The sequence below is a fragment of the Sapajus apella genome, unplaced genomic scaffold, assembly GCF_009761245.1.
Source record: "Sapajus apella isolate SASKATOON/1434 unplaced genomic scaffold, GSC_monkey_1.0 scaffold14, whole genome shotgun sequence".
Classification (NCBI taxonomy): Eukaryota; Metazoa; Chordata; class Mammalia; order Primates; family Cebidae; genus Sapajus; species Sapajus apella.
This window is the reverse complement of record NW_022436954.1, coordinates 14,526,733-14,598,821: the sequence shown is the minus strand read 5'-3', so window position 1 is coordinate 14,598,821 and position 72,089 is coordinate 14,526,733. Positions and strand designations below refer to the sequence as shown.

General features: G+C 35.9%; 7 protein-coding genes across 7 annotated transcripts; all 7 read left to right on the top strand.

The window, feature by feature from the left end:
* The first annotated feature begins 9,167 nt into the window (after positions 1-9,167).
* Positions 9,168-10,570, top strand: LOC116554454 (olfactory receptor 4C6). Its single transcript, XM_032282422.1, has one exon. The coding sequence runs from the start codon at positions 9,190-9,192 to the stop codon at positions 10,117-10,119; it is 930 nt and encodes a 309-aa protein (XP_032138313.1). The 5' UTR covers positions 9,168-9,189; the 3' UTR covers positions 10,120-10,570.
* A 6,877-nt stretch (positions 10,571-17,447) lies between these two features.
* Positions 17,448-19,044, top strand: LOC116554555 (olfactory receptor 5D13-like). Its single transcript, XM_032282474.1, has 2 exons — positions 17,448-17,584; positions 18,093-19,044. Exons 1-2 carry the CDS (start codon positions 17,448-17,450, stop codon positions 19,042-19,044), a joined length of 1,089 nt encoding a protein of 362 aa, XP_032138365.1.
* Positions 19,045-29,126: 10,082 nt separating this feature from the next.
* LOC116554554 (olfactory receptor 5D13-like) lies at positions 29,127-32,765 on the top strand. Its single transcript, XM_032282473.1, has 2 exons — positions 29,127-29,131; positions 31,823-32,765. Exons 1-2 carry the CDS (start codon positions 29,127-29,129, stop codon positions 32,763-32,765), a joined length of 948 nt encoding a protein of 315 aa, XP_032138364.1.
* Positions 32,766-47,110: 14,345 nt separating this feature from the next.
* LOC116554453 (olfactory receptor 5D18-like) lies at positions 47,111-48,058 on the top strand. Its single transcript, XM_032282421.1, has one exon. It carries the CDS (start codon positions 47,111-47,113, stop codon positions 48,056-48,058), a length of 948 nt encoding a protein of 315 aa, XP_032138312.1.
* A 1,384-nt stretch (positions 48,059-49,442) lies between these two features.
* LOC116554451 (olfactory receptor 5D13-like) lies at positions 49,443-50,362 on the top strand. Its single transcript, XM_032282420.1, has one exon. The coding sequence runs from the start codon at positions 49,443-49,445 to the stop codon at positions 50,283-50,285; it is 843 nt and encodes a 280-aa protein (XP_032138311.1). The 3' UTR covers positions 50,286-50,362.
* An 11,798-nt stretch (positions 50,363-62,160) lies between these two features.
* LOC116554553 (olfactory receptor 5D13-like) lies at positions 62,161-63,096 on the top strand. Its single transcript, XM_032282472.1, has one exon. It carries the CDS (start codon positions 62,161-62,163, stop codon positions 63,094-63,096), a length of 936 nt encoding a protein of 311 aa, XP_032138363.1.
* A 6,580-nt stretch (positions 63,097-69,676) lies between these two features.
* On the top strand, positions 69,677-70,621 carry LOC116554450 (olfactory receptor 5D14). Its single transcript, XM_032282419.1, has one exon. The coding sequence runs from the start codon at positions 69,677-69,679 to the stop codon at positions 70,619-70,621; it is 945 nt and encodes a 314-aa protein (XP_032138310.1).
* The last annotated feature ends 1,468 nt before the right edge of the window (positions 70,622-72,089 follow it).

Below are 72,089 nucleotides of genomic sequence, written 5' to 3'. Positions count from 1 at the left end.
GGTGGTGCTCAAGTTAAATAGCAAGCCAAGTTGCAGTTCCTTGAACCTCACCAAACTCAAGTTTAATTTAATCCTGGATGACTTCGTAGATTTATTTATGTCTTCAGAAAATGTTAATGAATTGAGTGAATTTTTTAGCAAGTTGTGCCTCACCCTATGAGTGTTACTTTGAGAACACATTCACCGGTCTCACTTTAAATTCATGACCTACATCTCAAGTAAGCTTGTGAAGTGGATAGTTCATCACCCTGGAGGTCCACCGTCCATTAAAGGATGATTTCACACCCCTCCCTCTATCTTTAATAGCTCCTTCCTTTTCCTCAGTGTCAACCGATGACTCTACTCTCTACTTCACAGAGAAATGGTAAATCGATCGGGAAACTATTTCTATAAACGCATATCATCCTATCACTCCCAACCCCCAGCCCTTGTGCCCACACAGGGCCCTGTCATTACAGAATCCTACTACTTGTAACGTATCTGTGTTACTATCTAAAGGCAGTACCCTCCACAAATGCACCAGACCACATTCCTCTGTGGAATATAAGAGCAATGGTCTAATAATTCACTGCTCTATCTTCTTAGCAACTTTTTCTCTCTACAGGATCATTGCCATCATCATGAAAACATCCCATTATGTCTTCTGTCTTGCAAATTCCTTTCTCGTAGTAGAATATTCTCCAGATTTATTCATGTTGACACAAATGATAGAATTTCCTTTTTCATGGCTGTATAATATTACATTGTGTATGTAACATATATTTTTTTCTATTCATCCACTAACAAACACTTAGGTTGTTTTATATCTTGCCTATTATAATTAATAAGAATGTTGAAATAAACATGGGGATGCAGACATCTCTTTGACTGATTTATTCCTGCCAGGACAGCCACTCTCTGTGGGAGCTTTGACAGGAGAGGGTGTGTGTGTGTGTGTGTGTGTGTGTGTGTGTGTGTGTCAGATGAAACACAATGAAGAAGTGAAACCAAAATGCATGAAACAGAAGAAGGTTATGACTCACAGGTTTCAGAGAGGTGAAGGGTGCCCACAAGAGGCTGACCGAAATCCAGAGGAAGTAGGGGGCTAAACCAGGGGAAGCAAGAAAGAGAGGATCTGTGGGACTATGCCTTTATTAAAGTCCATGGACATTATCCTTTAGGTTTTCCTGCAGGGGTTGTGAATTTGGCTAAAGAAAACTGGTAAGTAAAGGGAGAACTGACCTACGGAACTCTGACACTGACTGTTAGGTTTTATCACAGTCAGCAATTGTAGGGTGTGCTGGGTTGTGGGTCAACAAGATGAGGAACAAACAAGATATATCGCAAACAGCCGGGCCAAAGGTGGCAGAGTGTGACTGGGGTTCAGGCAATTTGTGTTGGCCCTAAAAAGAAATGCCGAGGCAGCAACCTCGTTAAACACATTATAAATGTGTTTAACATTTATAGGAAGGAATGCAAGCTATAAGCCATTACTTCCAAAATGGTGGAGTATCACCTAAAAATGTCAGTTTTGAAGGAATTGGAAATAATTTAAATAAACATTTTTTTTTGCCTAGATGCGTATTTTCTGATCACGGTGGCAACTTCCTGGGCTCACATATGATTTCTGTGTAGGCAATGGAATCCAGAGATGAGATTTGACTGAGATTTCTGCCAGTTTGTATGTTCTAGTTACTGTAAGATTGTGGCCCTTCTGCAATTCAGGTACAGATCACTGTGGAGAAACGTGATTTAATGGTTAATACTGTGATCTACATTTCTGCTTGTGGAGTAGCATGTGGGTCTGGCCCCAGGGATGTTCTTGCCCCTGAGAACACCCTATGATTAAAGAAAATAGTTAGAAATTCGCTAGATTATGAATCAGCATCTCCATCATTGGAGAACTAGCCTCAAGGGATACAACTAGAATGATGTGTTTGTGACCTATCACAGCAACTCAGATGGGCAAAACACACTCGTATAGCCCAGGTTACTCACTCAGTCAGTGGAGATCATATATTCATGATGTACCTACTCAGAAACGGACCCCAAACTTCTTCCACATTCATCTAAAGTACAGTCAACTGGAATTCAAAAAGAAACATGAAACGATTTGGTAAAGGCTGTACGTGACTACCTTTTTAGCAGTTGTTCTTAATGGGAGATTGTTTTTAGTTATCAATTCCTTGGTCTCTCAGGAAAGTTATTTCTCCATTAGGCTTACAGATTCTTATTACTTCTGCTTTAAAACTTTCTTTGAAAACACTGGGAATCTAGTTCTATAAATCTGAGCAAGATTTAATAACTGATTGACTTTTCCCCGATTTATAGCTGGAAAGCTTACTTCCACAGTCAGGAACATCAACTTGAAATAAATTCACCTGTCTTTGACTTGAAGAAGTAACTTCATGTGAATTAATTTTGGGTGTGATAAGATCTTTCTTTATGACTCAGATGACCTTAGAATCTTTTACAGCTCCCAACTTTTAAATGGCTATAAAAACTAAGCTTTAAAATTCATATTATTTGGTTAAATATTTAGCATGTAGATTTTAGTTATTGCACAGAATTATAGCACAGAAATTACTTTAAAATTATTAGTTAAATTAATTTCATTAAGTTTATGCATCTCTAAAATTACGTCTTTTATATAGTATGTCAATAATTCACACTCAAAACCTGTTTGCTCTAACTTTAAGCAATATTTATTCCTAAATAAGAAAATTCAAGTTACAAACTTGGGTTTATAGTAGATCTATAATTTAAGGTAGAACACATTGTTTTGTTTGATCTACTTTTGTACCCCTTTTAGCAAATTTTAAAAAAATTAAATGAACCAGACTCTAAGAAATAAAAATTGGTAAGTGAAATAATATGTGTTGGTTTCCAAAGAGTGCTCATAGTAAGCAAGGAAAGCAGTACAACTATTATATTTCTCTATGTGTCGAAGATAACTACTAAATTTAGTTACAAGTTTATCTACCTACAGAAATGGCTTGACAGATGGCGATGTGCTGGTGATGGTAGTGGTATTGACAATGCAGGTAATTTAGGAACATTTTGAGAAGGCACTAACAACATATTATAAACTCCAATTTCAAAATTTACATTATTTCCACTTCTACCCTGTAAAATGTAGAGTTAGCTACATTGTCACTAGTCCCTAGTTTTATGAAAAGAGAAACGAATTGGGAAGTTATGTGCGACAAGGGATTGTTTTGAAGTCCTCCAGTGATAAATCCTAACTGACTAGTTGAATAGTCATAGAGCTTCATGGTCTATCTAGGTACTTAAGCATTCATTTGGAAAAATAAATTACACCTATATATATAATGTATATTTGTGTGTGTGTGTGTGTGTGTCTGTGTATTTATCCAAATAGAATTGAGGAAGAAAGATAAGCCACAGAAACAGGTTTTCTGGAATTCAAATTCAAGCTACATCACTCATTAACTCTATTAGTTTGAGAAAGCGACAAACTCACCATGATAAATTCTAATTATTGTTATTAATGTTGTTTTTAAAATGAGCATATTTATGAATCTACTTAGACCAAAATAATTATCACTGTATTTTATCTAGTAGTATATGTTTGCTGTAAAAATTCTGAATTATTTTATTATATACAATGCATACCTATTAGATACTAAAAATGAAAATAATAAAATTGAAAAGTAAGAAATGTAAAAAAGGCAAATGAAATTATAGAAAGGAAAAATGTCTTTACTACATTATTGATGGGAATGAACATTTTGGAAGCAAAATTTAGCAATGCGTATTCATGCTTTTAAATGTTCATATTCTTTGATTCTGCAATTATGTTGTTGAAAATTATCTTACAGAAATACGATTAATTCAATATGTATATATCTACATGCATATATGTGCATATATACACATGTGAATACATATATACATGTATACATATGCATATATGTATACAATGTGTGTGTGTATATATATATGTATACACAAGTACACATACCATATATGCAAACTTGTACAGATTTTCAATGCAGCATAGCTAAGTAACCGAAAATAGAAATAACACAGATCTTCACACAGCGACAAGTAGTGCTGCCAATGATATTTATTAAAGATAGAGTATAACTATTAATTGTGATACTCTAATTCCTTCCTTCTATATTAACTTCTTCAGTCTCAAGTCAGGTGTAATATGATTTTCAAAACTATCATTCTGTACCAGTTCTGGGTTTTTCCTATCTTGACCACTTTTGATTCTTTCAGTTATTTTCCATTCTTAGCTTTGAATTTAGTTTCATCATTTACTTTTTCTCTATTAAGTTCCTCAAATGCATGTAAAGGGAACTTAAAGAACAAAGAGAAATTGTTATTATATTGGTGCTTCTAATTCAGATTTATTGATGCAGGCGTTAGCAAGCATTAATTCAGTTGCTGCTGTGCCATCCTAGATGTGAAGGAATGAGAAGCAAAGGAGCAGAACAGATGAAAAAGGAACCATGCGACTTATAGATTCCCTGGGGTGCAAACAAAAAAAATTACAGTATATGTTTGTATGCATTGGGATCTATTGCTGTATAATTACTACGCTGATGTACAAATATACTAATTTAGTATTTCTAAGTACAAATGCACATATGAAAGAAGAAGTCATCCTTGGTAAGTTGAAAAGTATTCCAGAAGTCAAAATTAGAGCCTGGTATATGTGACTCGCAGCCCCTGCTCTGTGTCTTACACTGCACAATGTCGCTTTGTCCCTCCTCTGGGGCTTTACACAGCTGATCCACCAGCTGGGAATAGCCCCTGGTCCTCCTTTATCATAGCCGCCGTCTACCTTTAAGACTTAAATAGTTTCTTTTCTTTCATTTCTTTATGAAAACAGCTCAGTTATTTCTATTCAATGGTTATTTCTATTGTCATTATTTTACCTGCCCCTTATTTAAGAAAATAGTTCACTTTTGACAATTTTTTGGAGTATCTGTTGTCTACTTAAATTAGTAGGGAAAGTGAAGTAGACTTGGAAACAAAAAAAGAAAGCATTAGTTAAAATTTCCCCCGTCTTTTCTAGAACAGCGCTTTCAAAAAAGAATCCCTTACGACCCACTGTGAAAAGATATGCCATGAAGGTGGCTGACGGTGTGATTCAACATTGAACTGGAAGTTCAAGGTACAGTTTAATTCTTGATGTAGGCTGAGGTGTCTGGGAATACCCAGGGTAAAGGATGAGAGAAAATTGTTCTCAGTGAACTGACACAAGAACAGAAAATCAAACACAGCATGTTCTCACTCATAGGCAGGTGTTGAACAATGAGAACACATGGTCACAGGGAGGGGAGCATCACACACTGGGGTCTATGGGGGTGGGCTAAGGGAGGTACAGTGTGGGGTGGGAAGGTTGGGGAGGGGTAACTTGAAGAGAAATGACAGATATAGGTGATGGGGGAATGGAGGCAGCAAACCACATTGCCATGTATGTACCTATGCAACAATTCTGCATGATCTGCACATGTGCCCCAGAATCTAAAGTACAATTAAAAATAAAGAAAATATCGTCATTGAGCTTATTATTGTACAGGGACATAGCAACCAGGCTCTAGAACAGATTTACTTTCGCACATGGAGGATGGGCCGGCACCAGTATCATCTATGTCCCACTGCTCACTGCATTTTCCTTCTGGTTGGTAAATGAGATTGATGCCCATTGCATCCTCAGTAGTCTCAGGAACTTTGAGAAATATGAAAGAAGTAGCAATTCTTAAGCATCTGCTTTTGGAAACCAGAGAAACATGGAATAAACATGAAATGATACACAGAAAAAACATCTTTTGAGTAGGCAGAATAAATATTCAGGCTGGTGAAAGTGGAGGTGGGCAGTGGGGAGAACTGGTTAGCTGAGGGCACAGATAGAGGCACTAGGCAAGCCTGGACTTTACAGACATGTGACATAATCAGGAAAACTAACACAAATACTGCACTCCCAACCTTTACGGGTGTTACCTCCATTCGCCTTCACAGCAGTTCTGTGAGCCAAGAGGCAGAAATACTGGGGGGCTGTGAAGCAAGGCAGTTGATAACCTGTGTATTGGGGTTAGTCAGATGCCTGCAAGAAACCGTGAGGCGGCTACACCATTTCTCTAAGCTTCAGTTGCTGCTTTGAAAAAATCCAGTCATAATACTTCATATGGCTGTTCATGACAATCAAATGAGAAAACGCCCTTTAGCCATTGCCCATAATTAGTAAGCAATACAAACGTGGTAGCTATGGCTTCTCTTCTACCAATTGTGCTGCTGCAGAAATTGAGGATTGGGGAAATTGAGATGACAAAGTCAGGATGTAGCCTGCCTAGGACTTATAGGTAGGTTTGCTGTGTCTGACTTCAGGAACATACCCTTTGAACAGAAAATCAAGTATGAAAAAAAATAACAGGGTGTGAGTCTGGCAGGAAGTGAGTGGCACTGGCAGTGGAATAAATGTAGTGAAACACACGAGGGCATGTGTATTCTGGAGTAGTGGCTTCCATTTTTCTGAACATGAAATGAACCACCCCTCTAAGGAAATCTTACACAGAGACATGAACAATTAATACAAATAACAACTGAGTGTTTGTGTTTGAAGAGGACGCTCATCTGGGGAACCATCCTTATACCGCAGTAGAAAACTGAGGTTCAGAGATGCCAGTCGCATGCCCAAATACAGATCAAGTTAGTGATGTAAACCAGAATAAAATCTACTTGTCATTTATTACTCCCAAGCCAGCGTTCATTTTGCTTTACAAGGATTGTTGCAAAAAAGAACTTAGTCCTTAGGCTAAAAAGGAGAGTCTGAGGTTAAGTACAGCTAGTGCTAGACTTACAACCACGATTGGTTCCGACAGACCGGTCGTAACACAATTTGGTCCTAAGTTGAGCAGGCTATATGTACAGTACTGTGAAATGATGTTATAAAAATCTTTAAGTCATATTTTATCATAATTTTCTTTCATTATTGTTATATATCATAATTTTCTTTGTTCATTTTATGCCATTTGTATCATCTCTACACCATTTTGTTTCTTATTTTTACATTCGTCAGGTTTAAGTAAAACACTGCATTACCAGTACAACTGGTTTAATATTTGCAAAACATACAAAATTATAAAATACAGGTGCATATAAAAATACAAAATACAAAATACAGGTGTAATAAATACCATAGAAAACATTTTCCCAATTGCAAAACATATCAAAATATATAAACATGTACGAAACATTTTATTGGCCGTTTTTGAATTTGATCTTCCATCCAAATATACAGCAATTTCTCCATTTCGTGGATGGGCCCGCTTCGTTGCTTTGTTATAACTGTTGATCGCATGGGTGCAGAACCTTTCACAGCTTCATGAATTCTTTCTTTATCTTTCAAAATCGTCGACACAGTCGAGTGTGATAACTTCGTATCACGTGCGATCACATTCACTTTCTTTCCTCCTTCGTACTGCTTAATTACCTTGATTTTCATGTCGAGATCGATGGCCTTTCTTTCCTTCTTGGCAGGCTGAGGCGTAGACAAAGATAATTTCCTGTTGGTAGACATCTTGGGAGGGGTTTGATGAAAAATATCCAAGACACAAAACACAAATTGCTCTACTGAGTCTGGGATAACAGTTGAAATGGTGCACACGGAGATGGTAGTGCTGCCGGAAGCTGGTCCACACTGTCGTACGCCCAGCTGGGCAACGTTTGCGCTGCCAGACGTGGAGCAATCGTGGCTAACGATTGTGGTCGTAAAGTCGAATGGTCGTAAGTTGCATAGGTCGTAAGTCGATCATTACTTGTAATATACGACACTTCCACAGTTTCCTGTGGTTGTTCAGCACTCCGTGGTAAGGGATGGGGGTGGAGTGGTTACTGAAAAGCAAGAGTTACTTCTCAGCATTCATAGAGAGGTATAATCCAAATATCAATGTGAAGCTTTGTTTTGTGCAAAATTTCTTAGCTGCGGTGTCCAGGGTCTGCTTTATGGTCCCTAGTAATATGAAGTATGCTTCACTGCAGGTTTTTCTCTTGTTTGCAGTAGTAACTCCCCTGCAATACAGTCTATTCTTCTTTTATCAAGTGGTGGTACATACTAGGTATGAATCTGAGCTGTGTGGTCAAAATGGCAGCTCCAGCACAAACTAGTTATATAATCTGGTGCGAGATATTTAACTTCCAAGGGCTTCAGTCTCTCTTTACAATGGGAGTAGTACAGGTACCTACCTCATGTGATATCACGAGGCTTAAATAAAATAATACAGCTAACATACCTGGCATAGTCCCCAGCAGCATCGTCAGCCTAAAAGCTAATTGCTTAGTTGTTGTCATTTTGCTGAGAAATCCTTTGTTCCATTTAGGAAACTGAAAGGAATGACATAGGCTAATTCAAGGTTCAAGTCAGTTATATTGGGGATCTGGAGTTTTGCTGAACCCCGTGATGGTTTATCATCTTCATTACTGAACAATATATTAGTCAGGGATTATAGAGTAACTACTTTTAGGTATATGATGATCATTTAAAATTTAGAAGGAAAGCACAAAATTACAAAAGAATAAAATTTTTTTTTTTGGAAAAAAAGCACAAGAATTACCTACTTCATCACATTATTTTTAAGATAAAGCAGGATAATAACTGAAATATATTTAGCATAGAGATTGGTGAATGATAATCTCACAGTATAATTACTAGAGAAGCTGTAATGATATTTGAGGGTACTGATTCTGACATCAGAAAATGTGGTTCAAATTCTAGCTTCACTACTGAATAGCTATGTGACCTTGCCTAATTTCTTTAAACTCTATGAGAGTAGGTTCCTATTTCTGTAAAACAAAGTTAACCATAGAATTATTCTAGTGCCTGGAATAAGGAATTGCCCCCAAAGTGAGATAGGTGCTAAAAAAGTTATCTACTGATTATTATTATTATAAAGGTAGGAGAAGGAGGAAAAAATCTATTTCACATGAAAACACAATCTAGAAACGGAGGAGAAAAGGCTTAGGGAAAACTTGCATAAATAAAGCACTTAACTTTTACATTATTTAGCACATTCTTAGAAGTCAAATGTCTAGATGGAGAATAGATGAATAAAAACCAACAACAAATTCCCCGAGGTCCTGGAAATACAGGAAGCCAAATTATCCACTAATTATAAATCATATCTTGTTTATTTAGGATTTTCAACTCTCAACTGGATTCATATCAACACCTGATAAATGGAAAATCGAAACAACGTGACCGAATTCATTCTTCTGGGTGTCACAAAGAACCTGGAGCTGCGGAGAATATTTTCTGCTGTGTTTCTCATCATGTATGCAGCCACAGTGTTGGGGAATCTACTCATTGTGGTAACTGTGATCACAAGTCAGAGTCTGAGGTCACCTATGTATTTTTTTCTTACCTTCTTGTCCCTTTCGGATGTCATGTTCTCATCTGTCATTGCCCCCAAGGTGATTGTAGACTCCCTCTCCAAGAGCACTGCCATCTCTCTCAAAGGCTGCCTGACCCAGCTCTTTGTGGAGCATTTCTTTGGTGGTATGGGGATCATCCTCCTCACTGTGATGGCCTATGACCGCTACGTGGCCATCTGTAGACCCCTGCACTACACGACCATCATGAGTCCACGGGTGTGCTGTCTGATGGTAGGAGGGGCTTGGGTGGGGGGATTTACGCACGCAGTGATACAACTTCTCTTCATGTATCAAATACCCTTTTGTGGTCCTAATATCCTAGATCACTTTATATGTGATTTGTTTCAGTTGTTGACCCTTGCCTGCATGGACACCCACAACCTGGGGCTCTTAGTCACCCTCAACAGTGGGATGATGTGTGTGGCCATCTTCCTTATCTTAATCGCATCCTACACGGTCATCCTATGCTCCCTGAAGGCTTACAGCTCTGAGGGGCGGCATAAAGCCCTCTCTACTTGCAGCTCCCACCTCACAGTGGTTGTGTTGTTCTTTGTCCCCTGTATTTTCTTGTACATGAGGCCTGTGGTCACTTACCCCATAGACAAGGCAATGACTGTGTCAGAGTCGATCATCACACCCATGTTAAATCCCTTGATCTACACGCTGAGGAATGCAGAGGTGAAAAATGCCATGAAGAAACTCTGGATGAAATGGGAGGCTTTGGCTGGGAAATGACTGCAAGGCTGAGAACGTCATGTGTTTCCCAAAAGGAGAAGTCATTCTTTCAGGAATGTGTAGGAGCTGAAACTGTCCATTCTTCACTGGCTGTCAAAGGAAGCTCTTTTTTGAGATGGAGGCTCTCTGCGTCACCCAGGCTGGCGTGCAATGAACTAATTTACACTCCCACCACGATCTCTGCTCTGCAGTCTCCACCTCCTGGGTAATTCTCCTGCCTCAGCCTCCCCAGTAGCTGGGACTACAGGCACATGCCATGACACCTGGCTAATTTTGTATTTTCAGTTGGATGGAGTTCCACCCTGTTGCCCAGGCTGGTCTCAAATTTCTGAGCTCAAGTGATTCCCCTGCCTCTGCCTCCCAAACTGCTGGGATTACAGGCATGAGCCACCGCGCTAGCAGAGAGGAAGCTTTTAAAATTGTAAAATCAGGTTTATGATTCAGATTCTGTGCAATTTAGAGATTAAGATACTCTCCATTGCCTAGCTTCCCTTGTCTTGGAAACTCTTTGCCTTGTCCTAGGATTCTCTTATCTTGCTTTTGTTTCCACCTCCAAACACATTTGAGACCCTTGCCTCTTCCCTCACTGTGCATTAGTCATATTTTTTTTCATCTGTACTCAAAACTGTGCAAGCCTTTGCTCACCTCAGTGCTTTTGCTTTTATGTACTTTAAGTTCTGGGGTACATGTGCAGAATGTGCAGGTTTGTTACATAAGTATACACATGCCATGGTGGTTTGCTGCATCCATCCCATCATCTACATTAGGCATTTCTCCTAATGTTATCCCTCCCCCTGCTACCCCTTCCCTAGTCCCCCAACCCCCAACAGGCCCTGCTGTGTAATGCTCCCCTCCCTGTGTCCATGTGTTCTCATTGTTCAACACCCACTTGTGAGTGAAAACATGTGGTGTTTGGTTTTCTGTTCTAGTGTCAGTTTGCTGAGAATGATGGTTTCCAGCTTCATCCATGTCCCTGCAAAGGATATGAACTCATCCTTTTTTATGGCTGCATAGCATTCCATGGTATTTGTATGCCACATTTTCTTTATCCAGTCTATCATTGATGAGCATTTGGGTTGGTTCCAAGGCTGTGCTATTGTAAACAGTGCCACAATAAACATATGTGTGCATGTGACTTTACAATTGCATGTTTTATAATCCTTTGGGTGTATACCCAGTAATAGGATTGCGGGGTCAAATGGCATTTCTAGTTCTAGATCCTTGAGGAATCACCACACTGTCTTCCACAATGATTGAACTAATTTACACTCCCACCAACAGTGTAGAAGTGTTCCTATTTCTCCACATCCTCTCCAGCATCTGTTTTCTCCTGATTTTTTAATGATTGCCATTCTAACTGTCATGAGGTGGAATCTCAATGTGGTTCTGATTTGCATTTCTCTAATTACCAGTCATGATCAGCATTTTTTCATATGTTCATTGGCTGCATAAATGTCTTCTTTTGAGAAGTGTGTGTTCATATTCTCTGCCCACTTTTTGTTTGGGTTTTTTTTTTCTTATAAATTTGTATGTTCTTTGTAGATTCTGGTTATTTGTCAGATGGGTAGATTGCAAAAATTTTTTCCCATTCTGTTGGTTGCTGGTTCACTCTAATGATAGCTTCTTTTACGTGCAGAAGCTCTTAAGTTTAATTAGATTTCATTTGTCTGATTTGGATTTTGGTGCCATTGCTTTTAATGTTTTAGTCATGAAGTCCTTGCCCATGATTATGTCCTGAATGGCATTGCCTATGTTTTCTTCCAGGGTTTTTATGGTGGTAGGTCTTATGTTTAAATCTTTAATCCATCTGGAGTTAATTTTTGTATAAGGTGTAAGGAAGGGATCCAGTTTCAGTTTTCTGAATATGGCTAGCTAGTTTTCCTAACACCATTTATTAAATAGGGAATCTTTTCGCCATTGCTTGTTTTTCTCAGGTTTATCAAAGGTCAGATGGCCGTAGATGTGTGGCATTACTTCTGAGGCCTCTGTTCTGTTCCATTGGTCTATATTTCTGATTTAATAACAGTACTATGCTGTTTTGATTTCTGTAGCTTTGTAATATAATTTGAAGTCAGGTAGCATAATGCCTCCAGCTTTGTTCCTTTTGCTTAGGATTGTCTGGGCTATGTGGGCTCTCTTTTGGTTTCATATGAAGTTTAAGGTGTTTTTTTTTTTTTCTCCAGTTCTGTGAAGAAAGTCAATAGTAGCTTGATGGAGACAGAACTGAATCTATAAATTACTTTGGTCAGTATGGCCATTTTCATGATGTTGATTTTCCCTAACCATTAGCATGAAATGTTTTCCCATCTGTTTGTGTCCTTTTTATTTCGTTGAGCAGTGGTTTGTAGTTCTCCTTGAGGAGGTCCTTCACATCCCTTGTTAGTTGTATTCCTAGGTATTTTATTCTCTTTGTAGCAATTGTGAATGGGAGTTCACTCATGATTTGGCTCTTTGTCCGTTATTGGTGTATAGGAATTCTTGTGATTTTTGCACATTGATTTTGTATCCTGAGACTTTGCTGAAGTTGCTTACCAACTTAAGGAGATTTTGGGCTTCGATGATGAGTTCTTCTAAATATACAATCATGTCGTCTGCAAATAGAGACAATTTGACTTCTTCTTCTCCTAATTGAATACCCTTTATTTCTTTTTGCTGCCTGAATGCCCTGGCGAGTACTTCAAATACTATGTTGAATAGGAGTGGTGAGAGAGGGCATCCTTTTCTTGTGCCAGTTTTCTAAGGGAATGCTTCCAGTTTTTGCCCATTCAGTATGATATTGACTGTGGATTTGTCATAAATAGCTTTTATTACTTTGAGATACATTCCATCGATACCTAGTTTATTGAGAGTTTTTAGCAAAAAGGATTTTGTCAAAGGCTTTCTCTGCATCTATTGAGATAATCATGTGATTTTTGTCTTTGGATCTGTCTATGTGACGGATTACGTTTATAGATTTGTGTATGTTGAGCCAGTCTTGCATCCCAGGAATGAAGCCTACTTGATCATGATGGATAAGATTTTTGACGTGCTTTTGAATTTAGTTTGCCAGTATTTTATTGAAGATTTTTGCATCTATGCTCATCATGGATGTTGGTCTGAAATTTTATTTTTTAGTTGTGTCTCTGCCAGGTTTTGGTATTAGGATAATGTTGGTTTCATAAAATGAGTTAGGGAGGATTCTCTCTTTTTGTATTATTTGGAATAATTTCAGAAGGCATGGTACCAGCTCCTCTTTGTACCTCTGGTAGAATTTGGCTGTGAACCCATCTGACCCTGGACTTTTTTTTTGGTTGGTAGGCTATTAACTACTTCCTTAACTTTAGACCTTGTAATTGGTCTGTTCAAGGATTCAGCTTCTTCCTGGTTTAGCCTTGGGAAGGTGTAAGTGTCCAGGAATTCATCTATTTCTTCTTGATTTTCTGATTTTTGTGCATAGAAGTGTTTGTAGTAATCTCTGATGATAGTTTGTATTTCTGTGGAATCAGCGGTGATATCCCCTTTATCATTTTTTATTGAATATATTTGATTCTTCTTTCTCCTCTTTTTTGTTAGTCTGGCTAGCAGTCTATCTATTTTGTTAATCTTTTCAAAAAACCAGCTCCTAGGTTTATTGATTTTTTGAAGGGGTTTTTGTGTCTCTATCTCCTTTAGTTCTGCTTTGATCTTAGTTATTTCTTGTCTTCTGCTAACTTTTGAGTTTGTTTAATCTTACTTCTCTAGTTCTTTTCATTGTGATGTTTGGGTGTTAATTTTAGATCTTTCCTTGCTTCTCATGTGGGCATTTAGTGCTGTAAATTTCCCTCTAGACACTACTTTAAATGTCTGCCAAAGATTCTGGTATGTTGTGTCTTCATTCTCATTTGTTTCAAAGAATATCTTTATTTCTGCCTCCATTTCATTATTTATCCAGTAGTCATTCAGAAGCAGGTTGTTGTTTCCATGTAGTTGTGTGGTTCTGAGTTAGTTTCTTAATCCTGAGTTCTAATTTGATTGTCTGAGAGAGTGTTTGTTATGATTTCCATTCTTTTGCATTTGCTGAGGAGTGATTTACTTCCAATTATGTGGTCAATTATAGAGTAAGTGTTATGTGGCACTGAGAAGAATATATATTCTGTGGATTTGGGTTGGAGAGTTCTGCAGATGTCTATTAGGTCTGCTTTGTCTAGATCTGAGTTCAAGTCCTGGATATCCTTGTTAATTTTCTGTCTTGTTGATATGTCTAATATTGATAGTGGAGTGTTAAGGTCTCCCACTATTTTGCGTGGAAGTCTAAGTCTCTTTTTAGGTCATCAAAAACTTGCTTTATGCATTTGGGTGCTCCTGTATTGGGTTCATGTATATTTTTGTTAGTTAGCTCTTCTTGTTACATTGATCCCTTTACCATTATGTTATGCCCTTCTTTGTTTCTTTTGATCTTCGTTAAAGTCTGTTTTGTCAGAGACTAGGATTGCAGCTCCTGATTTTTTTTGCTCTCCATTTGCTTGGTAAATCTTCCTCCATGTCTTTATTTTAAGCTTATATGAGTCTTTGCACATGAGATGGATCTCTTGAATACAGCACACTGATGGGTTTTGACTCTTTATCAAATTTGCCAGTCTGTTTCTTTTGATTGGGACATTTAGCCCATTACATTTAAGATGAATATTGTTATGTGTGAAATTGATTGTGTCATTTTGATGTTAGCTAGTTGTTTTGCCCATTGGTTGATGCAGTTTCTTCACGGTGTCAATGGTTTTTACAATTTGATATGCTTTTGGAGTGGCTGGTACTGGTTGTCCCTTTCCTTGTTTAGTGCTTCTTTCAGGAGCTCTCGTAAGGCAGGTCTGGTGGTGACGAAATCTCTCAGCAATTGCTTTTCCGTAAAGGATTTTATTTCTCCTTCACTTATGAAGCTTAGTTTGGCTGGATATGAAATTTTAGTTTTTAAATTCTTTTCTTTAAGGATGTTGAATATTGGCCACCACTCTCTTCTGGCCTGTAGGGTTTCTGCCAAGAGTGAGTCTGATGGGCTTCCCTTTGTGGGTAATCCAACCTTTCTCTCTGGCTGTCTTTAGCATTTTTTCCATCATTTCAACCCTGGAGAATCTGGTGATTACATGCCTTGGGGTTGCTCTTCTCAAGGAATATCTTTATGGTGTTCTCTGTATTTCCTGAATTTGAATGTTGGCCTGTCTTTTGAGGTTGAGGAAGTTCTCCTGGATAATATCCTGAAGAGTGTTTTCCAGCTTGGATCATTCTCTCCATCGCATTCAGGTACACCAATCAAACACAGATTTAGTCTTTTCACACAATCCTGTATTTCTTGGAGGCTTTGTTCATTTCTTTTTACTCCTTTTTCTCTAATCTTGCCTGCTCATTTTATTTCATTTAGTTGATCTTCAATCTCTGATATCCTTTCTTCCACTTGTTTGATTTGGCTATTGAAACTTGTATATACTTCATGAAGTTCTCATGTTGTGTTTTTCAGTCTCATCAAGTCATTTATATTCATCCCTAGGCTACTTGTTCTAGTTAGCATTTCTAACTTTTTTTCAAGGTTCTTAGTTTCCTTGCATCAGGTTAAAATAAGCTCCTTTAGCTTTGTGAAGTTTGTTATTACCCGCCTTCTGAAGCCTGCTTCTGTCAATTTGTCAAACTCATTCTCTATCCAGTTTTATTCCAAGGCACAGGGAAATATTTTTAACATTAATTAAAAATTAAGGAATAAGAAATTCATTACATGAAATTATAAAATACATACACAAATTTGCAAAAATACAAAGATCAAATATTATATTAAAACTTTCTAAAATGTTGGATGTAATTATTATTGGAAAGAAGAAAAGACATTTCTTTTATGTTTATATTTTTCAAGAGTAATGTTACTGTGATAACTAGAAAAGTAGCTTAAAAATGCATATACAACATGAGCCAATTTTGTTTTATCAATGTGCACACATGCACCTTAATAATGTTTGCATCAAGCTACAGGGTCAATATATTTTATACACATTTTTTCTTTTCTTTTCTTTTCTTTTTTGGAAATAGCTAGGAGAGAAAGATCAATATAGACATTTTTTTCTTCAAAGAAAGGAGAATTCCTTTGAGCAAATGAACGAGGAAGAAGGGCTACAATGTCACCAATGCAAGAACCTCAAATCAGAGCTTCAAGAATATCTGTAGGGCCAGAGAAGGGAAGCTCAGAGGGGATCTCATGGAAAAACTTCTGTGTGTAAAGAAGAGAAATAATTGTGAGAATGTTGCATAGACTGGAGGAGACATCTAGGAAAAAAAAGTATAATAATGTTTGAAAAAATATTTCCTTAGAAGCGTTGAAAATAGACTAGACAAAAATAAAATGCCTAGAATGACTTTCACATTAATTCTTTGGATGAAAATCAAACCTCATAACCTGCCCTAGGCAGCTTCAGTGCCTTGGATATGGTTTTAGAATGGTCTGACATGTTTTTCACATCTATAAATTATTAAATATCTCACATAAAGACTTCAGAAGAAAACAGAAGAGACAGAATGACAATAGAAATATCCCTGTAACTGTCACATGAATCAAGAAGTAGACTACTCCATGATCTCCAAAGGCCACTCTATGTCCTTTCTGGCCTCACTCCTTTGCTTCTCCCAGAATTAACAAGTTTCCTGACATTTACAATCTCTTTCTCACCTTGCAGCTTTAGGCAAAGTATGTATCTTATCTGCAATGGGGTCTTTCTCACAGGTAAAATAAAGGACATTCTTAGAACCCATCTCATTAGGTCATCGGGAGGATTAAACTAGAGCGCTTATGATATGGTGTATAATAAACACTCAACATGCATTGACAGTGGTTTCTTCTGCTCATATAGTGCATGGAAGCCAGCTTGAATGTTGCATACAGAGTTAGAAGAAGAAAGAAAGGAAAGAAAGAAATATGAAAATGATATAAAGGGCTTGGGAAAACATTAAAACATGTTCCATCAAAAAATTACAATATGTTCTATTTTTTCCAAATTATTTTAATGGAGGTTTTATATATCCATACAAAATAATACTAAAGTTTATTTGTTTACATTTTTCTGAAATTCTACCTAGCAATTGAAATTCTACCTAACAAACTAAAACCTATCATACTTCTCTCAGAGAACACAATATGTATGTTTTTTGAGGGAAGATGAAGACCATTATCTACCATAAAAGTCAGAGATGTCCATCTCACTTTAGTCAATTTATAGAGATTATGGAAATAATAAATCCTTCACTTAAAAAATGTTCCTACATATCCTAATAATGCTAAGTATCAGATAACATATCAAGAAAAGATAACATATTTACAATTTTCAGTAATCAGAAAAATGTGGCTGATCAAGTGCACTATTCACATTCTACAGGAAGGATCTAAAATATGTGGAGAGAAATGTGTGATTCAATGTAGGGAGGGCATTGGAAAGGGAAATTCAGAAATAGCTATAGAAACAACTGTCACCAAAATGTAATGATCATTTTTCTGAGTCATTAATTTTCTTTTCTGAGTTCCAAGTTCTCATCATTTAATAGATGAAGAGGTGAAAAAATTACTGAAGTTCAAAAGAAGCATTTTATTGAAATGAAATAAAATGCCAATGCTTCTCTTCCTCCAAGATAAGCATTTTCAGTAAACTCTAAGTCATGCAAAACGCAGATCCGTCTTTTTCATGAAGCCAGTTGCCTCCATTGCTAGTGAACCAGAACATTTGAAATATACTGGAGTCAACTGCACTTTTGTTCTTCCCCTCTCAATTCCCATATTTTATTATTATACTGACACACATTCTATATGTACTGTATATTTGTGATGTTAGTAAATTATAGCTTGCGAAATAATGTAATGGTTGAAACTAAGCATTTCCATAAAACTCTTTACAGATAATCTCTGAACCTCACAACATTTCATCATTTTACTTGGCCTTGTCCAAAAATTATTGTTGCGACTTTGAATCAACTTTCCTATTTTGTCCCAGGGACCAAAAAAATCAGACTTCTGATGTCATCTTCGTCCTCTTGGGCTTCTCAGAATATCCAGACATTCAGGTGCCCTCGTCCCTGGTCTTCCTGACCATCTACACAGTCACTGTGCTGGGGAACCTGGGCATGATCATGGTCATCAGGATCAACCCCAAACTCCACACCCCCACGTACTTTTTCCTCAGCCACTTGTCCTTTGTTGATTTCTGTTATTCCACCACAGTTACCCCCAAACTGCTGGAGAACTTGGTTGTGGACGACAGAACCATCTCCTTCACAGGTTGCATCATGCAATTCTCCTTTGCCGGCATATTTGTGGTGACAGAAATATTCATGCTGGCTGTGATGGCCTATGACAGATTTGTGGCGGTGTGTAACCCTCTGCTCTACACAGTTGCAATGTCCCAGAAGCTTTGCTCCTTGTTGGTGGCTGCATCATACTCCTGGGGGACAGTCTGTTCCTTGACAATTACCTTCTTTCTCCTGGAATTATCCTTCAGAGGAAATAATATCATGAATAACTTTGTGTGTGAGCCTGATGCCATTGTTGCTGTGTCATGCTCTGACCCCTATGTGAGTCAGAAGGTCGTTTTAGTTTCTGCCGCATTCAATGAAATAAGCAGCCTGATGATCATTCTCACTTCCTATGCTTTCATTTTTATCACTGTCATGAAGGTGCCTTCCACTGGGGGGCGCATGAAAGCCTTCTCCACGTGTGCCTCCCACCTGACTGCCATTACCATTTTCCATGGGACCATCTTTTTTCTCTATTGTGTTCCTAACTCCAAAAGTTCATGGCTCATGGTCAAGGTGGGCTCTGTCTTTTACACAGTGGTCATTCCCATGCTGAACCCCTTGATCTATAGCCTCAGGAACAAAGATGTCAAAGAGACAGTTAGGACGTTAGTCTTTACCAAATTATTATGTCTCATAAAGTCTAGAAGATGAACTTATTTCTATTCAAGAATATTGTGCAGAACTGCCCAAAAGTCCAGAATTGCTAACAATCCAAATTCCTTTTTCAAACAGGAAAGCAGTGCATGTGTTTAATATAACCCTAGTTAGGTGTTTTTTTGACATCTGTTTAAATTCTAGTAGATTAGCTAACAAGTAATACAGTAACGGAATCTCTAACGATTTAACTTGTCATTAAATCAGGATTTGTTATGTAAAGATTTCTGAGTTAATATACATTTTCCTTTTGCTGCCCAGGTAAACCTTGTTTTCTTTTTCACTTGTTGGAAAATGGTCTTGTAGATTTGTTCTGAAAATTTATAGCTTACCATGAAGGTGGATATAGCAAATGCAATACAGTAAACTAAGAGAGGTTCAGTATTCAGACACTAAATTTAAAAGAAATAGTTATTAAATTCCACATAGAGTACATTGGTATGTGTATAAGGCATACGTCTGCCCACAAAGTCCAGAATGTTGTTTGGTAAAATTGTATTCGTTTACATAAAATTTTATTTGTTCATTGTATACAATATATCAAAAACAACAATAGTCACATATTTTAGAAATAGCTATTTTGAAATCTGAATTTGTCATTCTCGACAATCTATTTCTATATAAGTTATATATTGATCCATATCAAAATACCATAAAGGTCAGTGATACATAACATTAGGTAATTATTATTATTTTATCTATTGATTTGGCAGTTATGCTAATATCAGCATGTGCATTGTGGCTGTATTATCTAGTCTAACATGTCTAATGGGAACTCATAGACCTGCATAATAATTGAGTAGCTCTGCCTCTATGTGGCTGTGATCCTGTGAACCATTGAGCTAGTTGAGTAATTTATTCCACCCTTGACGGGAGAGTCACAAGTGACAATGTACAACAACAAACGCTAGTTCAAGCTTCCATTCATGTCATGTCTTTTAACATTCTTTTAGGCAAAGGGAATCACATGGCTGGGCCCCAAGTTAAGGATTGAGGAAGGATGTCTACCTCTTATTGTAGAATTGAAAAGTTACATGGCTAAGAACATAGATACAGAAAGTCATGAAGCATTCTGCCTAATATTTCTATGTACCTAAATTGTTGGGGAACTTTAGTTAATGGGAAATTATCCTTCTTATTCCAGATAACTTTGGCCCTAGTTTGACAAAAGTCTTCTAAAAATTGATGAGGCATTTAATTGGCTTAACTAAATGACCGTTTTTGTTGACTGTTACTCGCTGTTCGTTGTTCATGTTTAAGAGGAAAGACAAGGTCTTAGCAAATTTCCATATATCATGGTTCCAATATTCCTGCCCTTCATGTTCAAAAAAAAATGACAATTTCCTGTACTATATAGCTTTATTATAAAACTGTTAAACCTAAACCACTTATCTTATTACTTAGTAATACATAAAAATATTTTATAACAAACTATATTATGTAACTATAGTATTGCATAATTTATATCACTTCTAATCGTTCTTCAAACAGGGCTCATATACACTCAAGTAAATGTTCCTGTAAAGTACATTAATAGGTTGTGTGTATGTTAATAAAAACATTTTAAGAAAAAAGAAAAATACATTTAGAGAACCTGAACACAGTATAAAGTCAACTATATTTGCCACATTCTGTAGGTCCTTGGATTTAAAATCCTATTTGAAAAAACTTACATGATAGATATTAGGTAAACTATAATTTGTAAACTATAATTAGTTGAGCAAAGCAACATCTTAAAGTTATTGTTTAGTTATTTTTGCTATATGTTTCTGTTCTATTTGTCTATGGCTGAAATTCCAGTATTGCCTTAATAAATAATTATACCCTTCCTCTCATAGAAGTAACATTGTTAAAGAATAATATCAATCTTATGTAAACTCTCTTAGATAATAGAATAAGAGGGGATGCTTTCCAATGCATTTTATGAGGGTAGATTTGCCACAATAGAAAATTACCAACAAATTACTCACATAGATGTATCTGCAAAATACTACAAATATAAAAGTCTAATTCATTCATTTAAAATGTTACTATTTTGTATGCAAGAGAGATTTAATTCTAGAAAGCAAGATTGAAATACCATTTGTATTCTACCATTGTAAACTACCACATTAACAAAAGATAGAAACATATATAATTATTTCAATAGATGTAGACAATTATTTACTAAAACTCAATAACTGTTTGTGATGAACACCATTGCCAAATATAAATAGAAGGAGTATCATCATAAATGGGAGAGCTCATTCACTTTCTTCTCCTTGGCTAATGAAATATTAACAGCACAAAAGACAGTGTCACTGGAGTTTTACTTAAGGGAGGACACACTTTTTATTCTCAGAGGAATTTGAATCAATAACTACAGAGTCAGAGACACAGGTAGAAATAAAGCTGGGAATGACCTAATTTCCTTTTGTTGGCTGGTTTCTTGTTATGTTCTGCCAGTTGATATATTAGAAAGCCATTTGGAGGCAGGTGGTGTCAGATGCTACCTGGTTCTCGTTATTTACTAGCTATACATGTGGATGAAGTCCCACTGATGCCCTTCATTTTGGAACAATGTTTAAAACTGGTGACTTTTTTTTTTTGGAACAAACTGTAGTGATCTCCCTCAGAGCCCCAGCAGTACCCCCCCTCCACTGAAGGGAGAATCCTGCATCTGCAGGGCCTTTCCTCCACTGGTGAGGGCCTGTTAATATCAGCACTCCTTAAACCTAGGGATTGCAGCTGTCAGCTGCAGTTATTCCCATGTTACTTCTGGGCTCATTTTTCTCCCCTCCCCTCCTGTCCCCTCAGGTCCCCTCCGGTCCCCTCCCCCACCTTCATTTCCTTCCTTCCTTCCTTCCTTCTTTCTTACTTTTCTGCCTGCCTTCCTTCCCTCCTTCCTTCTTTCTTACCTTTCTGCCTGCCTTTCTTCCCTCCTTCCTTCCTTCCCTCCTTCCTGCTTTCTTATCTTTCTGCCTTCCTTCCCCCCTTCCTTCCTTCCTTCCTTCCTTCCTTCCTTCCTTCCTGCTTTCTTACCTTTCTGCCTGACTTTCTTCCCTCCTTCCTTCCTTCCCTCCTTCCTGCTTTCTTATCTTTCTGCCTTCCTTCCCCCCTTCCTTCCTTCCTTCCTTCCTTCCTTCCTTCCTTCCTTCCTTCCCTCCTTCCTGCTTTCTTACCTTTCTGCCTGCCTTCCTTCCCTCCTTCCTTCCCTCCCTCCCTTCCTTCCTTCCTTCCTTCCTTCCTTCCTTCCTTCCTTCCTTCCTTCCTTCCTTCCTTCCTCCTCCTTTCCTTCCTTCCCTCCTCCCTTTCTTCCTCTCTCTCTTCCTTTCTGCCCACTCCCTCCCTTCCATGTTAAATCAGCAAGTGTTGAATAATTTCCTCTAATGTTTTATCTTTAAAAATGTCTAGCATGATTTCTATGTCCTTGAATGGAGCCTAAATGATAGCCAGAGTGTTTATAGGCAACATAATTTCAAACAGAGGTTGATCTTGAATACAACTTTTAAAAGTTTGTCCAAATATGAGACTGAATTTTAAGACTAGTGGCTTGAGTATGGTATTCTTTTACAAAGATAAATAAATAGAAAAGAAGAACATAATTGAGAATTTCTAGCAGATTCATTTATTTTTGACGTGTTACACTGCAGATGAGCAACATAAGGAGGAACTTCTCAGTGAATGGCAGTGGGTTGACTAGGTATCCATGCCACATCAAAACAAACAAACAGATAAAAACCATGATTTCTAGTTGGATTATAGATTTAATGTTAAGGGAATCTCCACTCTCAGGAAACCAGTTTTTGGCTTTTGCTAACAATTCATTGGAACAAACTGTATTGATCTCCCTTAGAGCCCCAACAGTAGCCCCTCCACAGAAGGGATACAGTTTGTATTTTCTAGGGTTTTCTTCATATGAAATAATACAGCATGAAATAAATTTTGTCTGCTTTTTCTCAGTAATATTCTTTTGAAATTAATTTACATGTCTGTTTATTATTGTGTAGTATTTTATTGTACAAATATACTACAATATATTAATTTACCTATTGATTGATACCTGAGTTATTTCCAGTTTTTGACTATTACAGTAAGATGGCTATGAGCATTTCTGTCAGAATCTTTGTAAAGGCACATACAGCACTTTCATATCCTTTTACAAGTACTTAGGAAAGATAGCCGAATCCTATGGTAGGTGTATGTTTACCTTTTTAAGAAACTTCCAAATGATCTTTAAAGTGACTGCATGACTTAAAATCCTACCTGCTGGGTATGATAATTCTGAGTGTTCCCTATCTTGGGCAAATAATGGTATGGGCATCATTTTCAATCTTAGAAATTCTAATAAGCATGTAATGCTATCTCACTATGATTTGTGTTTGCATTCATCTAATAAGTAATGAAGTTCAGTATATTTTAATGTGATCATTGGCTATCTGTATTTTTTTGGTAAAGTCTATATTCAAATACTCTGTCTATTTTTGATTGCATGTCTTTTCTTATTATTGGGATTTGATTATTATTTATATATTTTAAATAGAACTCTTTTTCCCACTCAAATTTGTGATTTGAAATATATCTATGAATATGTGACTTATCTTTCATTCTCTTTACAGTGTGTTTTGAAAAACAGATACTCTGGATTTGGGTAAAAGTGTATACAGAAGTGCAAAGTATGTGAAATATCCAAAGTATTTTTTAAAAAACGATTGGAAGAATTGAAGGTTTATTAGAAAACAAAAGGAAATAAACCATTGTGGTTTGGGAATAAAGACAGACAAGCTGAGGCTATAACAGAATAAATAAAATAGAATCCAGGTATAATCCAAGAAACATATAGTCAGTTGATCTTTGGAAACATATCTGAAAAAAACTGGGTGACTGAACTGGGGAAAATAACCTCTACCTCACTCCACACAAAATTAATTGGTTATTTATTATCAAATTAATTAAGCATAACAACTGAAACACTGAGGCGTCTGGAATAAAGAACAGGTGATTATCCACATGAAAATCAACAAATGAGACTTTGTCAATAATTAGAAGTTGCTTATCATCAAAATAGATCATTAAACAATGAAGAGACCACCCACAGATTAGAAGTAATTATCTATAGACTGAGAGTGTTTGTTAATATGTAGAATTGTCGATTACTACACACACACACACACACACACACACACACACACACACACACTTTACAAATCATTAATAAAGAAATTAAATCAGACTAATATGCAATTACTCTATAAAATATATGAATGGATAATAATCTCACGAAATATTCCAACATTATATGTGTTCAAGGAAATGTAAATTAAATCTCAATTTACACACTATAATTGCTTAAAATTTTAAAAATGATGAATTCTTTAAAAAGGCAAAAATACTATTTTTCAAAACTTACCCTGTTGTTTTTCCCTGTTGTCACGTCATCTACTAACGTATTGCTTTCCAGAACTTTCAGATGTGTGTTTAGAAGTGTTCACGCTAGCTTCGTTTATGTTCTCTATACTCTATCTTTGCTACAAGTTGTACCAGTTCCTCATAGATGTCACAAAATTTATTAAGTTTCTGTAATAGCTTTTTGACATTGGAAACACCTTTCAGGGTCTGGTGAAGCATATGACATCTTCTTTAGAAAAACATTTAAAAATAAAATACATAGAAATATAAATCAAACGTATTATATTTATGTAAAATTACCAAATATTAAAATTATTACCTTGTATAGACTTGTATATTTGTGCTTTATTATTCATATTAGATAATATCTTTATACATGTATATTACTTAATATAATTTAAAATAAAGATGATCATGGCACTATTTTTAGATAGATTATTATATATAATAATAAAAATATATCTCTGATTTCTTTGGTTAGAGTATTGCTAAAGTACTGTACTTTGTGGCCTACCTTTCTAATTAAAAACACACTAAATTTCATTTAAACACAAATAACTATGTATTTTCTCCATTTTATTTCATAATAAACTAGCAGATTATCAATTTTTCTTTTATTATTTCTGATAATTGTATTTTTAATTTCCAAAATATTCATGTGAATATTTTCCAAATGATATGCTTTGCTCACATTGTCTTGCCTTATGAAATCCATATCCATAAATATTTATTTTAACCTTCGAAAATCCTAATGTTAAATACTTTTCACATTCTTTTGAAAAATCTTACTGTGGTAAAAATACTTAACATGGGCAAAACCCTCTTAAATTTTTTTTTTATTATATGTTAAATTCTGGGGTACATGTGCAGATCATGCAGGATTGTTACACAGGTATATACATGCCATGGTGGTTTGCTGCATCCATCCCCGATCATTTACATTAGGTATTTCTCCTAATGCTATCCTTCCCCAGTGTCCCGGCCTCTGCCACCCCTCCCCTATTTCTCTCACTTCCAAACAGGCTCCGGTGTGTGATGTTCCCTCCCTGTGTTCATGTGTTCTTATTGTTCAACAACCACTTATGAGTGAGAACGTGCGGCATTTGGATTTCTGTTCTTGTGTCAGTGTGCTGAGAATGAAAAAATTTTAAGAACATAATAAATTATTTTAAAATACATTGTACATTACATAGTGCAACAGATCTGTAGAACTGATTCATCTTGCATAACTGAAAATGTGGACCCCTTGAACAGCAGCTCCCAATTTCCTCCTCCCCCTAGGCCCTGGCAAACACCTTTCTACTCTCTGCTTCTATGAGTTTGCCTGTTTTAGATACTTCATATAAGTAGAATCATAATAATGCAGGGCATTTTCTTGACCCCTTCACAGGTCTCATGACAAGGATGTCTTGTTTACTCAGCCTGTCCTGCTCCACTCCTCGCTGAAGGAGGCATGAGAGTGAATGAGTGCAGGTACTGGAGTGAGCGAGCGCAGAACCAGCTGCTTTGGTGCTGGCGGGAGCAAACTCAATGTGGGCTCCACAGTAGTATCCACATGATGTGCCTGTGACCCCCCAGGTCCCAGAAGGTGTGCTAAAGGCTCTCTTGGCTCTATTGTTTGCAGACAGCAGTGTGTTACCAGCTCAATGGGCCCTTTGCCTGGTCACATGAGGAAACTGCCTTCCACCAGTGAGGGCAAAGGACCAGTGTGACAAACCCTTTAGATGCCCACACCTGGTGCATCCTGAATTTTTGCTTGGTACCCAAGACAAATGAGGTCATGTGTATGAATTGAAGGATGGTGAATGTGGAGAATTGTACTGAGTGATGAAAGCAGCTCTCAGTGGAGAGGGGGGAGCTGGAAAGTGGATGGGAAGGGAAGGTTGCTCTCCCCTGAAGTCAATCCGCCTCTTTTCCTCTCTTTTCTGAAGTCAAATTGCTTTATCCAGCCACTTTTTCTGAAGTCAAAGTCACCTCTCTCTGATGTCCAGCCACTTCTTTCTGAGTTTCAGTCACTTTTCCCCTCTGCCAGCTGAGTCTGGGATCTTGAAGGTACAGGGTGGGGTGCGGTGAGCCATAGGTAGTTTTGGAAAAGATAACATTCAATTGGTAAAAAGACATTATTCAGAAAGAACCAACTGGGAGAGAGCAGACAAGTAGGGATGGAAGTTTTCAGTCTGGGCCACAGGTTTCAGGCTTTTTGGCTTGAAGGTGGGGTTTTGCCAAGGACCTGCCCCTGTCTGCTGAGAATTTCTCTGCCTCCTGTCGCTATCAGGAACATATTTGTACTTCTGTTGCTAACTTATTTAATTTAGTGTAAGGCTCTCCAGGTTTATTTCTGTTGTCACGTATAGCAGAATTCTCTTATTTTTAAGGCTGAATAGTATTCCATTGTATGTATATACCAGATTTTCTGTATCCATTTATCTTTCAATGGCTACCCATGGTGGCTGTATCACTTTATATTTCCATCAACAATGTACAAGGGTCTTATAGCTCCAGAGTCTCGCAACACTAATTATTATTATTATTTTTTATAATAGCAACACTAATAGGTATGAGGTGATATCTCAGTGTGTTTTTCATCTTGTAATTCCCAGATGATTAGTGATTTTATTGTCTTTTCATGTACGTATTGGCCATCTGTATGTCCATTATGGAGAAATGTCTATTTAAGTCCTAGGCCTGTTTTAATTGGGCATTTCTCTTGTGCTATTGAAAGTAGAAGTTCCTTATGTATTTTAGATATTAACTTTTATCAAACATATGGTTTGCAAATATTTTCTTCCATTTCACAGGTTGCCTCTTCACTCTGTTGATTGTTTCTCTTGCTGTGCAACTTTTTAGTGTGATATAATCCCACTGATTTATTTTCACTGTTATTCTTTTCTTTCTGTTGGCATATTTAAGAAATAATTGAGAAAAACAGTGTCTGAAAGATTTTCCCTTATGGCCCTAAATTTAAATTTTTCCTCTATTTTGAGTTGATTTTTGTGTATCATGTCAGAAGAGGGTCTGATTTCATTCTTTTGCATGTGGATATCCAGTTGTCCTGACACCATTTGTTGAAGAGGCATTTGTTAAAGGTTAATTGTCTGTATGTGTGTGGGTTATGTCTAGGCTTTCTATTCTGCCCAATGGTCTATCTGTGCATTTATAGGGCAGTGCAATACTATTTTATTTATTGCAACTTTGTAATATATTTTGAAATCTGGAAGAGTGTTGCCTCCAGCACTTTTCTCTTTTTTTCTTGTTTCCTTTAGCTATATTGATCTTTCATATATTTACAAAAAATTTAGTTTTCTATTCTATTTTGTAAAAACAGGAATCTAAATGTAGGTATTTTAATTGACATTTCATTAAATCCTTACATATATTTGAGTAGAATGAACCTTTTAACAATATTAAATTTTCTAATCCATGAACATGGGATGTGAAGCACAAAGTTAACAGAAAGATGGAAACAATAAATGTTAGAACAGAAATAAATGAGATAAGTAATATAAAAAATAGAATAAATCAATAAAACTCAGGTTTTAAAAAATATAAATATAAATGACAAATAATAGGTGGACCAAGAAAAAAAGGAGCAGACTCAACGATAATCAGAAACAAGTGAGGAAACATTGCATCTAACCAACGGATGCCATAGAAATTAAGAAGAATCCAAATTGACTGCTATGAACCATTGTATGCCAACGAATTGGAGGATTTATAAGAAATAAATATTTAGAAATATACAACCTACGATGACTGAATCATGAATAAATAGAAACTCTAAACAGACCAAAAACTATTATAATACTGTATCAGTAATCAAAAACCTCCCAACAAAGGAAATGCAGAACAAGATGGTTTCACTTGTGAATTTTACCAAACATATAAAAAGTACAAACACTAATCTTTCTAAAAACATGCCAAAAATTAAAGAAATGAGAACACTTTGAGACTCATTTTATGGAACTGGCATTATGTTGATAACAAAGACAATGAAGATACTACAAGAAAAGAAAACCACAGGCGAATATCCTCAAGAACAGATTTCTATTGCTTTTCTACTTGTAGCTCCTTAGTTGTATTGTGTCTGAGACTGGTGATCAGCTCTTTTGCCCTTGATTTCCCTATGTACTATAGGAGACCCTCTGCAATGAAATGAGCTGTTTTCTGAGGACAAATTAAAGGGATGTTACATGATTCCCTCTTCCTCACATGCAAAATACAACCCTAACCTCGGACACACCATGATAATGGTGAAACACAAGAGAAAAGTAACACGTGTTCTGCATTACTACATGCAGCAGAGATGCCCAATGTATAGGAATACATTTTGGATCTTGCATTAGAGAAAAATAAGCTTTATTTTTTAAAAACATGCTACATAGAGTACCAAAATTAATGAATACATCATCCTTCCCCAAAAGTGGCATTTTTCATAAACTGGTTTACTTTTAGAAACATAACTCAGTTTTTTTTTCAGATTCAGTAGTCGACATAAACATCTGAATATAGCCATATTTTAAAAAGGCCAACACAAATTGTTTTCTATTAAAAAAGAAACAATGGTGTGACTACCAAATGAAGTTTATATTGCCACAAAGAATATGTAAATGATGTAGCATTATTTAGGCAGCTTTGTATTTGGACATATAATAACATAAATATACCTTCATAAAAAAGAAAATAAATTTAACATGAGGTAATAATAGCTATCTCTGGACTATTGTTTTATAGCTGATTTTTGTCTGTTCACATTCCTGTATTTTACACCTATGTAAAGTCAAGATATATTCAGTATTAAGATTAATTGAGTGAAGTTGATAAGACAAATGTCAAGGGCTTTAGAAAGGCACTAATACAAACAAGATACCACATGGGATAGTGTTATATCTAATTGTTCCAACAGTAGCCTCCAAGGCAATGCTTCAGTGATATTCTGCAGTGTCAAAAGTCCCCAGTGTCCTTGGGGCATATATTTGTGACACAGTTTGGTGTTAGGACTTAGCTTCTAGATATGACCTTATTTCTGCTATCTCCGAGTTTTCTTAAGAGGTTGGGGAAAAAAGTAACATTTAATTCTTCAATGAAATATACTGTTGACACTTCTACTGTTGTTTTCATGTTTGTTTCTATTAAGTACTAAGGAGGAGCATTATTGGAGTTCATTAATTTCAGCCAAAGATCCTTCAGTAAATGAATCATTCAAATGCCTCTGTATTTAGGTGAGTTGATTTAGTGTTTTAAAATTTTATTGTAGAAGGAAAATACTGAGTTCTGGTAATCTTAGTATGAGACAAACACAAGTGTAGGTCGAGGTGACCCAAATCCACTTAGTTCAAGGAATGGTGGTCCTATGTTGCTATATCCAGATTCCTTCTCTCTTTCAAATAGTATCAATTCTGGTTTTTGGTTCTCTCATTAGGCTCCCACCATGTACCCCTCAATAAAATGAATACTTTGGCAAATAAAAAGAATAAAACAAAATTGGCATTATCTTTAAATTTCCTATGCTTTCTGAGGAGATCAGTGAGACAAATAGCCAAATCTGATAAATGGTAGCATATGGTTTATGGTAATTGTGAGTTATAAACACTAATGTTTGCAATCTATACAGAGGAGGAGAAACAATGTGTAATCTTTATAACAGTAGATGGTAAAATAAAGCATCATGCTAGTGAGAATAGATAGAAAGCAGACTTTAGGTAAATGGGTATGTGTTCCATAACAGCTTGATACATCTACCATGACTTTGAGAAGAATGTTTTAATAGTAATGAGATTGAATATCTAGGTCTAAGAAGTTTTTGAAATTTCAGGATACACAATGTAGTTTTCATGCATTCATCAAAAAACAGCATTTGGAATTATTAAAGTTGACTCACAGGTGAAAGTAATTACAGAAAATTATGCTTGCAATTGCTGCAAAAATATTTCAAATTATGGAGTGCAACTGAAAAATACAGTCAGAATCCAGTTTCATAGTGTTAAGATTTTATGAATAATTGTTTCAGGGAAATTGCTGAGTCATTGGTCCCTTTGGAAGACAGCTTTCCTACAGACACAATCTTATAAGAACTAGAGAAAGCTATTGTGTAATGGGAAAACATAAAGGAGAATGGGGAAAATATAGTTATGTGATTTAGACTAAAACCACAAATGAAACTCTAGTACTTCCATTGTGTGGGTTCAGGAAAATGATTCTCTGTATTGTATTCACAAATGTGTCCACGTGTTAATAGGTGTCCTAATAGGCCTCATTTCAATAACTCTTTAAGTTTGTTGAAGCCTCACTAATTAGCTATAATTCTAATAAATATAAAACTTTATATCTAATATGTTTTATATGATGTCTAATAATCATTATATCCATTAGCAATCTTTCTGCTTCCATACTACTGATTTAAATTTCCAATCATGAATATATTATTACATTTTACCATTGAGGAAATGCCTAGTGGCATCAAGGCATATTCAGAGAATATTATGGTGTCCTGTTTGAGATGGGTCTCCCTGACACTTATTCTTGGCAAAGCTTTAAACTTAAATCTAAATCAGAATGTATTTTTCCTAAAAACTAAAATTTATTTGCCGTATTCAGTACTTTCATGTTTATTATTGTCTGTCACCTACCTATCTTTTGGGATTTGCTGCATTGGAAAATGAAGAACTTCTCATTTAATTTATCACTACAGACACATACATCACATATTTTGTTGCAATAGCCTCCTCGTAAGTGATATAATGGACCATGAAGAATAACATTAAACATTTTTCAAGTTTACTTCAACATGCATGAGAAAGATTAGCATATTGGTGCAACACAGCTTCAGAATGTGTTACAGTATTGGATTACAAGGAATCAGAAGGTCATTAAAAATAAAACCACCAATAAAATATTAAATTTACCATTTTCCAGGAATGTTAACATTTTACTGTTTGTTAAGAGTTGTAAGTTAACTGTCTCATAGCTTTACAAATCAGGCAGTAATGAAACTGTAGAAATGCATATATATATCTTCCAACAGAAATAGTCTCACTTATCTCAGATTCATGCAAAGTAAGAGTGGCCCTTCTCATGAAGCCTGCTGTCTATGATGATAGTGCGTCTTATTGTCTGAAATATAGGAAGGTATAGCCTGTTTTGTTGTTATTCCTGTCTTAATTTTGCTTTTTATTATTCTATTCACAAAATAATCCTAATCAACTTGTATTTTTTATCTAAGTACTATACCTTTTGAAATAATGTAACAGTGGAAACCTAGAATTTTCAGCAATACTCTTAATAAAGACCCACTTAGTCTCTCAATATTTCTTCCTTTTTGATTCCTGTTGCACTTATTTGTTCCTACTTCTCTGGTTCAACTTCCTTTTTTTTTTTTTTTTTCTGATAGGATACAAAAAAATCAGACTGCTGGAGTCACCTTCATCCTCTTGGGCTTCTCAGAATATCCAGATATTCAGGTGCCCCTGTTCCTGGTCTTCCTGACCATCTACACAGTCACTGTGCTGGGGAACCTGGGCATGATCATGGTCATCAGGATCAACCCCAAACTCCACACCCCCATGTACTTTTTCCTCAGCCACTTGTCCTTTGTTGATTTCTGTTATTCCACCACCGTTACCCCCAAACTGCTGGAGAACTTGGTTGTGGACGACAGAACCATCTCCTTCACAGGACGCATCAAGCAATCCTTCTTTGCCTGCATATTTGTGGTGACAGAAATATTCATGCTGGCTGTGATGGCCTATGACAGATTTGTGGCGGTGTGTAACCCTCTGCTCTACACAGTTGCAATGTCCCAGAGGCTTTGCTCCTTGTTGGTGGCTGCATCATACTCTTGGGGGACAGTCTGTTCTCTGACACTTACCTACTTTCTCCTGGAATTATCCTTCAGAGGAAATAATATCATTAATAACTTTGTCTGTGAGCATGCTGCCATTGTTGCTGTGTCTTGTTGTGACTCCTACGTGAGCCAGAAAATCATTTTAGTTTCTGCCACATTCAATGAAATAAGCAGCCTGATGATCATTCTCACTTCCTATGCTTTTATTTTTATCACTGTCATGAAGATGCCTTCCACTGGGGGGCGCCAGAAGGCGTTCTCCACGTGTGCCTCCCACCTGACCGTCATTATCATTTTCCATGGGACCATCTTTTTTCTCTACTGTGTTCCTAACTCCAAAAGTTCATGGCTCATGGTCAAGGTCGCCTCTGTATTCTACACAGTGGTCATCCCCATGCTGAACCCCTTAATCTATAGCCTCAGGAACGAAGATGTGAAAGAGACAGTTAGGAAGTTAGTCATTACCAAATTATTATGTTATGGAATATAAAATAACTTTAAAGTCATAAATATTGTAAGGATGAAATCTCAGACCATTTAAATTGTTGATTCAGAATATTGTTATACAAAAGTTTCTGTATTAGTATACATTTACATGTGTATGCACAGCTCAACTTTCAGTTCAATTTAAATTTTGTAATATGTTAGATTTTGAGATGATCTGAAGAATAATAGTTTACAATGAGGAAGTTTACCTAATAACATAAAACTACTATGATAAGAGCTGTTCAGTATAAAACACTGACTATCCAATAAATAATTACAATTAATTCTACATGGGCAATTTTGACATTGGAAGATATGCAGGCAAACAAAAATAAATAAGAATCATATCTACCTTATGAAGTTCAGAATCTGGTATAGTTAAATTATACTTGGTCTTATAAATTATATTTTTCCTTATGCACTAAAATAGGAAAATGGTAAATATTTTGGCAAATAAATTCTCATCACACCAGTTTTACCATTTATGCCAATGTGATTGTGCATGTTATTTATATATTTATTAAAATTTTTATTGAGATAATATTCTATTCATTTTCCTTTGTAAGAAATAATATAAAGGAATTCCAATTATCCTTTCCCAGTTCCCCCCTATAATAGTGCAGTATAATAATCAGGATAATGATATTGAGGTAATACACAGATATTATTCAAGCATCTGTTAACTATTGAGAAAAAGAAATATTCATAAACTCAGTGAAATCCAAAAATAAGCAATCCTTGCGAATAAGTGACTTGACTAAGGTAGCTCTGTTGATGACAGTTGGGCCACTTGGGTGTCAGGAATAGGCTAACTTGATCAGCTACCTTTGGATCTACACACCTGTATGTATGTCATCTTCTTTGGACCATTTGGCTGATAGTCTTTGTTGAAAACAGAGCCATAATAGAGCACTCCAATAATAAAAGCTACGTCAAGTTCTTGTTAACACTTTATGCATCAGAGCAAATCACATGTCCAAGCCCCAAAACAAGAGTTGAGAAAGTTATCTTCTTCTTGTAGAACTGCCGTTACAAGTCAACAGTGATGGGTACGGGGAGAAATGAAAAACCGGGTTCAAAATTGATTGAAACATTTACATCTTTAAACACATTCTTCCTTGATACTGGCAGATAAATTCATTGCAGAAAACAGGTAACCCATGGCTGTAACTGGTTTTAGACAAGCTTTCTAATAATTGACAAGTCACTTGATTGCCTTAACCAAATGATTGCTTGAGGTTAGGTTTAAGAACTTTTTCTCCTTGTGTCTTGCCAATCATGATTAAGGCTTACAAGCACAGAATATGAAGGCGGCCATATGTTGCAGGTCCAATCCAACCTATTAAATGATAGTTGTTTCCCCTCAAGATTTATTAGGTTTATTTTTATTTCCAAATAAAAACTGAATAATTTTTTTACATAATGCTTTACACCAAATTACTTGTCTTATGTAACTTACCGTTCAGGCATACGCAATAAAATTCTCTACACTTATAGAATATATCAAAAGTAAGAGAGTATTTACTTTAAGTTTTAATTGTCAATAATGAGTCATAAGTAAATGTTTTAGTTAAGCATCTTAAAGCTATGAGTGTGTGTGTGTGTGTGTGTGTGTGTGTACGTGTGTGTATAGCTCAATAAAGATATTAAGGAATATAAAAAGGATTTAGAAAGTTTGAATATGCATTGCAGAATATCTACTATTTTCAATAAGGTTTCTAGGATAAAGTTAGAATATATTATTTTTAAATATTGATTTTGAAGTTATGTAAGCTGTAATTTGGTAGGTTTCTTTTAGTAAAAAATAAAAAGAAAAGAAAAGAAGGGATAGTTGCAAATCTCTTTAAAACATGATTTTCTTTTATTTTGGTAAATGTTGATAAATGGACAGTTTACACAAATATAATGCAATTTTTCCCCAGAATTCTCAAGTTGTATTTTGAATCTGAAAGTAAACATGTTAACTGTGAAGATAAATATATTTTAGATAATGTAAGTTCTCTAACGGTCATATTAAGTGATAACTATGGGCTATTTTTTTCTACATATAAATTTGTATGCTGCTCTTCTTTTAAATTTTTGGATCTAGTAGGTATAAATGTGACTTTTTTCCCATGAAGGGCTGTGGCAGGGTATTTGCTGAGCATACGTACAATACTAAAAAAGTTATATAGTTGAATGCTCACTTGTTAGTGAATTAACAACTATAAAAATTATATCTGGACCATTTTATGTAAATGCCAGCTTTCATATTATGTTGACTAAATGAAGAAGGCATCAAGAATTGTATTGGTATTGGACAAATATATCATTATATGATTATATTACATAACACTTTGTACATATAAGTGGCTTTTACTGCTATCAAACCTAATAGGACAAGAGTCCCTATAAAAATATGGAAACATATATGATTGATTAAGAAAGGGATAGAGAAATATTTGATTCAATAGGGTTCTTATGGCATCCTAGATGCATAGAATATTCAAGCTCAAGGATACCTTATTGGTATAAGTTTTCCCATGAAACTTGGTATCATGCAGTCTAAGCACCAGGAAAAGATTCCTAGGGAGAGTAAACAAAAACAAGCCTGAACCTGTGGATATGATAGAACCAAAATCTAGGAATAATTTTTTTGGGGGGATAAGACTTGGCTATTATAGATAACAACTCATAAACAGAATATAGAACACAACAATACTTATAACAATTTTCACATATATTTCAACAATATATAAAACAAGTTGTATATTATTCTAGGAATTTAAAGTGGATATATCATTTAAAATCCATCAATGAATCTACTATATTCACAAAATAATGGAGAAAAGCATATGTTTTTTTCAATTTATATAGTAAAGATGTTTATTAAAATTTATTTCTTGTATTAGTCAAAAATTTGCAGAGAAATGTGACCAATAAAATGGATATCTGCTTACCTATATTTCTTCATATGGAGACATTTATTTATTTTAAGTAATTAGCTCAAGTGATTATAAAGACTGACAAATACTGAGAACTTCAGGGTAAATCAGCAAGCTGGATCCCAGGGGAACTGGTGCTGAAGTTCTAGTCTAAGTTGGAAGGCTCAAGAACCAGAGAGCCAGTGGTGTATTTCCAGTCAGAAGGTCAGCAGTTTTGAGACCCAAGCAGAGTTGATATTCCAGTTCCAGCCTATAGGCAAACATGTAATGTCCCAGCTCAAAGGCAGAAAGGGGGAGGAATTTTCCTTTGCTTGGGAGAGAATTAGCCCTTTGTTAGACTCAGGCATTTACTGATGGACGCACCCTATCCGCATTACCAAGGGCAATCTGCTTTACTTAGGCTACTGATTTAATTGTTAATCTCATCCAAAAACACCTTTATAAAAACATCCATAATAATGTTTGACTGACTATCTGGGCACCCCATGGCCCAGTTAATTGATACATAAAACTAGCCTGTTCATAATAAAATGAAACAAAAGAAAATAAAAGCTCTCAGAAAAGCAGAAATAGAATGAAATTTCTTAATCTTTTACCTACCAAATCTATAACTAAATATCACAATTAATGTTGAAATAATAGATGCTTTGTTTTAAATTTCAACATAAGGGAAGAATGTTAATTATTTCCACTTCTGTTTAACAGTAGAAAGGTTATCCTAGACAATTCATTAAAGAAGAAAAAAAAAAAGAATATTTGTAAGGGTTGAATAACACTTTCATGTTTGAAGATAATATAATTGTATGAACATCCCAATCCAAAAAGATCTATCAAAATTTATTAGAATTAAGAAGGGAATTTAAAAGATCTCTCAATCTAAGGTAGCTAATATATTTTTTTCTGGATCTGTGATATCTGTCTACATCCTTCCACACTATATTAATACCAGCAATGCTTAACCTTAGGGATGGTAGTTCTTTTCTGCAGTAACCACTACTGTGTTATATTAAGGTTTTGTGGTTTTTTTTTTTTTTGCCTTTTCATCAATTGTTTAACAATTAAAAAAAATAATTTATTGTAAAAAATGTTATGTTTTGTAATCCCCAGTAAAGATTGTGTTTTTCTCAAATGGACTCAGACTCTTGGTAATAATGTTATCTGAGCTAGACCTTCAAATATGGGTATCTAGTCATATCATTGGCCTTGAAGATAGGGCTAAGCATCTTGCAAATAGAAATTGTATTCAGTAATTCATGGTGTATAGTAACATGGCTGACTAAATAATTCTTTGTGCATGATTATAATGAAGTGTTCACTGAATCAAATGCCTGGAGAACTGAGGTGGCAGTTTCACAAAACTGTTACGGAAGTGGTGGTGATTATAAGTACTGAAATCTTCTGAATGCCTGGGAGAGCTTGCAAAAAGATAATAAAAATTCAGGGCTTCCAAATGTTGGCACAATTTACTATCAGAGAACTAGAGACATTTATGGTAGCCTTAAGATAATCATTTTTTTTTCCTCCAAGACACTGGGCAAGTGTCCTAAATTTCTTATGAAAAACTGATATGTCAGAGATTATGTCTTAAATAAATTCTATAAAATTACAAGTATTCTTAACATCAGAAAACAATTCTCCCGATATTGTGATCAGCAGAATGTTGAGATATCCTCTCCAAAGCAAACGACAAGTTAGGGCAACTTGTACTGTGATTAAATGACTTAAAACGTACTAGGTCTTTCACTTATGGAGGCAGCACCTATCACATTTGTGTAAGCTGTTGCAAACCATTCAAACAGTAACCTTCAGCTTGCCTCTCTTGCATAATTCCTTGTACCAGATACTCTTATTATCCTACCTCTATCTTTTGAGTTTTACTCCCAGTGATTGTGGTAATCAGCCATACATGTAACTCCCAATGATGTCATTCTCTGGTATTCACATCACTGTGTAGTCTCCTCCCATACTTTACCTGGCTTGGGCTGTGTGATGAATATCATGTGGTAGGAATGAGAATATATCATACTGGAGGTTCAGTTTAAACAGGCTGGATTGTCTCTCTCTCTCCTTCTCCACCTACATTAGGTCTCTCACTCTGCAGGAGGTGGCCATATTTGAATAACCCCATGGAGGGACCTTTGGGATGAGGAGCCTAACTACTGACTAACAGCCATCAAGGAACAAGAGGTGCCAGCAATCTTTTGGGTGAGCTTGGACACAGAAGTTTGATGTAGTTGAGCCTTTAGATAACTGTAGCTCTGGAATCCTGGTTGCAACCTTATGGTTGCTACAAGATCCCTCCTCCAACACAGAGGATCACAACAGATATGACAAAGTTATTACAACCCCTCAATATTTTTATTATTTTTTATTTTTTTCCCTCTTCATTCCCCCCTTTGGTGCGTTTTATATAAGCGACACCTTTAATAAGGCACATCACTATGTAAGTGGCTTTTAATTAGAAAGTATTACTAGGCTATGTGCCTATTATGATTCTTTTTATTCATTTGTAGGAGAGGGAATGTCTGGGTAGAACAGGTATCTCATTGTTCTATGGGTGGACCACACTTCAATTCTTTTGCTAAGATGTCATTATACATCTGCTCTAGGGTGGTTAATTGAGGGTAGATATGCTACTGAAGTTGGTGGTTCTTGTGTGTGAATATATTTAGGGAGGTGTGGAACTGGGAGCTTTTCTTTCGTCTCAGCTCCTGAGGGCCCCTTCACAACTGTGCCTGTCTTAGGTTGTCCCTCCCTTAAGGAATCTTACCTGTCTTTGGCTAACCAGCCACCTGCTGGGAGTCCAACAGGGCAATGTGTTGATCATGATGATGTGGAGGGCCAGCTGGTCCTTCCTCGAAGTTGACTAATAGCTAGTTGAAAGTTCTATGTTGGCACATCTCTAAGTTACCCTGGTGGGTGGGCCACTTGAGCAGGGAAGACACCATTAGACCTTTGCTCCTCCGAGTGTGAGCATAATAGCTATTAAGGTGTGGTTGGAACAGTTTAATTCACTCTAACCAGTCATTCTAATTCCTATTTCTAATTTAAGCTAAAGGAAGGATTTACCTAAGCCCAGTGAGACCACTCCTTATGGTGTGATACTTTTTCTTCTGGAGGCACAGGTTGATATTTAGTTAAGGCCATTATTTGGGTGGTATGTTTGGCCACCACTGCTTCGGCAGTTGACTGTATGCTTCTAAAGAGAAGTGGCAGGAGACGTGGAAATATTAGGAAACTACCTAGAATGAGTACAAATCTCCCTATTACAGTTTTAAATCTACCAAAAGGTGAAAACCAACCTCTGAAGAAGGAATCTGGAGACCATCCAAATTTCCAGGTTTGAACTGGAACATGAGCTAACTTTCACATTTTTGCAGTTATCTCCACGACACCTTTCCATTATCATCAATTACCAGGCAGCAATTAGGCTGAACGTTCCACACACTCTTTCTTCCTGGACAAGGAGATAGTCTAAAGCTAGTCTATTCTGGTAAATAGCATTCCCCATCTTTGTAGCTTGCTAGGCCAATAGATCTAAAGCACTTGCTGTTTTATTAGTAATGATTTCAAGTACTGCTTGCAGTCTTATGATGCGGTTAAGCATGTAAATAGGGGTATGGTATCCCAATCTCCTATTTTTACGTCCCCTCAGCTGTTTACAACCCTTTTGTTTCTCTCCTTAATTTCATCATAAACAGGATATCCTAAAGTTTCCCCTAGCTGCAATGGGAGTAAGAAGAAAGATGGTCTGTTGTCCCTAGTACGCAGGCCCCTGACCAATTAGTAGGTAACTGTTGATAAGCTCATTGCCCACGGATCCAATAGAGGCCAGAGGGTGCTTGCCAGCTATTGGGTGCTTCAAGTTGATACCAGGAATGTTTTAAAAAGAAGCAAGAAAATGGGTTGTAGCATGGCAATCTGGTGGTACTTTTACTTCGCTTATTTTTGCCCCACCATAGAGTTTTTTCCTATTGTTTTATTATAATATTGCTGTCTTAAGCAAACCAGTTCTCCCACTGGGTAGTGAAGGTTCTTCCCCAACGTGCAATGCAGTACCTCTCAATGATAGAATTTTTTAAGAGCCAAATACTTGAGCGTTTGAGTGTTGGCTTGGAGGAGGTGAGGGTTAGGGTAAAGTTTTCTTAAGGCATTAACTCATGCCCATGACCACTGATCATTCCCATGGCCACTGATCTCCCATAGTAGCCCCCCAACAAATGTAACAGGAGGAGACACCTAAAATTGCTGGCTATATTTTCAGCCAGGTGGGCAAACAGGTTACTGGCCACTAGAGGAGGTTCAGGTAACTCCTGGTTGGTATTATTATAGGTTTTATAGAATGACTTGAAAACCCAGTATTTTAAGAGCCAAACTACCCAAGTATTTTAAGAACCAAACACACACACACACACACACACACACACACACACACACACACACACTCCTGGGTCTGTTATTTCACTGCTAATCTGTGCTCCCACCAGTGCCTTTAGATCAGTGGGCAGGTCTGGCTTTAAGATAGTAAGAGTTACAAGATTGCAGGTGCTTATCTGACAATCTGGATCTAATGGTGTCTGGGCAAGCATAACTGGTTCCCATAATTGTTGGTTAGTGGACCATGTCATTCAGTCCAAGCAAGACGTTATCAGAGGTTTGGTGGACCTAACAGAAGGTGCTCCTATTTTTGTGACAACCATTATAGTACTCTTCAGAAATGAAGATGTCTGGAAAGATGGAACCCAAAGATGTTAACTGGCAAATATCAAAGTATACGCATACAACTCCTCTGTGCGAGGAAGGGACTTTGGTTTGGTTTAGAAGGTCCCCTCCTTTTGACTTTATATGTACTTTAATCCAGGTCCCAGGTGTGGATTTGGGGTCATAACATATATGAGGTTGGTTATTCCCTGGATCACAAACTGAATAGGTTGTTTGGTTCTAAGTACAAGTTCCAAACATAGTATGTTTGGTACAATAGAGTTAACTACTGTGCTCCCCATCCAGGTAGTGTGTATGCAGTGGGGACATCCTTCTATGGGTTGTCTTTCCTTCTGCACAGATACAGGAACTAGTAACAGCAAAGCAAAAAATAGCATCCTTTTGTCTAGCTCAGACAAGATACACCTCTCCCTGGGCAGAGGGGTTGGCAAAGATGACAGCATAGCAACAGAAGTGTTAACAGCACTATGACAGTAACTAAACTTAAAGTTTCTATCCACATTTACTTGGATGACACCTCAAGCTTCGGCCATGAGTAGACTAGTCATCTTCTGGTTGTGTGGCTAGAGCAGGACTGTTTTCTCTGCTGGTAGCTTGGCCTTGTCACAGGATCAGCCTGGTGGGGTGCTCAGGATCCTCCTCAGTGGTCTATTTCTCCTGGGCTGCGGGTTTCGACCTTCTATGATAGATCCATGTGATGATGCCTGCAACTTTAACGGCAGTAGGAGTGGACAAAATTATAGTATGGAGCCCATCCCAAGTAGGCCCTATAAACAAAATATCATAGGCCAAACAAAATCTCATAGGGTGAATACCCAGTCTGTTTCGTGAGAGTCCTCCACCTGACTCGGAGGAGGACCAGGGGCAAAACATGATCCCACCATAAATAATTTTCTTGACAGAATTTCTTTAACAGCTGCTTGAGTGTTCGATTCATGTGCTCTACCTTCCCTGAGCTCTGAGGCTGGTAGGTGGTATGTAATTCCCAATTTATTTTCAGCAGCTGTGTCAGGTCTTGGAAAATTTCAGCTACAAATACTGGGCCATTGTCTGATCCTAGAGTTGAAGGTAGCCCAAATCTGGGAATAATGTCTTTCAGTAATAATCTAGTGACTTGTCAGGACTTTTCTGTCTGGGTTGGGAATGCCTCAACCCATCCTGAGTAGGTACAAACAAACACCAGCATATACCAATAGCCTCCTGCCTGGGACAGCTCTGTAAAGTCTACAAGTAAATTTTTACAAGGTGCAGCTCCTACATCTTGAATTCTGGGGGCCGAGTTGGCATCTGCCATGGGTTATTCTGGGTGCAAGTTAAGCACTGTTCACAATGGCTGGAGTAACGGCAGTGAGGTGTGGCACATAGAAATGCTGACCCAGCAAGATTTCGAGTGCTGTTTTTCCTATGTATGTTTCTTGGTGGAACTGCTGGACAAACCCAGGGCCATTATTTTGGGACTAGCCAGTCTCCCATCTGAGAATTTCCACCATCCTTCCTTAGTACAGTTACCAGTCTTGTGAGCGAACCAAGTCTTCTCATTTGGGGAGTAATTTGGTGCTTCTGAACATAACGCCTCTGGGAAAAGGGTCATAGCACGGGCTGCTTTTCTAGCTTCTATATGGGATGGTGGGGTAGCCATTGCTGCCCACTTGGCTTCTCTGCCTGCTTTCCTATTTCCTTTAGCTTCTGGTGTCTCTGCTTTTTGGTGGCGTTTACAGTACATAACAGCAATTTCTTTTGGTGCCCATACTGCATCTAGGAGTTGTAAAATTTCTTCTGGATACGTTATGTTTGTTCCTTGGGCTGTTAGGAGCCTTCTTGCTTTATATGTAGAACCATGCAGGTGGCAAATGCATATTTGGAATCTTTTGTCTTTTGGCTCTTTTGTCTTTTGCCAGTAATAATGCTCTTGCCAAGGCTATTAGATCTGCTCTCTGGGCTGATGTTCCTGTTGGCACAGATTGGACTTCTACTACTGAGTCTAGTGTTTCCACTGTATACTCAGTTTGTAGGATCCCTTGTGTTAAACTGCTTCCATCAGTAAAGTATTCTACCTCTGGTTCCTGGAGGGGACGATCCGTGAGATCTCTCTGGCTTGAGAATACTTCATCTACTGTTTCTATGCAGTCATGGAGTGGGGCTCCTGGTTCTATGGGGAGTACGGTGGCTGGATTAAGGGTATTCACAGTTTCTAAAGTTATGCAAAGGTTCTCACACAAGAGCCCTTGGTACCGAGTCATTCTTGGATTTGACAGCGAAGGCGTCTTCTCTGATCCATCAGAGTTAGGATAGAGTGCGGCACCTGCAGTCAAATGTTGTCCTAAAGTTAATTTTTCCACTTCCTATACCAACATGGCTGTGGCAGCAAATGCCTTAGGACAAGGAGGCCACCCTTGTGCCACTACATTTAATTGTTCAGATAGATAGGCCACCGGGCAGTCCCATGATCCTAGGACCTGGGTTAAGACCCCTATGGCCATTCCTTACCCCTTGTGAACATGCAAGAAGAAAGGCTTGGCCATGCCTGGTAATCCTAGAGCCAGGGCCTCAGTTATGGCTTTCTTAACCTGTTTATATGCCTTTTTCTGTTCAGTTCCCCAAAGGAAAGTTTCCTTCCCTGCCACCGCCTGACCCTTTTGTGGCTTCATATAAGGGCTTTGCTATAAGTGAGAAGTTTGGAATCCAGATATGGTGGAACCCTGCTGCCTCTAAGAATTCTCTTATGTGCAGCCTGCCAGTCCGGGTTGCAAGGCTGCAAACAGCCTTTATCTGGACTGTACCCAGACTTTGCTTCTCTTGTTTTATGCTAAATCCTAGGTGTCTGATACTTCTCAGGCAGACTTGAGCTTTCTTTCTTGATATTTTATATCCTGCCTTCCATAATAGGTGGAGTAGACTCTGTGTCTCTTGGTGGCAGTCCTCTAGTGTTGGGGCTGCTAAAAGAAGATCATCAACATACTGCAGCAGGACATACTCTTCATTGGGAGGAGTGAAAGAAAGCCTTAAGGTCTGTTGCTACTGCTTCTCCAAAGATGGTGAGAGAATTTTTAAATCCCGCAGAAATCTGGTCCAAGTGAGTTGAAAATTGCCCCATTGGAAGGCAAATAGTGATTGGCTTATTGGTGCTAAACAGAGGCAGAAGAAGGCGTCTTTTAGATCTAGAACAGTAAACAAGGCTGCACTTGTCAGAATAAGATTTATGAGAGTGTAGGGGTGTGGTACTACTGGATACATAGTGACTGTAGCCCCATTCAGAAAGTACCCCAAAAATGCAATAGAAAAATCCCATTAAAGTAAATTTTCAAACATAAAACTACTAAGATGTTTACTTTCATAGTGAGTTTCACTGACAGGGTTTGAAGAAAGATCACTATATATGAGGAAAAATAAAAGATAATACATATACAGAACTTGATGCAGGGCTTTATACACAGACAAATGAAAAAATAGCTATTATTGCTGAAAATACTATTGCTTATTTTTAATCACAATAATGCAGCCAGAAATCTGGAACCATTTTAGTTTTTTAAGAAGAAAATTAATGAGTAAATATGTACAGAAAAATGATTCTGGGATTAGTTCAGAATAGGGACTAGAGGGAGGAAAATTGGGAGTTGGAAAATCGGTTGGCAATTGTAATAATAATGCAAGCAATATATAAATAGGTTCTGATAAAAACATATGCAAAAATTAACCTTTGTATATCTCAGTTTCTCATCTGTGCATATTGGAATTATAATAATGTCTAATTGATCAGACTGACACGAGGATTAGGTATGTTAATATATTCAAAGCTCTTGTAACAGTTTCTAGCACTAGCAAATACTATATGCTTATTAAATAATACTCATACATGAAAATATGTGAGGAAATGTACTTTAATGCAAGAAAGAAGCACTAAAAAATATTGCTAGTGAAGACTGAAAACAAGGCATGGGAAAATACTCAGAAATGCTCTGCTTTTCTGCTTGAAAAGTCTTGTCTTCTCTTGGTTTAGAATCCTTCAGAGTATGCTTAGTTTCCACTAGAGTCCAAGGATTCTTTCTTCAATGCAAGTTCTAGAACCTTTAGTGATAAAATGGCTTAATCTAGCTATCCTGTAGTAATAAAATACTGTATCTCAAAATCCTTAACTTGTATAGTTGTGACTCAGCCAAAGTAATTTAAGTTTCTGAATGTAAAGAGAAGTCTTTTTAATTAAAGCATGTGACTAAATGCCTGAGTTTCACAAAAGGTCAACACAATCTCCTATGTAACAGAAAGTGATCTTATAGCTGATGCTCTGTGCCTGAGATTGGTTGTGTTAGATTTGATGGTAAGTTATTATTTGTCACAAATAAGGCCAGAAGTTGTGGCAGTTCACAAATGTATCCAGGAAGGCAATATCCTCTTATCTGTTGGGCCTCCAAATTCATTTACAAAATCTGTTTGTGGTTTTTATTGTTTGTTTTTTTTTGGGTTAATCATATGAAATTTCTAGCGACCATGACTATTGGCTTAAAAAACCAAAATATTTATATATTTCAGTCACACATATTCTGTCATTCCTCATTGATCACCACATCTAAGTTTGTCACATCGAGAAAAGGTGTTTGGTTGTTGTAAGATATATATTTTTATTTAGTACAGCCATGAGCTAGATAATGATGTTTCAGGCAAAGGTGGACTGCTTATATGATGGTGAGCCCATAATATTTAATAGTTCTGAAAAAGTCTTAACACCTAGTGACATCCTAGTCATCGTAATGTCATAGTGCAATGCCTTAGTCATATGTATTTGGTGAGGCCGGTGTAAACAAACCTACCATGCTGCCAGTCACATTAAACTTCAGCATATGCAGTTATATACAGTGCCAAATACTTGATACGGACACTAAAGGGTAGTGAACTGGTTTATGAATTTAATAATACATACTTTTATCATCATTTTGGAGTGTACTCCTTACATGTATTAAAAAAATGTTATCTGTAAAGCAGACACATCCTTCAAGACATATTCCAGAAGACGTTGTTATCTTAGGAGATGACATATCCATATATGTTTCTGGCCCAGAAGGCCTTCCAGTGGGACATAATGTGGAGGTGGAAAACAGTGCTATTGCTAAAGATGACTCTGTGTAGGCCTAGGATAAAGTACGCATTTATGTAGAAAACAAATTAAAAGTAGAAAGCAGCTTATAAAACAAGGAAAAAAAAGGAAAATATTTTTGTACAGCTATAAAATATATTATTGTTTTATGGTGAGTATTATTAACCAAAGGTCAAATAAAAAAATAAAATTTACAAACTAAAAATGGTACAGTAGGCCATGGTTATTATTAAAAAAAGAAATTAGAAAATAAATTTAGCATAGCTGAAGTATACAGTGTTGATAAATTCTACAGTAGTGTACAGTAATGTTCTAGCCCTTCACATTCACCCACTATCTACCTCCTGACTCCTACAGAGTAGCTCTTGCAAGCTCCATTCGTAGTAAGTGCCTTATGTGGAAGTACCATTTTTTAATCATTTATACCATATGTTTTACCGTACTTTTTCTATAGTTAGATATGCAAATACCATTGGTTAAAATTGTCTGAAGTGTTCGGCATAGTCATATGCTATACAGATTTGCAGCCTTGGAGTAATAGCCTATAATACATTGTCAATGTCTCTACAGTAGGCTACACCATCTAGGTTTGTGTAAGCATACTCCATGATGTTTGCACAAACATGAAATCACCCAATGGCACATTTCTTAGACTATATACCCATTGTTGAGCAATGTATGATCATTCTATAAATGTTGTGGTTTATAATTGCTAAAGAAATAGAGATTTTTGTTGGTTTCATACAATATGTGCTGCAAACGGGCTGCATAACTAGCAGAAGATAATCAATGTGAAACTTTTAAGAATATCTACGAAATACATTCTCAGGAAACAGTTTTATAACATTGAGTACTTTGAGCCTTATATTAGGTTAATGCAAAATTAATTGCAGTTTTTATCATTGAAAATAAAATAACCATATGAGGGCTATACAATTGAGAGAACATATTATCAGGGGAAATTTTTATCAGACCACTTAGAGTATCTTAAGTAGATGTTCTGTGTAACCATCACAATGGTATAAACCTGGAACAGGTAAAATTTAATATATCAATACAGAAGTGTGAACATCTGACACGATATAACCCATCTACCCCCAAATTTTACCTTTATGTTTTTATGTATGTTTATTCTTTCAAAGGTCTCTTCTGTCATGATCATATGACTACTATAATCTGTTCAATGTTTTTTTGATTTTGCTAATATGTTTCCTTTGTTGTTATATAATTACATTTTACCATGAGAATTCATTGCTGTATCATATACATTTACAGACAACTTGTATACAATAATAATATTGATAAGCAGTATTTTTTCTTGTTTTCCAGATGAGAGAACAAAAATGCTGAACGACAAAGCTAATTTCCCATAATCAAAAAGACTGTAAATTGTCAAGTAAGACTCGTGGTGAAGTCAAACACCAGCAACACACACTAACCACATTTGTCTTCACTCCTTTACATCAAGGTTCTTCTGAGTTCTTCCCATCCCACTTTTCTCAATTTCTGTTGCTACAACTTATTTAATTTAATTGTCCTTTACTTTTGTCTGGCTTTCTTCTAACTCTCTTTTGTTACTTTTTTCTGACTCTCTCTCTCTTTTAATAAAGGGCCATGGCACCAGAGGAGGGAAACCAGAGCTCTGTGACCACGTTCATTCTGTTGGGTTTCTCAGAATATCCACACCTCCAGGCGCCCCTCTTCTTGGTGTTCTTGACCACCTACACTGTCGCTCTGGTGGGAAACCTTGGCATAATTGTGGTCGTAAGAATCAACCCTAAGCTCCATACACCCATGTACTGTTTCCTCAGTCATCTATCCTTTTTGGATACTTGTTATTCCAGTGTATTTACACCCAAACTTTTAGAGACTTTGGCTGTGGAAGACAGAATGATCTCCTTCAAAGGATGCATGGTACAATTTTTCTTTGGTTGTGCTTTTGTGATCACAGAAATGTTCATGTTAGCGGTGATGGCCTACGACCGGTTTGTGGCTGTTTGTAACCCCCTGCTCTACACAGTGGCTGTGTCTCCTAAGCTCTGTGCTCTCCTGGTAGCTGGAACTTACACATGGGGAGGACTCTGTTCCCCGACACTCACATATTCTCTTTTGAAGCTATCCTACTGTGGATCTAACATCATAAATCACTTTGGCTGTGAGCACCCTGCCGTTCTTTCTCTATCCTGCTCTGACCGCTACTTCAGCCAGATGGCATGTTTACTCATTTCTATATTCAGTGAAGCTTGTAGCCTCCTGGTCATCCTTGCCTCCTATGTCTTCCTAGTTGCCACTGTCATCAAGATGACTTCTACGGGTGGACTCCAAAAGGCCATCTCCACCTGTGCCTCGCACCTGACCGCCATCTCCATTTTCCATGGGGTCATCCTGTTTCTTTACTGTGTGCCTAATTCCAAAAGCTCATGGCTCCTGGTCAAAGTGGCTACTGTGCTTTTTACAGTCATGATTCCTATGCTGAATCCCCTTATCTACAGCCTTAGGAACAAAGACGTAAAAGAGACAGTCAGGAAGCTGATAAACTCCCAATCGCCTTCTCACTCATAATAATTCAAATGAATGTTTGTTTATGTGTCTTATGTCCATTTTTTTCAAATACATGATTGATGAGAGTTTATATTTAAGCAAATATATAACTGTATTTTAAGTCCATTACATATTGCATATGTCACATTTTTCTAGTTCAAGATGCCTTATCATTGTATCTAGTTTATAACAAATGTAATGTGTTACATTTTTCTCCTTTTCAGGAGGTTTCAGAAAGAAATTTTTTTTTTTGCTGTTTTGACTTTTTTTTTTTCCATTTATTTATTTTATTGCATTTTAGGTATTGGGGTACATGTGAAGAACATGCAAGATTGTTGCATAGGTACACACGTGGCAGTGTGATTTGCTGCCTTTCTCCCCATGACCTACATCCGGCATCTCCCCTTGCATTCTCTCCCCACCTCCCCACCCCCGACCGTCCAGAAGAGCAGAAGATCGAACACCGCATGTTCTCACTTATAGGCGGGTGTTGAACATTCAGAAAGAAATTTATTTCAGCCTTTCCACCAGACATTATGGAAGTCAAGATTAAGAGGAATAAATCTATATTTAGGGACTCACTACTTATTTTCTTGTTTAATGTTAAGCTATGTTTTAAAAAAGCCCTGCAACTACAAGTAATAACTGCCTTTAGAGAGTTATTGGATCAATATTCAAGTCCTCATAACCAATCATTTTGACTTAGCAAGTTTTGTAAAGTACAAGTTTTTGCTTTGCCTTAACATTTTATTAAAATACCCCAGGAAACAGTGTACATTGACAGTTTTAATGGAAGCTATATAAACATTTTTTAAATGGGTTTCCTAGGCAGACTCTCAAGCATTAGTTGGATGGCATAGACTAAGTACATTTTACGGCTTATTTCAATTTTTAAATTCTACAGTCATTTAATTCTGTGTTATGCCTAGCAAAAGTAGAAACATTTGTGTGCCACCAATGACAATGCTAAGTCAACGACTTGATCCTCAGTGTAATTCTTAAATCCAAAAGATTTCCTTTGTGCTTCTAAGTTTTTTAAAATTTGTTTTATGCTACAATTTATGTTTCAGTTCTATGTGAATCATAATAAATTGCCTGTGTAAGTAGTGTTTTTTGCCCTGTAGTATGCATCATAATTACCTGGAGGCTTGACTAAACCACAAACAGTGGACGTCACCCCAGAGTTTTTGTTAAGAAGATTGATGGAGCTGGAGAATTTGCAGTAATAGAGAGTTCCCAGGTGGTGCTGCTACTGCTGGTTTTATGACCAGATTTTTAGAATCACTGTTCTATATCACTTGTCATAGAAACACATGAAGCCTATTTTCTCTCTGTGTTTCTTTTTCCTATCCAGCTCTGCTTTGCAGGAATAACTTTTTTCTTTTTAATCCAACAGTATCTGTTGATGGTATCTGAAGGAAATAAAAGCGGCACACCCACTTTTATTCTCTTAGGTTTTTCAGAATACCCAGGAATCCAGGTGCCACTCTTTGTGGTTTTCTTGTTTGTCTGCACAGTAACCGCGGTGGGGAATTTGGGCACAATAATAATAATCAAAATCAATTCAAAACTCCATGTAATCATGTACTTTTTTCTTAGTCACTTGTCCTTGGTAGATTTCTGTTATTCTAAGCTGTTGGAGAACTTGGTTGTGGAAGACAGAAGCAACTCTTTCTCTGGTTGCATCATACAATTCTGTTTTGCTTGCATTTTTGCAGTGACAGAAACTTTCATGTTAGCAGCAATGGCTTATGACCGTTGTGTGGCGGTTTGTAAACCCTTGCTCTATACCACTATTATGTCTCAGAAGCTCTGTGCTCCGCTGATGGCTGGGTCCTACACATGGGGGATAGTGTGCTCTCTGACACTCACATATTTTCTTCTTGAACTGTCATTTTGTGAATCCACCTTCATAAATAATTTTATCTGTGACCACTCTGTAATTATTTCTGCCTCCTACTCAGATCCCTATATCACCCAGCTGATAAGCTGTATTATTGCCATATTCAATGAGGTGAGCAGCCTAATTATCATTCTGACATCATATATGCTTAATTTTATTACCATTATGAAGATTCCTTCTGCAAGTGGGCGCCAGAAAACCTTCTCCACCTGTGCCTCCCACCTGATGGCCATCACCATCTTCCATGGAACCATCCTTTTCCTTTACTGTATTCCTAATCCTAAAACTTCTAGCCTCATAGTTAAAGTGGCTTCTTTGTTTTACACAGTGGTGATCCCCATGTGAATCCACTGATCTATAGCCTTAGGAACAAAGATGTCAAGAGCATGTTTGAAAAATTAGTTGTCACCAAACTGATTTACTACAGAATATAATATTCTTAGATATTTTATTTCTGAAAAAGTGATTTACTATCCACAGATTATCTCTTATAGTACAATTGATTATTACAATTATTTAGTCAATAGACCGTCAGTTGATACATTAATGCCAGCATAACCTTTAGAAATTACTTTAGTGAAATAGTTCTAAATCACGTTACCAAAAATTCTAAATCCTAAAGTTTTTATATCATGTGTTGCAATATTTGTAAATTATTTCAAGATACTTTTCTATGTATTCTGTAACTTTATGTATATTTTCAAAGCAAAACTGATTCAAAGCTCATTAAATATGTGCAGATTCAAGATGACCTCCTAAAATTGTATTCTGGAACCCATACTCCTGAGTGACTTTAACAAAAGCCTCTGATTACTGTGTCTTGTGCAACAACCAACCCTTTGCTTTTTCTTGTTTTGAATGGCAGAAGTTAATTTTTGTTCTGAAAATTATAGCCTGCTGATTAGCAAACAAAATGGAATTAAGTATTAATCTACCTTTCTTACATGCATGCCCTATTTTATGCTAAAAAATTATCTGAGTAATCAGACAATGGGATATTAAAGTAACAGAATCCTAAAATGAAATCACACATATCTGGTCACTTATATTCCAACAAACAAGCCATTATAATTCAATGGAGAAAAATCATAATGGGAAAAGTGGATATCCATATGGAAAAAAGAGCCTTAAGTTTTATTTCCCATCATACAAAACTATTAACTTGAGTTAAATGAACTATATCATGAATCTAAATGTAAATGTTAAAATTACAAAATTTTAGCATAAAACATACGGAGACTCTTTTTAAAGTTTGGGTGAAACTTTTTAAATACAGAACGTTAAAAGACTGGCTCATCAGAAAATGGATAAAATTAATTTTATTAACATTAAAACCTTATATTAAAAGTTTCTTAATAGTAAAAGACATATTAAGAAAGTGAAAATGTAAGTCACAGATTGTTAATAAATATCTGACAAATAATTTGTATATGGAATATATAACAAACTCTCAAAACGGAAGACAAAGCATCTAATGAAAAGTGGTTGAAATATTTGAGGAGACACTCACTTGACAAAAGAAAATACACAAATCATTCATAAACACCTGAAAAGATATAAAGTATCCATAATTACCAATGAAAATGTTATGAAAACCACAGTGACTCAGGAGGTGAGGTGGTAAGATTGCTTGAACCCAGTAGTTCAGGGTTACAGTGAACTATGATCATGCCACTGCACTCTGGCCAGGGTGACAGAGCGCGATCTGTCCCAACACACACACACACACACACACACACACACACACACACACACACACCCCACACACAGTGATGTTTTTTGAAGACTCATTAGAATGGCTAAAATAAATACAACTAAAAAAGTCTCAGTGAGAAAATGAATCAACTATAATGCTAACACATTTCAGGTGGAGGTAAAAGTTTAAGTTTTTGAAAACAATTTAGCTGTATCATATGAAATTACACAAAGACGTCCCATCCAACTCAATAATTTCTTTCCTGGGTATTTGCCCATTAGAAGTGAAATAAAATATTTTAATTTACGAGAAAATTTTTCTCTCTGGCATATGCAATATTATAGGGAAGGGAAAAGATTAGGAAAAGTAGTGTTTGGGAGATATTTACAGGGGTATTTTTGAGGTTTTGGCGATTGCGTTCCTTGAAAAAGTGATCTTCCTAGACTAGATGGGTTTTCTTCCATGATGGACTTTTGCTATACACTTAGGGTAAACAGAAGAAAGCAGGAAAAATCTTTTCCAACATAGAGAAACTATGTAGGACACATGGACATACACACATGAGTATATGTACATGTAGAATCATATGTATAACTAACCGTATATGTATTGCATATGGTACCATATACATACACTAGGTAATCTAAATACATCTTCACCTGCATTATGTCTTCGATGACCTTCTATAATATCCACATTACCAAGTGTGATGGCTAATACTGTCAACTTGATTGAAGGATGAAAAATGTTGCTCTTGGGTGTGTCTGTGAGGGTATTGCCAAAGGAGATTAATATTTGAGTCAGTGGTCTGGGAAAGGCAGGACCATTCTTAATCTGGGTTGGCACCATCTATATGCACACACATACACACACACACAATAAGTATACATATTTGTGCATATGCATGTATGTGTGTGTGTATGTATGTGTGTTTGTATATATATCTTATTAGTTCTGTCCCTTAGAGAATCCTAACAAATATACCAAGCCTTTAATAATGAGATACATGGGCCAGGCGCAGTGGCTCATGCCTGTAATCCCAGGACTTTGGGAGGTTGAAGTGGGCAGATTGCCTGAGGTCAAGAGTTCGAGACCAGCCTGGCTAACATGGTGTGACCCTGTGTCTACTAAAAATACAAAAATCAATCAGGCATTGTGCTGGGCACCCGCAATCTCAGCTACTTGGGAGGCTGAGGCAGGAGAATTGCTTGAACCCAGGAGGCAGAGTTGCAGTGAGCCAAGAGTGAGCCATTACACTCCAGCCTGGGCAGACAGCAAGACTGTCTCCAAAAAAAAAAAAAAAGATTGAGACAGAAGAAATAAAATATAATTGTCCTGTTGCGATTCAGGATAGGGGTCATTTGTTCCATTAAACTGTTAAGTATGTGTTATGATCATATGCAAATCAGCTTTATTTAATCATTCCATAATGTAAACATATATAAAAACATCACATTTTACCCAGTCTATCTATTCATAGAACTATTATTTCTCGATTAAAATTGTAAATTGCAAAATAGATATTAATATATATTAATCATCTAGGAATAGATAATTAAAATTTCAAAGAGTGAAGAGATCTTCTTTGGTGAGCTGGTAGTCACTGTTTTCTACACTGCATACATTCTGTGATCCTGTGAAACAGATTGAATTTCAGGTTTGGTCCTTGCATAGAGATGCTACAGGGAAAACAACAAATACAGCAGTGCTTTGTGGACACACAAGAATTTACAGATTCTAAAAAGCAACCAAAACATAGTTTGTTTTTTCTGCTAGTTCCTTCAGGTGTAAACTTACGTTATTTGAGATCTTTCTTTTTCCTTTTTTTTTTTTTTTAACTTAGGATTTATCACTATAAACTTTCCTCTTAGACTTGCTTTTGTTGGATCCTATATATTTTGGTATGTTGTTTCTATTTTTTTGGCCTCAAGATATTTTAAAATTTCTGTTTCAATTTCTTCTTTGGTCCATTGGTTAGTTAGGAACATCTCGTCTAGTTTCCACATATTGTTGATTTTTAAACTTTTGGTTTTTTATTGATTTTCATTGATCCATAAAATGAATGCTGTTATTGTTTCTTACACATTGTTATTGGGAAAATACTTGATGTGATTTTAATTCTCTTAACTTCACTAAGACTTGTTTTATGGGCTGCCATTATTTGCCCTGGAAAATAAATCTTGTGTGCTTGAGAATAATTAGACTTTTCTTTTACAAGACACACAAAAATCAATTCAAAATAGAATAAAGATCTAAATGTGAGACCAGAAAATGTAAAAATTCTAGAAGAAAACATAGGAAATAAGCTCCTTGACACTGGGTTTGTAACAATTTTTAAAATGTGGCACCAACAGCATAGTCAATTAAAAATGTGGGACTACATCAAGCTAAAAAACTTTCTGCACAGAAAATAAAATTATCAACAAAATGAAAAGACAACTTACAAAATAGGAGGAGATATTTTAAAACCATAAATCTGATAATAGGTTAATATCAAAAATATATAAGAAACTCGTATATGTCAATAGCAAACAAAACCCAAATACCTTAATTTTTTTAAATGGGCAAAGGACTTGAATAGACATTTTTACCAAAGAAGACATGGAAATGACTAACAGGTATATGAAAATATTATCAATATCACTAACCTTCATAGAAATGAAAATCAAAATTACACAAGGTATCGTCTTGCTCTTATCACTATGGCTCATGGAAAAGTCAAAGATAACAAGTGTTGGTAAGGACACGGAGAAAGGGAAAGCTTGTATACTTTTGGTGGGAATGTAACTTGTTAATAGACATGTGGAAAAGAGCATGAACCTTCTTCAAAAAATTAAAAATAGACTTACCATATGATTCAGCATGTTCAAAATAGGGTATATTTCTAAAGGAAATGAAATCAATATGTGAAAGAGATATCTGCACTCTCATGTTGATTGCAGTATTATTCCCAATATTCACAATATGTTAACAGCCTATGTGTACATCAGTAGATGAATACATCATGGAATAATATATAGTCTTTAAAATGAAGAAAACCATGTCATTTGCAACAACATTGTTAAATATGCTGGATATAATGCAATATATCTTTTATTTTTTGTTTTCTTTACATTTCTAACTATTAAAGCAGCATTTAAAAATTTTGTTTACATTTGAGATAATCAAAACAGCAGCAATTTGCCTTGTAAAAAGTTATGGAAATGTTTGACTGCAGTGATTCTCTATATCCTACCTGAAGTGAGCAACCATGACTGGCTCTCAAGTAAAGAATGGAAGTGAGAAGACAATGATTGACCAGGTTAAATTGATGAAGAACATAATTGCCGAGTTATGTTCCTATCAAACCAGTTCTCAACAATGGTCCCCAATAAAAATAAAAACTCAAAAATTACAGATAGAGAATTCAAAGCATATATTGCAAGGAAACTCAGTGAGATACAAGACAAGGTTGAATATCAACATGAAGAAAATTTTAAAGCAATCTAGGAAATGAAGGAAGAGATAGACATCTGAAAATAAATGAATTAAAACTTCTGAGTTTGAAAAACTTGCTTAAGAAATTTCTATATACAATTGAAATATTTATCAATAGACTGGACCAATCAGAAGAAATAACTTTAGAGCTAGAAGGCTGGTCTTTTGAACTAATGCAGTCAGGTAAAAATAAAAAAGAAATAAATTGCAAATATGAACAAAGTCCTTGAAAACTAAGGGATTATATAAAGTGACAAAACCTATGAATTACTGGCATGCCTGAGAGAGAAACAGAAAAAAAGCAAACAGCCTGGAAAATGTAGTTCAGGAAATAAAGCAGATTTCCCTAATCTTGCTAGAGAGGTAGACATGCCAATTTCTCAGCAGCAACCTTGCAAGCCAGAAGGGTCTGGGGGCCTATTTTCAGCATTCTTAAAGGAGAGACATTCCAACCAAAAATTTCATATCTCAGTAAACTAGGATTCATAAGTGAAGGAGAAATTAAAACTTTTCCAGTCTAGCAAGAACTAAGGACATTTGTTACCTCTAGACTAGCTTTAAGAGATACTTAAGGGAGTTCTAAACACTGAAACAAAATAACGACATCTGCTACCACAAAAACATCCTTCAGTACATAGCCCACAAACCCCATAAGGCAACCACACCATGGAAACTTCAAAGCAATCAACCAACAATTTTTCGGTAGGATCCAAAGTCACTTATCAACGTTAAGCTTGAATGTAAACATGCCGCTTATAAGGCACTGAGTGGCAAACTGGATAAACAGATAAGACCCATTTTACTATCAAATTGTTGTCTGCAAGAGACCCATCTCACATGTAACAATATAGATTCAAAGTAAAGGTTTAGAGAAAGATCTATCATGTAAACAAAAAATAAAAAGAGAGCAGGGATCACTATTACACCACAGAAAACAGACTTAAAACTGTAAAAAAGGATAAAGAATGACATACCATAATGATAAAGGGTTCATTTCAAACATAAGACTTAACTATTGTAAATATATATGCACCCAATATTTGAGCACCCATATTTATAAAACATGCATTTCTAGGCCTGCAAAAAATGTAGATGGCCATGTAGTAATAGTGGGGGATTTCAACACCTCAGTGACAGTGTTAGACGGATTATCAAGGCAGAAAACTAACAAAACAATTCTGAATTTATTTGACACTTGAGTAATTGGACATAGACATCTACAGAATGCTACACTTATCAACCACAGTACATTTTTCTCATCTGTAAACAGAAGAAGGCCAAGATTGGCCACATGCTTGAACATAAAGCAAGTCTCAATAAATTTTTTAAACAATGAAAAGCATGCAAACCATACCTTTGGACTTTGGAGCACAGTGGAATAAATATAGAAATCAACACCAAGAATATCTGTTTAAGCAACTCAATTACACGGAATTTGAATAATTTGCTTCTAAATGGCTTTTGGGTAAACAACTAAATTAGGAAACTAAGTAACAACTAAATTAACTAAATAAAGAAACTAAGAAACTAAAGAACTAAGTTAAGGCAGAAATAAAAGCAAATTCTTTGAAATAAATGAAAACAGAGACACACACAGCAAAAGCTGTGTTAAGAGGGAAGTTTGGAGCACTAAATGCCAATATCAAAAAGTTAGAAAGATTTCAAATTCGTGACCTAACATCACACCCACAGGAACCAGAAAAAGAACAAAATAATCCCAGAGCTGGCTGAAGAAAAGAAATAACTGAAATCAGAGCAGAACTGCATGAAACTGAGACTTAAAAATAGACATAAAGAATCAAAGAAACCAAAATTTAGTTCTTTGAAAGAATCAAGCAGATAGATACACTGCAAGCTAGATTAAGAAAGAAAAAAGAGAAGATTCAAATAAGTACAATCAGAAACAACCAAATGACAACCAGTCCCACAGATATACAAAAGTTCTCCAAAACCAAATGCAAAAAAAAGTTCTCCAAATGCAATAAAATATATATTTTAAAAATAAATAAATAAATAATGTAAGAATAACTTTTTTTCAACTTTTTATCAACACCTTTATGAAAACAAAATGGAAAATCCAGAGAAAATGGGTAGAATTCTGGAAACACATAATCTCCCAAGATTGAATCAGGAAGAAATTGAAACCCTGTACTAATAACAAGTTCTAAAACTGAATCAGTAGCAAAAAACCTACCAACCACAAAATGTTCCAGACCAGGTGGATTCACAGCCAAATTCTACCAGACACACAAAGAAGAGCTGTTACCAAGTCTACTGAAGCTATTCAGGAAAATTGCATTGGGGGGATTCTTTAACCATTCGATGAAGCTAGCACCACTCTGATACCAGTTAGTGGCAAAGACACATTGAAAAAATAAAAGTATAGGTAAATATTCTGGATGACATAGATGCAAAAATCCCCAGCAAAATATTAGCAAACTAAATACAGCAGCACATCAAAAAATTAATTTAGCACTATGATGTAGGCTTTTTTCCTGGAATTCGAGTTTGCCTGCACATATGCAAATCAAAAGTATGATTCACCACATAAATGGAATTAAAAACAAAGTGATATGATTATCTCAATAGATGGAGAAAAATCTTTTGATAAAATCCAACATGACTTCCTGATAAAAACACTCAACAAACTAGGTATCAAAGGAATGCATCTTGAAATAATAAAATCCTTCTATGAAAAACCCACAGCCAACATCATACTGAACAGGAAAAAGCTGGAAGAATTGCAAGAAGACAAGACTGGTCAGTCTCATCACTCCGACTCAACATAGCACTGGAAGTACTAGCCTGAGTAAACTGGCAAGAGGAAAAAAAATAAAGGCATCAAAAAAGGAAAATAAGCAAAACTATCTCTCTTTGTTTATAATATGACTCTATACCTAGAAAACCCTGGAGACTGCACCAATAGGCTCTTGTAACGGGTCAACATTTCAGTAAAGTTTCAGGATACAAAATCAATGTACAAAAATCATTAACATTTCTATATATCAACAACATTCAAACCAAATTAAGGATCCAGTCTCATTTACAAGAGCCACAAAAAAGTACATTGGGATACATCTAACAAAGAGGTGAAATGTCTCTACAAGGAGAACTACAAAACACTACTGAAAGAAATCAAAGAAGACAAAAACAAATGGAAAAACATTCCGTGCTCATACATTGGTAGAATCAATGTAATTAAAATGACTGTAAAGCCCAAAGCAATATATAAATTCAATGCTACTCCCACCAAACTACCAATGTAATTTTTTAACAGAATTTACTATTCTAAAATCATGTGGAAAAAAGAGCCCAAATAGCCAAAACGATCTTAAGTAAAAAGAACAAATCCAGAGTCCTTACATTATCTTACTTCAAACTATATTACATGGCTACAGTAACCAAAACAGCATTGTACTTAAACAACAACAACAAAAAATTAAGGATGTAGACCAACAGAATGGAATAGAGAACCCAAAAATAAAGCTGCACACCTACAGCCTTTTGGTCTTTGACAAAGTCTACAAAAATAAGCACTGAGCAAAGGACACCCTGTTTAATAAATGGTGCCAGAATACCTGGCTAGCCAAATGCAGATGCTTATCTTTTACCATATACAAAAATTAACTCAAGATGGGTTAAAGATTCAAATATAAGCCCTCAACCTCTAGGAATCCTAGAAGAAAACCTTCTAGATTTCTTATGCAGATACCTGGAATTCTGCAACAAAACCAAGCCATCTACAAAAAAGTTTCAATATCTTATGGATAAATAGCTTCTGTTGTGTTAGTGGTCTCCGGTGGAGATGCTGGCAAGGGTTAGCAGGGTTTTCACAAGTCCAGAGAGAGCCTAAGTGGATATAGTTGTGGGATATTTAGATGTAGCGGAATCAATTGATTGGTTTCCACCCAAATGTATTAGAGAGTTAAACGTGCTTCCAAAATACATGTATTATTTGTAAGAAGGTTTGGACAAAAAAGATATTTCAAGACTTTATGTTATAAGCTTGGAAAAGTGACAAGCTCATATTTAGAAGAAAACACAAATTTGTTTTCATGAAGTAATCAATTGTTCCAAGGACAATAGTGATTATTTGATGATAAATGAAAAAGCCAGAATGCACATTCTATTGTTCATATACAAAAAAACCATACAAGATACATATGAAAAGACAGAAAGATAAAATGTTAATAGTGGTTACCTATTAATTGTTGCATTCTCATTGATTTATCATTTCCTTTGTGTTATATTATTGATACCGTGTTTTCAATGTGAATATTATGGTTTTTTTCATAAAAAGTTCTAAAATAAATTAATGAAATACGCTTGATGAGATATTGTCTTCAGTGGTTTAGAAGAAGTTACATGATTGCAAAATGCCACTCAGGGAGGTATTTAATCTAATTTCTGAGTTTGCGTTCTAAAAATAAGCAGTTCAGTAAAAATTCCCTAGGGTCGAAATCCCCAAGGTCCTGAAGGCCTACATAAACCCTAGATTTTGTTTCCAGGAAGCAGAATCAGCTTCCAAACCTCCCTCTCTCTCTTTCCCTTTTCTCCTCCTTTCCCTGAATTTTTCTGTGTATTAGATAAGAAATATATTCTTGGAACACTCATTTAAATTTATTGTGGACGCCTGCTGTATTTATTAACTTCTTCATACTTTCAGTGATACTTGAATTCTGAGTGGAAACCTCCTTGGAGATAATCTTCAGGTGAATTGACTTCAGGTCAGTGACATATCTTGTATTATCTTTCACTAATTGGGGCACACTGGAGTCCTGAAATCTTTAAAGCGGGAAACTCCCCATTAGTCTAAGTGTCAGATAAACTGAGTCTATCTTCCCAAAGACTTGATTTGTTGAATTCTGATCTCTACTTCTTTCTCTGGGACATAAATCCTCATTTTTGCTCTCCATGTGCCTAGCTAAGTACAGTCACACTGAAAATTACAGAAAGCTATTATAAAATATGGAAACCTCTCAAAATCTTGCAGAAAGAATAACAAGCATAAAATAAAAGTTAACAGAATACATCACGTTTGATTTCCTCATAATAATGGCTGGTAGGTAAACCCAGCAGTTTAGAAAATAATAAAAGTTAAAAGACAATAAACAAGGCATCTAGATGGATGTTATGAGCATCTGTGACACTAAGTGATAAAGCACTTAACGAAGGAAAGAAAATAAAAGAGTAAGAGAATGTGTTAAAAATGTACCTTTATCATTTTACTAGGTTGCTACATTATTTTAGAACACTAATGCAATTATTGTAGCATAAAGATGGAATCAAGAGAAAGGTTGAAGATGTGCAAATTTATGTTTCCTTCAACATCCAGGTATATTTTAAAACCAGAAAAATTCCCGTGGTGACTCATAAAAGCTATCATTCCCATGAACCTCAGACTGAGCATCTGCCATGTAGCTATGACAATACCATCTCCTCCAGTGCATCACCTTTTCAGATCCTTTGTCATTTTTAGTGCTAAATGTATATGAATTGTTAAATTAGCACTGTTGAGAGATGGGTGGATCATTTGAGGTCAGGAGTTCGAGACCAGCTTGGCCAATGTGGTGAAACCGTGCCTCTACTCAAAATACAAAAATTAGCCAAGTGTGGTGGTGGGTGCCTGTAGTCCCAGCTACTCAGGATGCTGAGACAGGAGGATCCCTTCAGCCCAGTAGGTGGACGTTGCAGTGAGCCAAGACCACACCACTGCACTCCAGCCTGGGTGACACATCGAGACTTCATCTCAAAATTTTAAAAAAAAATTAATACTCTTGAAAAGCACAGATCTTCAGAATGCTGGGACTGTGAAAGAAACATTTTTATGATACCATAGAAGAGTTTTCTATCATCTTAAAGAAAACTACAGTAGTACTCACTTATTTGTGTTTTTTCTTTCCAAGTTTCAGTTGTGGTCAACTGCAGTATGACAGTATTAAATGGAACATCCTAGAAATAAAAATTTCATAAGTTTTAAATTTTGTGCTCTTCTGAGTAGCATGATGAATTCTTACACTATTCCGTTCCATCCTGCCTGGACATGAATCATCCCTTTTTCCAGATTTCCTGTTCTGTAGATGCTACCCGCCTCTGACTTAGGAGCTGTCTCTTTCATCATCTATAACAAAGAAGAAGAAAATTATTTAAACTGTGGCAGTATCACAATACTTGCCTTCAAATGACCCTTATTTTATTTACTAATGGAACACGTAATCCAGAACTTAAAGTACAATTAAAAAAATTAAAATAATGGCTCCAAAATGCAAAAGTAATGATGCTAGCATATTGTGGCAATTATTTTCTTTTATTATGTTACTGTCGTTAATATGGTACTGTGTCTGATTTTTAAATTAAACTTTTTCATGGGTATGTATGTAGAGGGAAAAAACATAATATTTATGGCAGTCAGTACTAGGCATTCACCAGGAGTCTTGAAATGTTTGGCTGTGTGCAGTGGCTCACACCTGTAATCCCAGCACTTTGGGAAGCCGAGGCAGGTGTATTACAAAGTCAGGAGATAGAGACCATCCTGGCTAACACAGTGAAACTCCATCTCTACTAAAAAGCTGGGCATGGTGGCATGTGCCTGTAGCCCCAGCTACTTGGGAGGCTGAGGGAGGAGAATCCAGGAGAATAGCTTGAAGCTGAGAGGTGGAGATTGCAGTGAGCCGAGATCGCATCATTGCACTCCAGCCTGGGCGACAGAGTGAGTCTCTGTCTCAAAATAATAATAAAAAAAAAATGTATTGTGGCTAAAGAGGGATTACTGCACTCTAGTTCAACTTCTGCCATTCAGGGTCAACTTCAAAATCCAGCTCATCACTAAAAAGCTGTCTAATCTCACACAAGTTCTTAATTTATATATGTTTCAGTTTTCATGTATTAAAAAATGGGGCTACTCATTTTAAAATTCATTGTGTTATTTGGAAATCTAAATCAATATGTTTTAATGTTCCAGCACCAAGTCTGGCACATGGGTAAATGTTACATGTGTAGGAGGTAATTATTACTTATTATAATTTCAGATTTTCTCCAACAACAATCATGTTGTTAGCTGAAGGAAATCAGAGTTCTGGAGCCATCTTTATCCTCTTGGGCTTCTCAGAATATGCAGACCTCCAGGTGCCCCTGTTCCTGGTCTTCCTGACCATCTATACCATCACTGTGCTGGGGAACCTGGGCATGATCATGGTCATCAGGATCAACCCCAAACTCCACACCCCCATGTACTTTTTCCTCAGCCATTTGTCCTTTGTCGATTTCTGTTATTCCACCACCGTTACACCCAAATTGCTGGAGAACTTGGTTGTGGAAGACAGAACCATCTCCTTCACAGGATGCATCATGCAATTCTTCTTGGCTTGTATATGTGCAGTGGCAGAAACATTCATGCTGGCAGTGATGGCGTATGATCGGTATGTGGCGGTGTGTAACCCTCTGCTCTACACGGTTGTCATGTCCCAGAAGCTCTGTGCATCACTAGTGGTGGGGCCCTACACATGGGGTATAATCTCTTCCCTGACACTCACCTATTTCCTCTTGTCATTATCTTTTTGTGGGTCTAACATCATCAAAAATTTTGTCTGTGAGCACTCTGTCATCGTCTCTGTCTCCTGCTCTGACCCCTCCATCAGTCAAGTGCTTTGTTTTGTCATTGCAATATTCAATGAGTTGAGCAGCTTGGGAGTCATCCTCACTACCTATATTTTCATCTTTATTTCTGTTATAAAGATGCCTTCTGCTGTTGGGCGCCAAAAAGCTTTCTCTACCTGTGCTTCCCACCTGACTGCCATCACCATTTTCCATGGAACTGTCCTGTTCCTTTATTGTGTACCCAACTCCAAAAACTCATGGCTCATAGTCAAAGTAGGCTCTGTGCTGTATACAGTCATCATCCCCATGTTGAACCCTTTAATCTATAGCCTCAGGAACAAAGATGTGAGAGAGAGTGTTAGAAAGTTAATGAATCACTTAACATAATTTTGTTAAAGACTTATGGTCCAAAAATAAATTCCATGTATATTTTGAGGCTTGTTCAATGCTTTTAGTAAAGAAAAATTCAAATTATTTAGTCGATTCACCAGCCAGATTTTTAAATCTATATTAAGAAGCCAGTTATTTGATCATTTGATTTTTATTCACTTCTGTTTTTAGCAAAAAATATAACAAGGTTGAATGTTATCTTCCAAGCTATTTAAGTTCACCCAGAACCACAGAAGTAATCTTTTTTGGAAATAGGATCTTTGTCAATATAATAAGCTTAAGTGGATTAAAGTGGGACCTAAATCCAAGAACATCTAATGAAGATGTTCCTTTAAGAGACAATGAAGGACAACAGGAAGACAAACAGGGAGGAAGGTCATGTGAAGATGGAGGGAGATGGTGCTTTGCTGCTACAAGCCAGGGAGCAAGGAAGGATTCTCCTCCACTGCCTTCGGAGGCAGTATGGTCCTGCTAGCACCTTGATTCAGACTTCTATCTTGAGAACTATAAGAAGGTAATTTTACCTGTTTTAAACTCCCAATTTTTGGTATTTTTTTGTGGCAGCCTTAAGGAATTTATATAACAAGTAAATGTCAGATCATAAAACCTAAATCCCTTGTTTTATGTTTTGCCATGGTAAACAGCTTTTTTAAAAACATTCTTCAATTCTAGTTTAGCAATAAGAATGTCAGGGTTATGGAGGAAATCTTAAAAGCTGAATAGGAGTGTGCATTTTTAAGAATAAGTAATGACAAGCTGGGACATGGTCTCTAAGATCCTACCAAATTCTTTGTTCTTTTCTCCCTAACATCCTCCTGTGCTTTCATAGGCAGTGATGTGAAACATGATGACCCTGAATATCAAGTAAAAATCCTGATTTTATGTGAAGTTCCTGAAAGATTACAAGATAAACATTTTTAAAAATGTTAATCTCACAATTCTCAGAAATTTATGTGTTAAACTTGATTCTATAAATTCTACTTGCTGAGTTATGGTAAATTTCAGAAATAAGTATATAATCTATGTTTCACTTTTTAAGACAAAATATTACCTCTATTTATCTCTTGCTAATCATGGTTTGTGTTATACAAGTTTCCCCAGGATATGGACTGTGTGAGACTGGTATTATTGCTTCATATTACCTTAGTGATTAAATAGTAATTGTTAACCCAGAGTTACCGTGTTCACATCAAACAAAGCTTTCAACTTCATCTTATACAATAAAGTATACCACCAAATAGACAACCATAAAATGTAAAATAAACCTTTTTATTCTTAATTTTTCTTAGCTGTGCACCATGGATCACAGATAACTTTACCATAATTCTGAGCAATTACTTATATATTGTATCACACAGTTTCCAGATAATGAGATCCAAAGTTTGTTCACTGTGGGAAATAAAATGAAAACTTTCAATTTTAATTTCACCTTGGATTGTGTGGTTTTCTTGGTGTGTGTCTATGGTTTTGTGCTATTAAACGATGCAAAACATTACTCTCTCTCTTTCAACACATGTATGACAAATTAAGCATTCTCAATCATTATCCTTCATAATAAATGTGCTTATTACATACTTATTGCTATATTGTCTTGTGTATGGAGAAAGGATAAATTGTCTTTGATCTTGAGTTTATGAATAGAAGAAAGAAGGCAATAAAGAACAATACAAAAAACTGAGTAAAAATTAAATGTTTATGTATTTTTAATTCATTATGATAGCTTTTTAGATCACTAGACTTTCCATTATATCAAGGGTAATCAAAGCTAGTGATTTTCAAACCTTCACATACATGCAAATCACCTGAGAGGGTTGTTTGTAAATGTCCATTCTGGTGCAGAGGATTCTGGATTTCTAGCAAACTTTCAAGTGATGCCGGTATTACTGATCCTTGGATCCTCTCTGAATATCAAGGTTCTAAGGAAACATTATATATATATACACATATATAATGTATATGCATACCTATGTGTGTATATATATATATATATACACACACACATATATACATACATATGTATGTATATATATATATAATGTTTCCTTAGAGCCTTGATATATATATATATACATATATATGGACACATTTTTTTCTTATATATATCCCATATACATGGAAATATATATTTATATATATGTTTCCTTATATATAAGGAAATGTAATATATATATGTTTAAGGAATCAAATAAATATATATTTTTATATATCAATAGGGAATCAAATATATATATTTGATATATATATGATATATATATTTGATGCACACACACACACACACACACACACACATATATATAATGTTTCCTTAGATCTTTGACATTCAGAGAGAACCCAAGGGCGAGTAACATCAGCGTACACATATATGATAAAATCCTGTTGGTGTAGACTCATGTCTAATTGTGTGTAGAGTCCCTAGAGCCCATTTAAAATAAATTTTTATTTATCCTATTTTCTACTGGCAATAACATGATTTTAGTGATACAAATTTAATAATTCTAAAAACATAATAACACTTAAAAAAACATTTAAATTAGAAAAAATTTTCATTATTCTTGTATGCATCTTAACATACATACTCTGCTTTTTAAATAAATTCTTTGCATTGTTTAAATCTTTGCAGACAAAGTTTTTCCAGAACAAGACAAGTGGAAACTAGTAGAACAGGAGTTGAGAAAGGCCTATGCATTATACAGTCACCATGCCCCTCAAGCTTTGCCCCATCCATCCAGCAGGATGTTAGACCGGGGCATGTAATCTGTTCCCTGACACTCATTCTCTCATTGTATTGCCTATTGTGGGCATACACAGTTAATATATTTTAAAATAAATATTCTGTTGCCATTTAAGATTGATCAGTTCATCTGGATAGTGGTTTTCTTGTTTGTTTATTTTGCTTTAGTCACTTTCAATAAATTAAGGAATCCCATAGTCATCACTTCTTAGCTTTCAACTTCTCTAAAAGTCACTCTCTACCAATGCACATCAGTGTTCTTCACCCTTTTCCCACATTACCACCATCCTTCTTCTCTAGTGCACTAACTTCAAAAGCTCACAGGCAAATGTGAAAGTGAATTCTATACGTTATGCCTTGTTAACCCCCATGCTGAACTCACAGACTTGTAGCATGAGGTACAAAAATGTGACTGAATCTCTGCAGACGTTAATATACTTCAAAATATTTTGGCATTAAAAGAAATTTTAATAAGAATATTTCTATGAAAGTCTACATGTTTCTATTCAAATAGCACCTTCTGCACAGGTTACATTAGGTTGTCAAGAATCCTTCCTTGACAACCTAATACAATGTGACAGTTACCCCTGTCCTCTTAACCTAATTAATGTTCTTTCATAGCTGCAGGTGATATTTTAAATTCATGGAATAATTTTTTACTTGTTTCTCTCAGTAAAGATAAGCTCCAAGATGGTTAAAAGTTCTGTTTTTATTTTTTCTTGTATCTCCAATGCTTAGAAAAGTACATTAAAAATTCAGCCTTCAATGAATACATACTGGATGAGCTACAGATGGAAATAAATGAAAATTTCAGGCTAAATTGATAATGTTTAGCATTATGTCTTGTTTACCTAGGTAAGACTTTCTGGTGACGTCTCCTCAAAGAATATGGCTCCCATTTCATATTTTAAAAGCCAAAGAACAGATGTAATATAATCAAAGATGACCATGCTTCTTTATATGAATGCTTGTCTGCTAATTATTGTACTGTGGAAACATTTCTTTTTCTAATTTTAAGCATTCAGCTAAAGTTGGATACTCTATGATTTTTTGACTGTTTTATATTTGTCAGCACCACAAAAACAGTACTTCCATTATTAACAATATGTCTCATAATTAGGTTTGGGATTAATTTTTAAAAACTGTTAAGTTCAATTTGGAAACCTTTTCCTTCAAACTTAATTCAGATTTCAGAAAATCTGAAAAGTTTCTTCAATATTGTAATTAACATTTCAGAAAATTTTGGTTTATTTGGATAACCTAATCTCAGAAATCCAAACATTAGTGTTCTGGGTATAATTATTAACAATATCTCTGGATTAGACAGATTCTTGTTCATCATGATGGAAAAAAGTTTAGTGCAGCTTGGATTAAGTTTCAGAATACTTGTGGATAATTTTGTATACATTGGCAAAATTGTTTTTGGACATTGATCTATTAATAATTTTTGTTTATTGGAAATATTAATACAATGCTACCAGCATTTCTAAAGTATAATGCCTCAATTTTTTTTATGGTTCAGTAATAATTTTGCAAAATTCACAAGCAAAGGGATCAAAGATATGTAAAAACTTTGCAAAACATTAGTGGAAATATCTTTCTAAGCAATGTATTCTTGCCTTCCATATTAATGATTCCATAAAGAATTCTTATAAGAGTTGGCTTCTCTTAAGGCTACAAAGGATAATATCTTTATATCAGAGTAGGCTAACATTTTGAAGATGTAGAAAACAAAACACATGGAACTACATTAAAATTAAAATGTATGCCATTAGCACATGGAAAAGAGAAATCTGAGCATGAGAGAAAAATTTTGGAATATATTTAACTGACAAAATATTAATATCCACAATATAAAGATAACTATAAAAATTAATTAGAAAAATAAAGTAAATAAAATGGTGCTAAAATTTGAAAAAGAACAAACTATTTTCAGTTTATCCTTATATATTATATAATAATGTTTCTGTGAAACCTATGACATGAAAAATTGTGCCAAATAACTGCTCTGAAGAAACTCAAGCACATTCACATCAGAAGAGATGTTCAACAATGTTCAGTTTCGTATTGCTTATAAAAACCAAAAGATGGAAACAGCCTAAATAGACATAAAATAAGCGAGTAAGATGAGCTACGGTCATACAATCTAATTCCACTAGTACAGAAAGCAGCTCTTAATGGTTCCATTACACAAGATTCTGCTATGCACAGAATGACTTATTGCTTTTCTTTAAAATCCTAAAGGTCTGACATGTAATTCACTATAAAGCCCTATCCAAAGTCCTGAACAACCCTACTTGATAAATATACTTCAAGGAAAATAATAATGCTGTGTCACACAGGACAAATGGCACAGCAGCTTGATGCTTAATAAGTTTCTTACAAGTTTTCTTTTGTGGGATCCACTCCAAATGGATAAACATTTGGGTGATTTTGTAAGTAAGTTGGAGTAACTTGGCCAAAATCCAAGAGGCACACTAAATTTTGGAATAGATGAGGCAGCACTTAAAGTGTTATTGTCATTTTAATGATGTGTAAGCAAAGCCTGATAGTTAATTTCATGCTACATTTTTTTGTGTGTGTGCGTAATTTCAAAAAATTCCAGCCACTAAATGTGACATAAGAGACTTGGCATTTGCCTTAATTGCCTGTTTTGATGCTTGGGAAGAGTAAGTTGTTAGTGATTCTCCAGAGTTTGAGTCCCTGGGCAATAAAGTTAAATGTAAGAGTCTTGGTGCCTCAGGTATACTTAGCCTGCAGAGACAGGAGGGTGGCAGCCTGTTTCTTTGTATGTAGTAGGTAAGTTTATCTGGGTTTTCTATGAAACTGAAAATAGTGTCTTTCTGATATGGTAACTGGGGCCTTTGATTTTTTAAATGTTAAATCACTGTGTTATTCAATTCTGATCCCAATATCATTAAAAAATGAGGTCAACACTAATGAGAATATTTGTTCTCATATCCATTGACAATTATCTCATGATGAATAGTATAAACTTGCTACTTAGAAATGGATATTTATCCATATTTCCTTTATATTCATATTAAATTAGTATGCAAACTTTTATACAATTGAAAACCAGTTAGGGTTGAGAGAACCTTCACTTGATAAATCTTGAGACTCTTGCAAGATACTTAATGCAATACCTGAGCTATAGTAGATGCTAACCCTTAAGTCATAAACCCCAATAAAATGCCCACTCCACTAAGAGGTCAAAAGTAGGCCATATCCTTCTCAACTCCTCAGCAACTAAGATATTCAAGGAGAGAAGAAGCCTTTATAGAATAAAAGTTGGTAAAAAGTGGAATTAGTGTGCTCTTTTTCTAGATTTCTTCAACATTTTCATTTATCCTTAGAACAGATACATATTCTAAATATTTTAATCAATTCGTCTATATAAACAAATACAGTATCAATGTATGTAGTTGTTTGAAGTAAATATTTTACATTTTTCACATAATCTTTATTAGTTTATATATATATTATATATATGTATAATAATTTCCTGTAAGTTATGTGCATGTCATATGTTATTGTACTAGCTAATGTATGGATGGATATACTACTGTATACACATACACATATGTGTGTGAGTGTGTGTGTGTGTATATATATATATATATGAAAACAGAAAGTCTAATAAAAATGCAAAGACACTTCAAAGACTCAGCTTGGTTTGATATAGAGGTAGCAGCTACCTGTATGAGACATGTTCTTCTTGGATAAAACTAGAACCAATAACTGCTACTTCTTGTTTTTTCTTTCAATCATAGAAAGTCATGACATAATTATTACTCACCCCATGTTTTGCTTTGGCAGGAACAATTCTGCCCATTGAAAGGAATTATGGTGATGATTTTAAGAAATCTGAGCATGGAGCCCAACTTTGCCCTCTTAGGTTTCACAGATTACCCAGAGCTTCAGATTCCTCTCTTCCTTGTGTTTCTGCTCATGTATGTGATCACCGTAGTAGGAAACCTTGGGATGATAGTAATCATCAAGATTAACCCCAAATTTCACACTCCTATGTACTTTTTCCTGAGTCACCTCTCTTTTGTTGATTTTTGTTACTCTTCCATTGTCACTCCCAAGCTGCTTGAGAACTTGGTAATGGCAGATAAAAGCATCTTCTACTTTAGCTGCATGATGCAATACTTCCTGTCCTGCACTGCTGTGGTGACAGAGTCTTTCTTGCTGGCAGTGATGGCCTATGACCGCTTTGTGGCCATCTGCAATCCTCTGCTTTATACAGTGGCCATGTCACAGAGGCTCTGTGCCCTGCTGGTGGCTGGGTCATATCTCTGGGGCATGTTTGGCCCCTTGGTACTCCTCTGTTATGCTCTCCGGCTAAACTTTTCTGGATCTAATGTGATCAACCATTTCTTTTGTGAGTATACCGCTCTCATCGCTGTCTCTAGCTCTGATACACTCATCCCTCACCTGCTGCTTTTTGGCTTTGCCACCTTCAACGAGGTGAGTACACTACTGATCATCCTCACTTCCTATGTTTTTATTTTTGTGACGGTACTAAAAATACGCTCTGCCAGTGGGCGCCACAAAGCATTTTCCACCTGTGCCTCCCACCTGACTGCTATCACCATCTTCCATGGGACCATCCTCTCCCTTTACTGTGTACCCAACTCCAAAAACTCTCGGCAAACAGTAAAAGTGGCCTCTGTATTTTACACAGTTGTCAACCCCATGCTAAACCCTCTGATCTACAGCCTAAGAAACAAAGACGTGAAGGATGCTTTCCGGAAATTAATACACACAAAAGTTCCATTTCACTGAACCGATCTCAAAAGTTGTTTTCAATCTAAATGAACAACCCAAACAGAGACTAAAATATTTCTAAAGTCTAGAGCATATATTTGTATGAGGTTTTATGAATTCTGACATGTGAATTGATAAATTCAAATCCTTTGAAGAAGCCAAGGAGCTTTAATTCTAGGATAAATTTTACATAATTTTGATCCACAAAGCATTGATTTCTTCAAGTTTTTTAAAAAACAAATCCTCAAACATACTACAAAGTATAATAGATTATTCAACATGTGGAATAAAGTTACTGGAAGAATGGTGATAACTTGCCAGAAAAAAGAATTTTTTTTTCATTTGTTAATGTGTCTGGCAATAAATGCCTTGCCTTTGAAGTTATTTGTGTTGTGTGTCTCTGAAGCATTGTGTCCTTTTTAGGAGATATGTGTGGATATAATGTGTGATATCAGGGGAATAATTCTTTTCTGACACCTCCATTCCTTAAGTTTTGTGAATTATTTGACTAAGAAGCCTTGCTCTTACAACAGTTAGCCTATGTTGAGAAGTAAACAGGACAAGCACAATTATATCTATTCCATAGATGATCCGTCAAAACTTTAAGAAACTAGCCTAGAATGGCCGAAGTGGCTAATTTAAGACAGGAACTTAACTCTGTTGGCTCCAAATCTAGGATTCTCGAGTACTTCTGAGGCTGCTTGTAGGAGCGGTAATAGAAACTATTTGTGTCCTTTGGAAAGAACAATCGATGGTATAATTTCAATATGTGTAGATTGAACTTGAATACTCTAACTCAAAATATAGCATGCCCAGTATTATCAGATCCAGAAATATCTACAAGTTTTGTCTAGTCCAGTTTATACAAAGTGAATGAAAATAAACATTAAATCTGGGAACACTGAGAAATCATATTTCAAAAATTTTTTTCTAACTTTTATCTGAATGACCAAATAGACACAAATATTTGGTAACAAATACTATAAAAATTCAAGCAATATTCTGCAAATTTTCCCTAAAAAGAAACCTTTTCCCTATAAACAAAACTAGGGCTTCTTGGAGAAATGGCTAATTTGAAGTCTAGGGTAGAAAATAGGCAAGATGAGCTTTGGGCAGTTTAATGCTCCAGAAAGCTAGAATGCTATCAGCATCTAATCAGATTGCCTCAAAGAGACTATAGGAAGCAATTTGAAATGGCCGATGCTGGTTTGTAGTCAGAAAAAGAATTTTTAAACATAAAAATGAATACTGATTACAATTGATTTAAAGTCCTCATATATGTTTAAATCTAGATACTAAAAAAGAAAAAATATGAATAAACCATTGTTTAATATCAATGATTATCAGGGTACTAATTCATTACTCTGAAAACAGATAACTAAATTATGTATATATATATAAATTATATATATATATAAAAGTTGTATATATATATATATATATATTCTCTTTTCTCCTATGTGAATTGCATTTCAGCATCACCTAC

What these genes read in the sequence shown, in the direction of transcription:
- LOC116554454 (XM_032282422.1), top strand. Translation starts at nt 9,190, where the DNA reads ATGGAAAATCGAAACAACGTGACCGAATTCATTCTTCTGGGTGTCACA.
- LOC116554555 (XM_032282474.1), top strand. Translation starts at nt 17,448, where the DNA reads ATGTGGCTGATCAAGTGCACTATTCACATTCTACAGGAAGGATCTAAA. An exon ending in GAAACAACTGTCACCAAAAT is followed by an intron (nt 17,585 to 18,092) that starts GTAATGATCATT and finishes ATTTTGTCCCAG; the next exon opens with GGACCAAAAAAATCAGACTT.
- LOC116554453 (XM_032282421.1), top strand. Translation starts at nt 47,111, where the DNA reads ATGGCACCAGAGGAGGGAAACCAGAGCTCTGTGACCACGTTCATTCTG.
- LOC116554451 (XM_032282420.1), top strand. Translation starts at nt 49,443, where the DNA reads ATGGTATCTGAAGGAAATAAAAGCGGCACACCCACTTTTATTCTCTTA.
- LOC116554553 (XM_032282472.1), top strand. Translation starts at nt 62,161, where the DNA reads ATGTTGTTAGCTGAAGGAAATCAGAGTTCTGGAGCCATCTTTATCCTC.
- LOC116554450 (XM_032282419.1), top strand. Translation starts at nt 69,677, where the DNA reads ATGGTGATGATTTTAAGAAATCTGAGCATGGAGCCCAACTTTGCCCTC.